At 36.4% G+C, this 71,195-nt stretch overlaps 5 protein-coding genes and 1 non-coding gene across 10 annotated transcripts; 2 read left to right on the top strand and 4 right to left on the bottom strand.

Annotated features, from left to right (window-relative positions):
* Positions 1–3: 3 nt before the first annotated feature.
* On the bottom strand, positions 4–600 carry LOC122312501 (protein RESPONSE TO LOW SULFUR 3-like). Its single transcript, XM_043127122.1, has one exon. It carries the CDS (start codon positions 534–536, stop codon positions 234–236), a length of 303 nt encoding a protein of 100 aa, XP_042983056.1. The 5' UTR covers positions 537–600; the 3' UTR covers positions 4–233.
* Positions 601–8,778: 8,178 nt separating this feature from the next.
* Positions 8,779–15,114, top strand: LOC122313133 (autophagy-related protein 13a). Of its 2 annotated transcripts, none has more exons than XM_043127878.1 (5): positions 8,779–9,147; positions 9,481–9,604; positions 9,748–11,169; positions 11,268–11,449; positions 14,453–14,474. In XM_043127878.1, exons 3-5 carry the CDS (start codon positions 9,826–9,828, stop codon positions 14,457–14,459), a joined length of 1,533 nt encoding a protein of 510 aa, XP_042983812.1. In that variant the 5' UTR covers positions 8,779–9,147; positions 9,481–9,604; positions 9,748–9,825; the 3' UTR covers positions 14,460–14,474. The 2 variants fall into 2 exon arrangements, with proteins under 2 accessions (XP_042983812.1, XP_042983811.1); XM_043127877.1 differs by lacking the exon at positions 14,453–14,474 and adding an exon at positions 14,524–15,114 and having other exon boundaries at positions 8,787–9,147.
* Positions 15,115–16,338: 1,224 nt separating this feature from the next.
* On the bottom strand, positions 16,339–19,777 carry LOC122313134 (protein BOLA4, chloroplastic/mitochondrial-like). The gene is made up of 3 exons (XM_043127879.1): positions 19,348–19,777; positions 17,949–18,016; positions 16,339–16,921 (listed from the first exon to the last, which is right to left on the bottom strand). Exons 1-3 carry the CDS (start codon positions 19,654–19,656, stop codon positions 16,768–16,770), a joined length of 531 nt encoding a protein of 176 aa, XP_042983813.1. The 5' UTR covers positions 19,657–19,777; the 3' UTR covers positions 16,339–16,767.
* Positions 19,778–21,360: 1,583 nt separating this feature from the next.
* Positions 21,361–21,499, top strand: LOC122314592. Its single transcript, XR_006243810.1, has one exon. It is a non-coding gene; the product is annotated as a small nucleolar RNA Z247 (small nucleolar RNA).
* A 4,883-nt stretch (positions 21,500–26,382) lies between these two features.
* On the bottom strand, positions 26,383–32,201 carry LOC122313911 (RNA polymerase sigma factor sigA-like). 3 transcript variants are annotated; one of them, XM_043129214.1, is made up of 10 exons: positions 31,864–32,193; positions 30,188–31,033; positions 29,362–29,560; positions 29,155–29,247; positions 28,444–28,572; positions 28,215–28,268; positions 28,046–28,123; positions 27,858–27,920; positions 27,011–27,123; positions 26,383–26,795 (listed from the first exon to the last, which is right to left on the bottom strand). In XM_043129214.1, the coding sequence occupies exons 2-10, from the start codon at positions 30,877–30,879 to the stop codon at positions 26,687–26,689; spliced, it is 1,530 nt and encodes a 509-aa protein (XP_042985148.1). In that variant the 5' UTR covers positions 30,880–31,033; positions 31,864–32,193; the 3' UTR covers positions 26,383–26,686. The 3 variants fall into 3 exon arrangements, 2 of the variants coding, with proteins under 2 accessions (XP_042985148.1, XP_042985147.1); XM_043129213.1 differs by having other exon boundaries at positions 30,188–31,030; XR_006243538.1 differs by having other exon boundaries at positions 26,765–26,795; positions 27,858–27,910; positions 30,188–31,030; positions 31,864–32,201.
* A 1,484-nt stretch (positions 32,202–33,685) lies between these two features.
* LOC122313184 (dual specificity protein kinase YAK1 homolog) lies at positions 33,686–61,091 on the bottom strand. Of its 2 annotated transcripts, XR_006243313.1 has the most exons (19): positions 60,304–61,091; positions 52,580–52,779; positions 51,196–51,349; positions 50,974–51,083; positions 50,801–50,870; positions 50,580–50,662; positions 50,418–50,496; positions 50,281–50,321; positions 49,674–49,796; positions 47,368–47,518; positions 47,077–47,191; positions 46,886–46,968; positions 46,694–46,768; positions 43,024–43,098; positions 42,075–42,898; positions 35,264–35,416; positions 34,701–35,002; positions 34,390–34,517; positions 33,686–34,091 (listed from the first exon to the last, which is right to left on the bottom strand). XR_006243313.1 is itself a non-coding variant. In XM_043127958.1 (18 exons), the coding sequence occupies exons 1-18, from the start codon at positions 60,484–60,486 to the stop codon at positions 34,441–34,443; spliced, it is 2,898 nt and encodes a 965-aa protein (XP_042983892.1). In that variant the 5' UTR covers positions 60,487–61,091; the 3' UTR covers positions 34,196–34,440. The 2 variants fall into 2 exon arrangements, 1 of the variants encoding a protein (XP_042983892.1); XM_043127958.1 differs by lacking the exon at positions 33,686–34,091 and having other exon boundaries at positions 34,196–34,517.
* Between the last annotated feature and the right edge of the window lie 10,104 nt (positions 61,092–71,195).

Here is a 71,195-nt window from a genome sequence, read left to right as displayed (position 1 = left end):
TCATTATTCAGAGACAAGCTTATCCACATTCTCAAACGAAACAAAGAAACATCCGAAATTAAGGTTTAAAAAAAACCACCGCTACAAGAAATTACAGAAAATACATGTATAATTCATGAATCAGGAGGAGGTCCTTCCCGTATGGTACAGGAATTTTTTTAAATATGGATCTAATTTTCCTAGCACATCGACGAAATACAGAAAGATGGAAAAGGCCAGGATGGGCTCCGGTGCTAACAAGCAGTGGAGGCGGACTGGTGGGTGGCACGGGAGAGCTGATCGACGAGGGAGAGTAGACGAGCGTTGTACTCACGGGCCTGGTGGACGGACTCCGCCTCGAGCTCTCCGAGCTGCGAGCAGAGCCTCTCCTCCGCCTCCTCGGCGACTCTGAGCCTCTCCCAAGCCTTCTGTAACTCCTTCCTCATCTGCTCCTCCCTCTCCTGGCTCTTCCTCAATTCCCTCTCTAGCTCCTCGTTCCTCTTCCTCAGCTTCGCCTCCTCCTCTTCGCTCTTCATGCTACCCATTATACCCACCATTTCTCTTTCGCTCGCCGGAAATTATATACGAAGTAAAGAAACAACGAATACTCCTGATTTTGGGTCGAAGGAGCGCCTACATATATAGGCCGAAACCGGCGTGTCCAGGTTCAATGTATCTCGTCGTTTCCTTCGATTTAATTCTTGCGTGTCATTTCATTTCTCCTAATTTTTTTTTCTTTATTTTTATTTTTTAATTAGTTGTGCAACTTATGCTTTTTGGTCACAAAATTTTACAACTAATAGCGTTCAAATGTAAATATAAAATTTCTATAATATAACATGATTTTATATTTTATTATTTCATTCAAAATTTATTTTCATATTAGATTATTTATTTATTAGTTAAAATAATAATAAAATATTATAAATTTAATAATATTTTTTAATTATTTTTTATTAATTTTTTTATAATTTAAAAGCTTATATGAAAATATATTATTATTATTTTAAATAATATAGAGAAATAATACAGAAGAAAGAATGAGAATGAAGAGGGAGAATAGATGGAGAGAGACTATACAAACATATTATTTTTTACATTTGGTTGTGATATAGTAAGTAGAGCATTTTTAAGTTTTATTAATTAAATTTATCATTAGATTTATATTTGCATAATCCAATGAAGATGCTGTAATGTTTAAGCACATCGTCTCTATATAACATCAGTTTTATATATTTTTATATATTTTATTAATATGATTAATTGCGTCATTTTTTAATATAAAATAATTATTTTAATCAATCACATAAATAAAATATATAAAAAATATATAAAAATAATAGTATTTAAACAAACTCATTTTTACATTGAAAAAATCTATTCATAAATCTCATACATCACACACCACTCTTTTTGTTATTTTTTTAACTTTTTTCTCTTACTAAATATATAGTATATGAAGGATTAGTAAAAGAATTCAATTCTTTTAAGAAGAATAAAACTAAATAAATTTATTAAAAAATAAAAAATTATATGGTGTGTACTGTATGAGAGTTATAAATATCAAACCTCTTTTACATTTAATACAGGCAAGCAAGCATGTCGTTTATAGTTTATACACGATCGAGTTTGCTTGGACTTTTTCTTGATAGGTCAGCACCTCAAATGGTCCAGTACTATGTGTTTGAGACGTTTATGCATGATCGTGCTACCATATTCTCTCCATATTTCTTTTACATTTTTTCTTTCTTCTTTGGGTTTTTGGTTTTTCTCTCTTTTGATTCTTACTCTCAGCAATACCATATTTTGAGAGAGAGGGAGGGAGAGAATATAGCTCATAGGCATAAGCTTTATCCATTTAAAAAATATTTTAATCACAAAAAAATTCACAAAGACAAATTACAAAAGAAAAAGATGATTGTTGATTCAAATTAGGAATTCCACGTATTTGAGATAGTGATACAATGACTCATGTCCCCCAACAACAACATATGTGGGAGTAGCACCACCCCCTTTTTGTTGTCAACTTAAAATCTTCAATCCTACACCTACTTTCAACAAAAATACTTTCTTTGCTAATATTTGAGGTATAATTAGATCTACAAAATTCATTATTTAAGACAAAATACATTGAGATATTCTAATGACAATTTTTTTTTGGTTTAGTTGAGGAGTTATAATTACTTTGGAAAGAATTTGGCACCAAATCAAATTAAAAATTGAAAAATCATAGATTTCAATAGACTCAAAACGCACTTAAACCTAGGGGTGAAAACCGACCCCTTCGACGCGGTTTTTGGGCAGAACCGCCGCCGATCGATGAGAGGGAAAACGGTGGACAGACCGACCGTAACCGGTCGACGGGGAGGAGAACAACCGGCCGTATCGACTACGGCGGTTCTCTGGCGGTTTACGGTCGGTTCTCGGTTTCCCTCCCGCGGCGTCGTTCGTCTGAGAGAGTAGAGAGAGAGAGAGCTGCAGAGGAGAGAGAGAGGGTTATAAACGCAGAAACGGAAAGGAGAAAGGAAGAAGACGATGGGACCGATGGGTTATATCTAAACGGCGCCGTTTGGTTTAATACCAGACGGCGCCGTTCTAATTTTTTTTACTCACCTTATAAACAAAACGACGCCGTTTGGTTTAATAACAAACGGCGTCGTTTAATCTGTGTGTAAAACACAGACCTAAAAGTAAAACGACGCCGTTCTACTTAAACTTAAGTGGAACGGCGTCGTTTTATATTGATAAAATTAAAAAAAAAAAAGAGGAATATTACATCGGCCGGTTCAGCGGTTTGAGCCGGCCTCAAACTGCGACCGAACCGACGATAGGCGGTTTTGCTAAAACGCTGCCGACCGCCGACCGGTTCCTTGGCGGTTTCGGCCGGTTCTGGCCTCCGGCGGCCGATCTGAGTCGATCACGGCCGGTGTTCCGGTTTCTTGTACACCCCTACTTAAACCTATTGAGAGAATATTGCAATTTAACATTTTAAATAATCTGTAAATAATAATGAAAAAATAGTAAATAGTTTATAAATAATAGTAAAGTAGTATGAAACTACTTTACTTACCAAACACAGTGTACTAGACAAGCACGAGACCCACAATTAAGCAAATTGTTGTGAATCAGTTCACTAATCACGCATGAAACCTATGGTCAAGCGAATAAATCTGAGGTTTTTGAATCTTTTTTTAACGTTAATTATGCACTATTTTCTAATATTTTCGACATTATTTTAGCCAGTAATATTTGTTGTTCATTATTTTTGAGATGTTAAGACTTATTATCCTATTCATATTTTGAATTATGTTATTAATGAGTAATTGGTGAGTTTGTCGTTGGTATAAATTATGTAAATTAGGAGATATTTAAAGAATAAAATGAGATGAAAAATCTATGAATAATAATAAAATTATTTGCGAATGGTAATCAAATGGTTTGTAAATTGTAATAAAATGATTTAAGTTATAATATTTTATGGGATTCTGGAAGGAAAAGGATAAAAAGTTGAATAAAAAAATTATAGAGTTAAAATATTGTTATAATATAATTTTTATTTTAAGATTTAAAAAAAAGAATTTTTTTATATTTTATTTAAAATTTTTAAAAAGTTATAATAATTAAATTAAAATATTAAAAATTAAAAATTAAAAAATATTTACATCTTTTTGAAAACAAACAGGATAAGATAAAATTAATAAAATGAAACCATCTCATCTTCCCAAACTCAAATGGTTTAGAAAGTACTTTGTATTCGGCTAAAACCATGTATTAGCTAATTTAAAAATGGAAGAATGTATTATTTAATTATAAATTTTATTATATACAAATAAAATTATACACTAATTTACATATTAATATTAATTTTTTTATATTTAAAATTTAAATTAATATTATTTTTAATAAAATTTATTTTTTAATTAATTATAATAAATTAATACATATATTAATACATAATTACGTTTATAAGTAAATTTTTTCTTTAATTATCAAGTGTCGGTGTTGGATTTGAAATTGGAGTAATTGATCGAACGCTGGCCATGTATTTATCTTCTTGTATCTTGACATGGGACACGTGGACCTCCATTAATGAGTGCAATTTCAAGCCAAGTCCCAATTATTTAGCATTAAATAAATTGATGTGATCTTGTGATGTATTAAAAAGGAAAAAAGAAACAAAAATTTTATATGCAGTCATTTTTATACACTCTTTTATGCACTTCAGTGATATGATTGGTTGTGTGTTAAAAAAAAATTAATTCAGTCAATCGTATCAATAGAGTGCGTAAAAAATATACAAAAATAATTATATATAACATTACTAAAAAAGAAAAGAAAGTTCCCAACGTCTTCACCTATTTGTCGTTGGGGGAAAACCCTACAAATTGAGAGGTCCCTCCAAAGGGAATATCCGAATCTATTCCTTCGAAGCTTGAAAGACATTAAAAAGCGAATAGTTGAAGATGACCCACCCCATAGGGAAAGGGGTCGCTCCCATGAACCCTAATAATGAAGCAAGACCCTCATGAATTGATTGAATTCCCCACTCAAATCCATAAAAAGTTACCCCATTGCCTTCCTTTACTTTTAACTACGAAAATAAATAATATTTATAATTATAGAATATACAATATTTGTATACTTTTTTTATAAACAAAAAAGAGTTATTTTAATACTTACTTTAAAGAAATATTGATAAAAAAGTATATAATAAATGATTATTTAAAGATAATAGTCACATCTTATTTAATGAGATACAAGTAGAATGTTAGTATGATATATAGAATTTTTTTTTTAACGGTAAATTCTATTTTTTTTTAAAAGACTATCTGAATATGTAAAGATTATGTAATTTATAACTACAAATATCATTTTTCTTTTAAAAACATTAGCAATGCTTCTTTAAATATATAGATGTATATTATTTTAACAATGAAAAGTCATAAATTTAATCATTTAAAAGATATTCCAATATCTCTCTTTTGGAATGTACTTCTCTATTAATATGTTGAGCTCAACACTTAATAAAATGAATTCATATAAATGAAGTGATGTCAATCTTGAAATACACAAATTGTCAATTTGGTAGTCATGTTACACTGAGCCAAAGCCAGATAATAGCCAGAGAATGCCAAAAACCTCTTCTTTTTCATGCTCTCGAATAGTCTCTAGATTCTTCTATCTTTTTTATATTAAAAAATAATTTAATCATAAATAAATTTCATATTAATAAATTCATAATTATACATAATTTGATGTAATATATTAAATTATAAAATTATTTTTTAATTTATTATAAATAAATATAATATATCATATAAATATTAATTTATAAATTTATATAGTATATATCCCCTAACTTTATTAAGGGTATATCAGGCAGTGTTCAAGGATTGCTAAGCTCAAAACATAAATTGTTTAAAGATCATTACCATCTTATTTGGTTATATAAATGAGATATATAGGATGAAAGTTAAAAATAAAATAAAATATTATTACAATTTAATTTTTTATATTATTTTTATTTTAAGATTTAAAAAAAATCAAATTATTCATTATAGATATATTTTTTTGGAGTTTCAAAAAATTATAATAATTAAATAAATAATTTGTGTAATTAAACAATGCCTAAATAACGTTGGACGATCGAGCACCGTGGAGAATTTTTATTTTTATCAAAAGGGCAAAAGGAGGAAAGGAAGTGAAACACATCCTCAACTTCGACAGAAAATCTGGGAGGAGATCCCCGAGAATATGGACCATGGTAGTACCCCATTCAAACTAAACGAGCGGCTTGCAAAATTCAAAAATTTTATGTGCAGTCACTTTTGTGTACTCTTTTGTACACTTCAATGATATGATTGGTTGAATATTAAAAAAAAATTAATCCAGCCAATCATATCAGTAGAGTGCATAGGAAGTACGCAAAAATGACTGTATGTTACATTGCTCTGCAAAATTTTGACAAATAAGAATGGCCACTCGGCAACGTGTCGACGTGCTTGCCTCACGCCTAACGTACCTAAAACGCCACATCCCTTTCGAAGCTAGTGTTCACGTCTTCAACACTCCATGTTTATAAATGCCATAGAATCATCTCCCTACGCCGACCACGGTTAATTAAGAAATTTTATTTACAGTCTTTATTTAAAAATTATATATGTAGTTTTTTTTATTAAATAAAAAAATAATAATTTTGAAAGAGATATTGTTGTAATTTAAAAAAATTTTAAAAATAAAATTACCTAAACTTACATTGTAATCTCTATTTAAGGACTATATATAGTATTGTTCTTCCTTTTATTTGAAATAATTCAATTTTAAGTCAATAAAAAGGTTAAACTAAAGTCATTTTATGGGTTGAGTTGTTGTTGATTATTATTATTATTATTATTAATCCAAATTTGATTATGAAAATTGTTAATGTTGAAAAAATCATATAACGGGCAGGAAGAGGAGAAAAAGTCATTTCTGACCCACTGTGACAATTCGGATCTTGATCGATGTGTCTTGAGCCCTCAACAGTGATTTAATGAGGCTATATAGTATCGATACGTACATCCATGGTGATGAATAGGAAGCAAATGCAAGGAAAATAAACGAATAATGAAATACACAAATTTACTTTTACGTCATAATTTCTACGTCTACAAGTGTTTGGAAGAAAAAATTCTACTATAATATGAGTATTTTATAGTTTCTCGTAACTTCTCATTTCTTATTATACAATTAGAGTTGAAGATCTATTTGTTGGAGGAGATATTCTCTCTGGAGTTTTCATTGCAAGGTAGAAGAAGCTAAAGAAGAAGAAATCAAAGTCTCCCTAATCTTGTCTGTCCGTTTTATTTTATCTGACCTCTCTTTCTATGTGTCCCTAAAAAGTGATGAAAATTAGTAGCCTTTCTCTTGCATGTCTAACATTCTTTTTTCTCTCAACTTTATGATTTTTCTTTCTCATTCATTCCTCCTGACACTCTTATTTTCCTTGTCTTCTTACTGTCTTCACTTTCTCTTTCTTCATTTATCTTTTAGTGATGATATCGTTCGAGCCAACATTGCTCTCTCACATTGAGCGAACTATCAGTGTAAAACATACTTGAGCTAATGCCGAGCATACGTCAAGTGAACTTATTTATTATGCATACATTTTTTTCACTCTCTCCCCAACCAAACTCTCTTATGAGTCTGATCAATTAAATTACAACTCAACTCAACTTGGTTTTGTTGCAAGAATATGCCAATAAATATTTTTATATTAACACCATGATATGAGTATGTAGCTGTTGAACTCAACTAAACTACTCTTGGTTATTAATAACATGCACGCTTAAGTTTTGGTAAAGATAGTAAATAAATAAAGGAAGCTGCTACGATAATCGCTCCCAACTTCCATTAGCAGTTTAGTATTTTTTTTATATGTATTTTTTAACACTTTTAAATATTTAAAAAAATTTATAATATTATTAAAAAATATTTTTTTAATTATAAAATAAATAATAATAATAATAATGATAATAATAAATTAACAGTAGCTGGAAGCGGTCGCTCCATCATTTTCTATAAACAAATGCATTATGCAGTAATAAATAGAACTTTTAAGGGACTTGGAAAGCAGTTGTCCAGTCTTAAACCAACAAGCCCATGAAACGGAGTCCATGCTGATTACTGGAATGGTCTAGGGCCCAACAATTCAGGGGCCGGTGGTTCATTCGTCTTGTTACAGGATTTTGTCGTCATCGCCTGTAGCACTAAACTTACATTATAAGTTTGTGTACAATAGAAATTGGAATGTGATAAAATTTTTTTAAATATAAGCTCACACATCATACACTATATTTATTTTTTTAATTTGTTTTTTTATTAAATATTTAGTATATAAATAATAAGTAGTAAAATTTAATTAATTTAAGAAGAATAAACTCATTTGACAAAGCTCAATAAGTATGTGGTGTATGAGCTTATGTGTAGCAAAACTCATCTGACAATATTTAGATGTTAAGATCATCTCAATCCATTTCAAATTAATTATTGATAGAACTTATTATTATTTTTTCAATATATTTCATACATTCCAACTTATATCTCAATATATTTTATACATTTAAATACATCTAAATGAAACTTATAAAATACTATAATTCACAAACTAATTTAGATAATTTGAGATCACATATTATGAATCTATAAGTAGATTCGAGAAATGGCAATAATAAAAGTAATAAAAAAATTCTGGTTATTATCTAATGAAAAATTATACTCCGTAGAACATATCGAATAGAGTATTTACATGTTGTAATTTAATTTGAAAAGTAAATTTTTAAATTTAAATTTTACAAATCAAATCTTACTATTTAAGTAACGTAAATGGTATGTTTTACATAGTGAGTTAAAAATAAAATATCTATTCTTTTACAAAAAATTATACTCAACAGTCATACACCACAATACATATATATTTTTATTTTTTATTTTTTTCTTCTAAAAGTGTGTAGTATAGGATTGCTAAATAGAAAAACTCTCTTTTATTTCTCAAAGATTACATTCTCAGAGATTATAATGGAATCTAAATTTCTACATGCATATTGATTCTCTTTATTCGAATACATCCAATTATCTAAATGCCCTATCCATATTTATTATAAGAAAAATACTATTTATCATTTTTTTAATTATCATTATTTCTTGACATGAACTATTTATTTTTTTAATCATTTCATACCAATTTTTATAATTGTTATGATCACGCTGTGTTGGGATGAATAATCTACTCAAGAAAACAAAAACGATACATTTAACAATAGAAAAATGTAAATCCAAGATGGGATTTACTAAAATCAAAGGCCTAAAAGAAAATCACAAAGATGTTGTGATCTTCTACATCAGTTAAATAACAAATTGCGATATCTATAATAATGTTTTTTTGGTGACCTCTTTCCATCTGATCCTGAAACTAGATGACGCCACCTTCATTTTCGTGCTGAATTCTTTTACCCTCGACCCCAAAAACAAAATAACTCAATCAAAGAGATCCTTATAAAATAAAGAAATACATACGGCTTCATCAACCACGGCTCTGGTGCTTTACGCAATCGTCAATTCAGTGCTGCATTAAGCCATGAAATTGGGTTGGACAAGTTTCATTTTTTTCTTTGTTCCCTTCGGTTTTGAGTAAGTTTCTTATATATCTCTCTCTCTCTTCTTTGATGGGTGTTTATTTAATCAATGTGTTTTAGTTTGTCTATCTTCTTCCTTGCGGTTTTTTTTTTTTTTTGGGTGCCAAAAGTCCTTATTTCTCGATTTTTAGGAAACCCAGTTCCTTGATCTGTTGCTTCTTTAAGTTTGCCTGGATTATTATTTGTTTGATTTGTTGTCTTTACCCAAATTAGTGGGTTTTCGTTGCTGGATGCTTTTTGCCCTTTTCGAAAATTTGGTCTTGTTCACGTATTAATCTGGATACAGGTGATTTTTAAGCATTGATTTCTTGCTTGTCTACGTACATAGGTTGGTAGAGCTGACTAGATGGCTTGCTATTGCATCGTAAGGGACAATTTTTGAATTTCCCCGTCTGGCTCCTTCGCATTTCAGGATATTCCTTTTTTCAGTCATCAGCGCTTTGGAATCTGAGGTACACTAACATTGGATTGGTGTCTTTTGCATTCGTTTCTTATGATCCGTGAATCTGTTAGAACATATAATTGTTTTTTCATGCGAATAATTCGAGAACTCAAGTTGCTGTCTGTGACTAAGTTTGGTAAGTTTGGCAAACAGTGGCTTTATTCTGGCTATGGATTATTTGCGCTGAAAATGCATTGCGGGGCAGATTGGGGAATGGGATTGTAGTTAGATATGTTTTTGCCGAGAGATATGGATTTTCCAAGTAATCCTCAGCCCGAATTGGGAAAATTGGAACAAATCGTTTACCAATTCCTATTAAAGAGTTTACACATCATTCTGGACTCGAGGGTTTCTTCTCTTCATCCACGTGATCGGAGTGGGGACCTGTCATCGGCTTCTCGGGTGAGAAAAAGTGACAAATGGTTCAACTTAGTTCTAGGTGACCGCCCTGCAGCTCTGGATAACTTGAGTTTCTGGCACAGAAATCTGATGGATCCAATGATAATTGATGTAATACTTGTTCGTGAAGGGTCTAATTTAGTGGGAGTATCTGCTGAGACGGTTATTGAGAGGTGGGTCGTCCAGTATGAATATCCACGAGTTGTGGCTGCTCAAACTGGTGAAAATTCTACCTTGTACAAGAAAACATACAAGAGGTCAATAATACTTTTACGGGCTCTTTATACACATATGAGGCTTCTCCCAGCATATAAGATATTTCGACAGCTGAGTACATCAAGCCAGACTTATAATTTCGATATCATTTACAAGGTGTCTTCATTTAGTGATCCATTCTCAAGGGCGGATGAGGAAATGATGGAGGAATACAGTTTCACTCCTGTAGAGGCCTTCCCTGGCCGCCTTTGCATATCTGTGACTTACCGTTCTACACTGACTGAGTTCAAACTTGAGCCTTCAACCTCATTGCCACCGAGGATTATTACAGATTATGTTGGTAGCCCCGACACCGACCCTCTGAGGTCTTTTCCCTCTTCAGAGAAGGGTGTTCACGGTATTTCATTTCCATTGAGACCAGTACGAGCTCCATCTTCGGTGCCACTTCAACGCCCACACAGCTGGACAAGTGGCTTCCACAGAGCAACTTTTTCTGCACAGAATCAACCTATTGTCGGATCTCCACCTGCATATCGCCCATCTGCTTTGCCATATGATTATTCATCTCCACCTGCGGATATGTATAGTAACAGAGCTCAACACTATAGAATGCCAATCCATCAGAGGGCCATCAGCTATGATGATTATCAGCTTTCACCCCCATTCTCTCCATCTCCATCCCCATCTTCTCCATCATACATCTCCAGTGGAAATCCTATGCACACACTTATGCGCCCAGAAACTGCTCCTGTAAGTATACCATTTCCAATGACGAGCAGAAGTTCTAGATTCCTTTCTCCCAATTCTTTTGATCCAAATAGAAGTTCCCTTCCACCTTTATCTCTAAGAAGCAGAAAGACTGAGCCTTCATCACAAGAGTCTCCATGTGGAACTGCATCTTTTAGGAAAATAGAGGCTTTAAGGTCTGGAGAAATGCAGAATCATTATGCTGGCCAGAAGGTAATCCTGGATTTCCTATTCAGATACTTCTTAGTCATACTTCCTGACCCCTTATTTTTTTTTTCCGATGAATTGTTATGTGTTTTGCTGTTTCATAGATGATCAGAGATAGCAGAGATGATTCGGGGCGGTTCTCAGGGTTACTATCTTCCAGTGGCTCACCCCGTATTGGATTTTCTAGAAGCTCAAGCAGATTATCTTTCCAGGATGACTTGGATGATAATGACTTTTCTTGTCCTTTTGATGTTGATGATGTTGACACATTGGATTTTGAAGCCAGGTACCTCAATTTAACTTGTAATCATAGTTATCAACGAAGTCATAATTTATCTTGAGGCTCATTATCAATTTTGGTGCCAGGAGTCTTACTTATTCGGAGGCTTACCCGTAGATTATCCCAGTTATTTTTTTATGTAAATGTTATGTTATCCCAGCTACTTGCTTGTACCAAACTTTATAGTTTTCCAACTGTTGGCAGCTAGGCTTCCAGTTTTTGAACTGCTTGGTCACTAGATATTGAGAAGTTTACTGGAGAGAGTTTTGAAGTTGATTATTTTTGCAAAGGTTTAAATAATATTAATATTAGAAGAAACAAATTATCCAACAATTTGATGTGCATCTTATGATAGAAACTAAATGACTCATCTGGGTTGGGTACAATGATCAGTCACTAGGAGGAATAATGCTTGGGTAGTGGGATCTGTCTTTCTTTTTTCTTTTTTGGTGTGCGTGCCCATGTGCCTAAGTTGAGGGTTCCATTTGGACAAGGGAAGCCTGTAATATCTAAAGAACTTTTTTGAGTATAAGGAGGAAGCAAGAGCCAGAAGGAAAAAGATTGATGAGTCTATAGAGCATAGTGTAGGCAAGCTTAAAGCTTTGCCCGATGGATTAAAAGGTGCTCTTTGTTAAGATTTTTGGCTTCAATAGCATGAATCTTTCTTATCTAGTCATAAATTTACCATCATGCTTATGTGCAAGCAACTGCTGAATGCTATTTAATTTTTTATAAAACCAACCATGATGGATCTTCAGATCACTGTACCAAATTCGAAATTACCTAGAGATACAAATGAGGCAAAAGTTATTGCTAGGAAGTTCATGAATCATAATGCTAGTGTAATTTAAATCTCAACCTCCAATGTTGAAGTTTAAAAAGATCAAATCGGGGATAAAATAGATATATCATGATTTGCTACTATTTTTCTTTTCAATATCATCGTTGGCTGCAATTTACCAACAAATAAAAAACATGTGGGAAGTTTTGCACCATTTGCTTCTTTTTTTTTTTGATAAGTTGCACCATTTGCTTCTTATAGCAATCATGCATGTATTGTTCAATTTACCAATCATGCACGAATTGTTCAATTTACTAATCATGCACGAATTGTTCAATTTATGGCATCAAAACCAAGTGGTATATGATACAGAGCTGTGTATGTTAGCTTAGTTCAGACATGGCCTTTATCTGGAATGTAAAAATATAGAAGCAACTTTTTTTTTTTTTTAAATGTCGGGGAATGTCTCCAAGGCAGGACCCTTTGGACCCACCCTTGCAGAGTAAACCCAGGTCCCGTGCACCGCACTCTCGGAAGTTTCCCTACACGGAACTAGTTAAATTGCTGGCTTTTCACCGGGGGTTGTGGCCCCAAAGGATTGTTATGGTAGAAGTAACTTCTTTTTTTTTTTTTAAAATTTTTTTTTATAAGTATAGTAGAAGTAACTTGGTTTATTCTATTTCTTTTTAACTATCATGTTGGATTTCTTCATGAATCTTTACTTACAAAAAAAAAAAAAAAAGATTTCTTTGCGAGTCTTTGGAACTTAATTTTGTGATATGTCCATGATACAGTAGCATGCATGTATGTTGGGCTAGTTACATGGGATTGACTTCATTAACACAACTATGCTCTAACTTTAGACTACCTTTCATTGGTCAAATAACGTCCAAACCCTCTCTTCTTAATCTATTGTTTCCCTGGGGACTTATACCTGTGTTGCTTGTACACCCCATAACTAGCAAACACCAAAATGATTTTGGATTCCAATAAAAAAAAAGACAAGAGTCATACCTATTTCTAGTCAAACTTGATTTGTGGAGTAGGTTCTTGTAATGTCCCAATGGAAGGCCCAAATCACGTGGCCTATACTTCAAAAGGACTAGGCAATAATACAATTTGAGCCCCATTGGAACATTATAAAGAGCAAAAACTTCTCATTCCCAAGCAATGTGGGATCTCATACACCACCTACCCTTATGCTTATCGTATGGGTTATCACAATCTACCCCCCTTAAATTCCCGATGTACTCGTCGGGCCAGTCCATCGTATGTGGCAAGGCTCAAGTCCCACATTTTTGGTTGGGATAGACTCTGATACCATTTGTAATGCGCCAATGGAAGGCCCAAACCACATGGCCTATACTCCAAAAGGACTAGTCAATGATATAATTGGAGTTTTGTCGATGTGCGCACAAGCTGCCCGGAGACCCATGGATATCAAAAAAAGAAAAAAAAAAAAAAAATAATTGGAGCTTCATTGGAATATTATAAAGAGCAAGAACTTCTCATTCCCAAGTAATGTGGGATCTCATACACCGCCTACCCTTATCCTTATAATATGGGGGTATCATAGTCCTATTTGTCAGATGGGGTTTTTGAATGAATCTGGCCTTTAAAACTTCTCACTCTTGTATGCATGCACCAAGTATACACAGAGTCTATAAAGCCCAATGGTTCCTGGTTTCCATAACTCCAGTTGTACATCCTGCACCTTCTGGGTGCATAGGTGTTCAGCTCCTGCTTTGTATGTGGGATTCACTGTGGTCCCTAGCTGTATGGATGCAGCCGTAACTCAGGATTCGGACTTGTGGGGCTCTATTTCTCTTTCACTTGCCAAGTGCTGGCAACAATGTCATATTAGAGTTTTTGTGGATAAGTATGTCATATTAGAATTACCATCAAGCATCTTTCAGTTGCCTATGTATTCTGGCCTTGGTGTTCATGGGAATGGCAGTGGACTTGCAATGCTCATGGCTAGCCTTTTTCGAACTATCAAGCAAATATTATCCTAACTTATGGATCTTTCCAAATAATTTCCTAGTCCTTATTTGGTATTGTAGATCTGAGGATATGAAATATAGTTTATGAACTTGAGGATGCTTCAAGTCTAGAATTCATTGGAAGTAATAGTTTTGTCCTTTTTATTTTTTACTTTAAATTTATCCATTTCAGGCAATTTGTTCATGCTTGAGGTTGTGATCATGCATCTTATGGCTTTGTCTTAGGCTCTAGCTCTGCATTCATATATATTGCATTGCCTTTTTCCAAGCTTACTTCAGTCATTGCCAATTGGTAGAAAATCACAAGATGCTGCTGTTGGCGTTCTCGTTCACACGCTGAGAACAGCACCTCCTCTTCGCCAAGATCCAAGTTGTTACTCATCCCACTCAATGAAGATTGAACTTGAGGGTGGAGTCACTTCAGCTTCTGGATTATTTATGCCTCGGAAGACAGCTGATGCCCTTGAAGAGCTCAGGAGTTACGGAGAAATGAAAGACCTACTTCTGTCTAAGAGTGGAGCTCTGGTGTTTAGCAAAGATGAAACTTGAGCTTGCTGCTTTGATGGGCTGGTCTTTGTTTATACTCAGAAATATAGCTACTAAGAGGAAAGAGATGACAGGGTTGCTGGCAGTGATTATGAATGGAAGGACAACCACCGGTCCAATGTAACAGAAACTTCAGGAGCAGCAGATTGTGTACATATCATGACTGAAAATAGTCACTGGATTCATGAACATGTTCAATAATTTCAGGATCGTTACCATGTTTGAAATGTTTATAGCTAAAAGCTCCAGATCTAGTTTGCTGCAGCCAGCAAATTATGTCAACTTTTCACGACTTAAAGAAGGATAAAAACCGAGGGAATGTCACTAAAGCTTTTCTTACACATGGGAAAGTATTCAACAACTGCAGAAGCTGCTGAAAATTCTTTGGAACCACTGTTCTTAATAGAATGCTTACAATGTCAATGGCAACAGTAGTTCAGAAATGAATAGTATCGGAGAGTTCTCTCTTTAAATTCTATCCAAAAACTCTGAAAAGCTCTCCAAAAGTCACCCACCAGAGAAGAGGGTTCCCTCTCTCCTCTCTCCTTGCCCTTCTTCCCCCAACGGGCAATGTCTATATCAGCTAAATACAAATTAACTCACGATCCGTCTCCTTCTGGTTTCTTAAAATCGAACCATCTCCCACCTGTGAAATGGAGGAAATGACTCGTCCACTACCCTTGCAGATAAGATTAAACGGAAAAATCTAATTGCAAGCATAATTCTATACTAATATGTATATCAATCTAATATAATTAGTCAAAAAGTAGATTTTATTAAAAATAATGTTAATTTAAATTTTAAATATAAAAGAATCAGTATTGGTACGCAGATTAATATACGACTTTGTTTATATGTAACAAAACTCAAGATAAACAGATCCTGATGTATGATCAGCTCGCTGAGTATCTCTACCCAAGCCTTGAGACGGCCTACAATATGTATAAATACATATATACTAAGAAAGTGTGTAAAAAGCTAGATGTAAACGAACATTCATACGTATGGATGCCAGGAGCTTAACGACAGCCTGTTGTCAAATTGTAATGGATCTTTGTTTCATTTTATTAACTATTCCGGCTGTAGCTTTTTTAATACGGATGGAAAAACAAACAAATTTCACTAGAAATTAGAGTGTCAAAAATTTCATTTTAACGAGTTTACAAATTTAAATATCAAAAATTTCAGCTTGATTGTTCTCACGAGGCTTTTTTTGATGAGATAAGAAGTTGAATAAAATATTATTAAAATATTTTTTAATATTATATTTGTTTTGAGATAAAAAAATTGAATTGTTTATCTTATTTTGTATGAAAATTTAAAAAAATTATAATAATTAGATGAGATAAGATGAGTTTAGAAGAATTGTGAAAACAAACGAGGCTACAGTAGATGGCAGATAACCAAGAGCGCTTTACTTTACCGTCTTTGTTGATTTTGTATGGAAAAGCAATTAAAAATCTTATATTCAACCTTCCATATTCCTCTCTTTTCTACTTTCTAAAATCGTAGAACTCATCTTTTTCATTCCTCTCTACACAAAACCGGAATCATATGGAAAAATATCTTTGAAACACTTTGGTAGTGCCCCTTTATTTAGATTGGAATCCAAGAACTAGTAAAACAAGACATGAAGGGGCACTTCTAAGGTTTCCAAGTCAAAGTCCTATAGAACTCTCCCCAGAAACAATCTTTAGTAATTGTTTAACTTCAAAGATGCACAGGATTTTAAAACAAGTACAAAATAAAAAAGGTTAAAAAAAATACCAAAAACAAAACTGGGGGTGAATCTCCAGTCACCACCCCCATTCTGGGAGACTCACAATTACCATAGCAATGAGTCCTGTCAAATGCAAGCTGTTCAGATAAATGGAGTTCAGATGAAGCCGGTGACTGCAACAGGGAGCTGAGGCAGAGAGTTTTATTATAAGACCACAACCAGGAAATCCATTAAAGAGAATCTGGCCTCAGACTAAGCTTTTCTTAAGGCTTCATTACTTTTCAGCAGCTGCTTCTGTGGGTGTTCGGGTAGTCATTTGGTCAACTGCATGCACTGTGCTCTGAAGCTCCTCCCTAATGGCTTTGTACACCATCCTCTGTCTGTTAACAGCTGATTGTCCCTCAAAGGCTGAAGAGACAACATCAATGCTGCAAGCACATGGAAAATTAAATCAGTCTCGTAACTAAATTGAAAATGTCACCTTTCAAGCCACCCCTATAATCATTAAAGTGGTCTACATTCACATGACTTCAGACATAATAGGAGCAACTACAAGAACCTCTTTTACTTGCTCAAAGAAAATGAAATGTTAGCATCACAACATTATTTCGTGAATGCGTGATGAAAATTAATAATAATGCTTCACCATAAAAAATAGATAAGTAAAGAAAACAAATAAACATTAACATTTGGGGGGGGGGGGGGGGGGGGGGATAGTGCAGTCAATTACATATTGCAAGCATGGTCATTCAAATCTGCCATATAGAGAACATAAATATTTCCATCACAAACAACTTACTAAGTGATGTGTAATAATTTTCTGAAGTGCATTAATGGACATTACAAAGAAAACAAAGAAATGCCGAGTGTTGATCATTTTCAAGAGTTTACATTCACTGGAAACACAAGGTTTCTATCCGAAATAAGAACACATGTTCTGGAGTGGAAAGCCTCCCTGAGGTCTTGGTTACATTAAGAAAGCTCTGAGACCATTTATAATATACATCCTCAAGATTTTTTTTCAAAAGCACAAAGGCCTTGTGGAAATTCTATCATTTTTTTTTTTTTTTTTGTTGTTTGTGGGGGGGCGGCCTTGTTGATGCTGTGATGGCCTGTACAACAATTTATTCAAACTCTTTTATAGGACAGAAGCATTATTATACCATAAAGAGAACTCTGGTGCACTAAGAGCAAGGTATCACAAGAAAACCTTGAAAGTTCGATGTCATTATTAAAAACTGATTTACTGGGATAATACTGTGATATACACACAGACAACAATAAATATTGGGAACTGCCATCAATCATACTACCCAGAATTTCCCATCCATTTATTGAAGTGATATATCAGTCGATTGGTACAAGAACTAGAAAAACAGAGAACGAAAAGTATTTGATGATGCATTTGACTATTCCTATCATACAAAACATAAGCCAGCAAGCACATGAGCTTACCTGACATGCCGACCATCGCCATAAGCATCTTTTACCGTGACTGACTCTGCGCTGAGATCTTCCTTGATCTGTTGAAGCATATTGCAACATATAATTTGAAAAAGGGCAGGTCATTTAATGTGGTAGTTGGAAAAAAAAAAAAAAAGACTTTGTTCACCAATTTTTTGTCCACCTCAACTAGGGTTGTAAAACGGTTGGTCCGGACCGGAGAAACCGACTGGACAGACTGGTCCAGTCAGGTCCGGTCCGGACCGAAACATGGGGTTCAGTTTTGGTCCACGATTCCTCGGACTAAACTGGACCGGACCGACCGAATTAAAAAAAAAAAAAATCTTTTTGATTTTATATAATAATTGTATAATTAATTATGTAATTTTCATCAAACCTATTCCCATTTATAATATAAAATTTTAAATATGTAATTACAAAATAATATTCTATTAATTAAGTAGTGTATATTATCAATTAACTTATAACCAATTCACCATTAACTAATTACTAACATCTACATCTATATCTAATTAAAGTTATTAGATAAATTTTTTGTAAAATACCTAAGTTATAAGTAAATATAAAGCAATTGGTAAATTATAAATTAACTAACCTAATACCAATTTCCCATTATGTATATATGTATATAGTATATATATTATGATTTATATATAAATATAATTTATAATTTATAATATGTATTATGTATGTATATATAATTTATAATATGTATCATAGACCATATAAAATATTTTTTTAATGAGTTAGTTACATAATCTATATTAATAATTTACTTAATTTTAATTTAATAATTTAAATAAAATTTTTAATTGATTTATTTGAAAAAAAATAATTAGATCGGACCAAATGGACCGACAGAATGGGAACGGACCGACTAGATGTGCGGTTCGGTCTGGTGCGGGAAAAATGATGGACCGAATCGGACAGGACTGGACCATTTTCACCCCTAGATTGATGGTGCAAATTTGAAACTTCTTGGTAGTTCAGAATTCGTGGCCAGGATATTGATACCACAGATCCAAAAAATGCAAAATAAGGCGACAATTAGGAAGCCCAAGATGTTAATTCCTTGAAATAACCATATCGGAATAACCCAATGTTTTGTCCACCAACTGTTATGTTTCTTCTTGAATCACATAGACAACTTCTTCTCTTTTAGCATAATCGCCTCCTCGTTCACCCCCTTTACCAGCATATCATTACTAATTTCTCCCCACAAACCATTCTAAAAACGTATCTTCACTCATTTCAAAGACTCGAAAGTTCTGTTTTGATTAAATATTGTAGCCCCATACTATCGAGGCTCAAGACCCAAATAATAAATCTATCAAAGCAAAAGTATTTTCAGAAAGAAAATAAATAGAAACACAGTGCTTATATTGCGAACCTTTTTCTCCATTGACTGCCTGAGTGCGGAGTCTATGGATCCATCATCGTTCACATGCGTGGCTCTTGTGCTGAATCTCCGACCATCCACCGGCACGAACCTGAACCCAGATGACCTTGCATGAGCATAACCTTCTCTAATACAATCTCTAGGAGCGTGGAGTTTGGAACACCCGGCGTGCATACTTCTATTCAATAAAACTGTGGAGACAAAGGATTTCGGTGGCTGAGCTCGTCGGAGGAAGAGCCTGCTTGCCCCGTGCGACGAGGATGCAACACCGTACGGACGCACCATCAGTGTCTCGGCCATTGTTCTACGTTTGATTCCCCCCAACTCTGGAGTTCCGCTGTTTTCTTCTGTGGCTGCCAAAATGCTAATAGATGTTACGGCGGAGAGAACGACGAGAGGGCGGGCTTTAACTTGGGCCGACAATGCCCAGTACTTTTCGTTATGGACTGAAAAACAGTAAGTCTCTATTTTTTTTAAAAAAATAAATTTTAAATTATTTAAAATAGGCTGAAAAAGGATTGGAATATTTTTATTTGAATAATGATAAATTTACTACTCTCCTACTACCTTTTTATTTGAATAGGGAGAGGGTGAGATCATGGTTCTCAATCTCCAAAATTAAACTTGGTAACTTTAAAAGATGTCGAGATTAGTTGAGTTGTAGATAGTAGTGTTTTATGAGTTTCATTAAGATGAGTTAATTTTTTTAGGTTGAAATTAGTTTAAATTTTTAGGTTAAAATGTATGAAGTAGTTTGAGATAAATTTAATATTTTTATGTGAAATTGAAAAAGTAATGAATCCCATCAATAATTGATTTAAGATGAACCAACAATCAAACAAAACCTAAAGAGTTGGATCCCTCTCTCCCTCTGTCTCTCTCTCTCACACACACACAAACATGTGGATGTGTGGACACACTCATGAACGAATTATCGATGTAATTTCTAAAAAAGCAATGCTAATATACTATATTTTTATTCCACTTTTATCTCAATTTATAAATGTGACAATTTTTGTCATATTTGATTGTCTCTTATGTTCTTTAGAAGAAAGGCTAAAGTCGATGAGCAATGACATCTCATCATAGTAGTATAAGAGTGAGATGAGAATGTGATACATAATATTATCTTTTTGTTGTCATATATAACATACCATATTACTATCTTAATAATTTTATTAAATTTTATAAATGGGACATTTTCTATCACCCTTAGATCATCTATTAAAAAAAGATTAAATTTAAAAGTAAATAGACAATGTCATCTCATAATGTAAGCTTGTAGGTGACAGCACACATACAGTCCCCTGCTTCGATCAACAGTCCCTTGAATCAAGCTCCAGCTCACAAGCAGATAACTAGCTACCATTTATATTTATATTGACAGATTCTCTCCTTTAATTATGGGATCATGGTTGGCTTACATTTGTATATATTTGCCATAACATATCCTCTCTATTATTCATTGAAGATATACAAACATTATTTTCAATCTCTTTTATGGTATCCTGAGCCAATTCTGACTAACGTCCTTTTATTTTCTTCTATGGCATCTTCTTCATCCACCACATGTTCTTCCCCTTCTTCATCTACCTCAGCTTTCCCTCTCACAAACCTTAATCATCTTAGTACCATCAAACTGAATCGGGAGAACTATTTGTTATAAAAAGCTTAGTTGATCCCATACCTCAAAGGAGAACACTCGTATGGCTTTGTGGATGGCTCTGAGTTTATTCCCAATCTTGACTATCATCAATGGCAACAACAGGATCAACTCCTTTAAGCCATTGTTTCCTCTCTGTCCGAAAAGTTCTTGCTCATGTCATTGGCCTTCACACTTTCCGTGAAGTTTGGCAAGCACTCTAGAGTATGTTCGCGATTCAATCAAATGCGAGAATCATCTACCTACGTGTCAACTTGTCCTCATAAAAAAAGGGCAGCCTTTCCATTATTGAATATTTTCAGAAGATGAAAAATGCCGATACTTTGGCAGCTATAGGCCACCCCCTTACTGATTGTGAACTGATCAGTTATATTCTTGCAGGCCTTGGATCTGATTATGATTCTCTTATCACCTCGCTCACCACTCGATTAGAACCGATGAATCTCCAAGAGACATATGGCCACCTCCTCAATTATGAGTAGAGGTGTAACTGGTCTGGTTCAGTCCGATTTTGGATAAAATTTAAGACCAAACCGATATGTACCGGTTTTGTATTTTTTAAAACCGATTACGCACCGGTTGTCCTCCTAAACCGGTATTCCGATTTTATCGGTTTTCGGTCCGATTTTATCGGTTTTAATGTACTATATTATATATTATTATATAATATATAATATAGTATATTATAGTATATAATACTATAGTGATAATATATTGTAGTATATTATAATATATATTATAATTGTATTATAGACTATAATGATATATTATAGTATATCATAATATATAGTGATAAAATATTAGTATAACTATTAATACAATAAATAAAATAATATAAGATTTCAAAATTTAATATTATATTAATTAGTAATTTATCATATAATACAAAATTATTTTATATATAGTTATATATTATATATAAATATTATATACAATATAAAAAATTAAAATATATATAAATCGGTCCGGTCTGGTTTTAGAAAAAGAAAAATTGGAAACGGATCAATTTTGACCAATTTTAAGAAAACTAAAACTGGTATCGAACTGAATCAACCTCGGGACCGGACTGATACCACTAGTTTGGTCTGGTCCGATTTGCAAGTTTATCGATTTTTTTTGCACCTTTAATTATGAGCTTTGGTTGGAGCAGTAGCAAAATGGTTTCAATATACTCAATGCTACTGCAAACACGGTCTCGCGGCATTCTTCGAGTCAAGGTAACTCTCGTGGCTTAACCACTGGTAATAAAAACTAGTCCTCTCAGTCAAATAATTGTTCACGAGGAAGGGGGCTTGGATGCAATTTCTCCTATAATGGATCAAGACTAGTCTGCCAAGTTTGTAATAAACCAGGCCATACAACACTCAAGTGCTATCAACATTTTAATTTGCGTATCAAGCTGAGCAAACCAATGGTCCTCAAGCACACCAGTTGCATCCTTTCAAAATGATTCCAACTGGTACCCTGATATAGTTGCCACTCATCATCTCACCTCTGATCTTAACAATCTAACCCTCAAGCTGATGAATATACTGGCAATGATCAAATAAGGGTTGGTAATGGTGCAGGTCTACCTATCCATCATATTGGTGCTTCTCATTTTTCATCTATTTCCAAAAAATTATACTTGCAACAACTCTTACATGTTCATTCTATTAAAAAAAAAAATATGTTGTTCGTTAGCAAGTTTACTCGTGATAATCATGAATTTTTAGAATTTCATCTATCTTATTTTTGTGTGAAGGACCTCAATACCTGAAGAGGACTCCCTCGCGAATCGACTAAAGATGGGTTGTACACCTTTTCACCATCTCCATTCAATGCTCCCCACAAATCTGCCTTCCTAGGAGAACGAGCCTCTCTTGACGTTTGGCATAGTCGTTTTGGACATCCCTTACTTTGGTTAGTCAAGAATATTTTATTTTCCAATGAACTCCTTGTTATTAGAAATAAGACTTTTGCTATTTGCAATTCTTGTGAACAAGCTAAAAGTCATAATTTACCTTTTTCATTTGTCACCATCTCGTTCTCAAAATCCTTTGGACTTAATTTTCTTAGATATTTGGGGTCCTTCTCCTATATCCTCTATAAAAGGCTATCGATACTATGTCATTTTCTTGGAGGACTAAAGTAAATTCACATGGCTTTATCCGTTGACCAAAAATATGAAGTTGAGCCTACTTTTCAGATTTTTCAAAAACTCGTTGAGCGTCAATTTGAAAGAAAAATCAAATCCGTTCACACCGATTGAGGTGGGGAGTCTAGATGACTAAATACATTTTTTAAGTCTCTTGGTATTGTCCATTGAATAATTTGGCCACACACTCATGAGCAAAATAGATCCTTTGAAAGAAAACATCGTCATCTTGTTGAAATTGGGCTCTCTCTTATGGCTCATGCTCACGTGCCCAAACAATACTGGTCTTATCCTTTTCAAACTACTTGTTTTCTTGTTAATAGACTTCCTTCTCCCATTATTCAAAATAAATCCCCCCTTGAATGCCTCTTCCAAACAAAGCCAGATTACACTTTCTTGAAAACCTTTAGATGTGCTTGTTGGCCCAACTTACGTCCATACAATGCACAAAAGCTTGACTATCGGTCCCAATGTTGTGTTTTTCTTGGATATAGTCCTTCATACAAAGGATACACTTGTCTTCATCTCCCATCTAGCCGAATATACATATCTTGGCATGTCACTTTTGATGAGGCTTGTTTTTCATTTCAAAATTTTGTCTCAAGCACCAGCCTTCCTTTTAACATGGGTCAATCACGTAAGGCACGTTTACCTTTGTGTTTGCAGGTCCCTTCAACTGGTCCGACTAATAACACTTCTAGCCCACTTCAGCAATCTGCATCAACTCCACATGATAACCCTCTAGTTGTCCATGTTCATGCACCTCCCTCATGTGATGTCACAGTACCATCGTCTTCTCCAAATAGTACTTTTTCCCTAGCTGCCATTACTGCACTAGCAACCAGCTCTCGCACAAATCCAATAGATCCACCGACTGCTCCTCGAGTCCATCCAATGCGCACCAGACTCCAAAACAATATTCGGTGCCCCAAGAAACACCCTGATGGCACGATAGCTAATCAACCTCATGCTCTGCTATCAACCAGCACCTCTGTTGATCATGAACCAACGTGTTTCATCACTGCATCCAAACACTCAGAATAGAGAAAATCCATGAAAAATGAATTTGATGCTCTCTTCGGCAATGGTACCTGGCAACTTGTTTTCGTCAAACCCAAGATGAACATAATCGGATGCAAGTGGGTTCACCATCTCAAATGCAATACCGATGGTAGCATTCAACGCTATAAAGCTCAATTAGTAGCTAAAGGTTTTCATCAACAACTTGGCCTTGATTATGGCAAAACATTCAGTCCGGTTGTTAAACCACAGACCATCCGACTCATTCTCAGCCTGGCAATTACTAGAAAATGGCAAGTCAGACAACTTGATGTGCAAAACGCATTCTTGCACGATGACCTTACTGAAACAGTTTTGATGACCGAGCTACCGGGCTTTATTCACCCTCAATATCCACACCATGTTTGTTAGTTAAGAAAAGCCATCTACGACCTTAAGTAAGCTCCTCGCTCGTGGTTCGCCAAACTGAGCTCTCAACTTCTTGAGTTTGGCTTCTATTCCTTAAAAGCTGATACCTCCCTTTTTCTAAATTGTCATAACAATTTGGAGCTTTTAGTCTTGGTCTACGACCTTCGGTCTAGCCTACCAATCAAAGATCTTGGCCAACTACATTATTTCCTTGGTGTTGAAGCTTATTTCAATTCAAATTGAATTTTTCTTTCACAACAGAAATACGTTTGGGATCTTCTTCATCACACCAATATGACCAATGCCAAGCCCATAGCCACTCCCATGTCTTCCTCTCATGCGCTCACCATGTTTGATTGTGATGCCTTTCATGATCCCACTCTCTATCGTAGTACAATTGGAGCCCTACAATATGTCCTGCTTACCAGACCTGACCTCTCTTTTGCAGTAAACCGTGTATCTCAATACATGTACAGCCCTATTGTAAATCATTGGACGTCTGTGAAAAGAATTCTACGGTATCTTAAAGCCACCTTTATGCATGGTCTTGGATTGGGCTGGTTGCCCAGACCATTGACGCTCCACCAGTGGGTATCTCATTTTCTTTGGTGACAACTTAATTTCTTGGAGCTCTTGCAAGCAACTAACAGTTTCCAGATCAAACACTAAAGCTGAATACAAAGCTTTAGCAAACTCCACAGCCGAATTCATCTGGTTGCAAGATCTTCTTCGAGAACTTGGTGTTTATTTATGCCATCCTCCCATGTTGTGGTGTGATAATATTGGAGCCATGTACCTTTTTGTCATCCCCATTTTTCATGCTTGTACAAAGCACGGTGCAATTGATTTTCACTTTGTCTGAGAAAGAGTTGGCCTAGGACAACTCCAAGTCCGATTTATCTCCGATAAAGACCAGCCAGCTGATGTACTCACTAAGCCTCTAGTTGCCACAAAATTCTCTAGACTTCGTTCCAAGCTCATTGTTCATTCCTCCCCGTTGAGCTTGCGGGGGACATGACAGCACACATATAGTTCCCCTGCTTCATGCAAATAGATCCTCCACATTGAAAGTTTTGGTGTACAATCCCATTAATCAAGCTCCAGCTCACAAGCAGATATCATCACCTTTAATTCATGCGGACAACTAGCGACCGTTTATATTTATATTGACAGATTCCCTCCTTTAATTATGAGATCATGGTTGGCTTACATTTGTATATATTTCCCATCACATATCCTCTGTAATATTCATTGAAGAAGAATATACAAACATTATTTTCAATCTCTTTTAGTAGGTTATTTACAAGGGTTGAGGTAGTCTACTATGGCGAAACTTGTCCTTGAGCACAACTCTCAGTATCTAGTTTGGTATGTTACCTTTTGGAGCATAATTTGGCTGTTGATAGCGCTCATCCAGCACGGATATCTCGCTTGTACTTATCTTGACAGATTATCCGTATCTCGTTGGAATATGGTTAGCTAGATTTCTATACAGGTGACGCCTTTCTAGGATTTATCCCTATGAACTGATTTTGATATTGGAGGGACATAGATGATTGACTTTATCCTTAACCCATACTGTGCATTTGATGCAGCTGAATCCTTTAATCACCCCTATCTCACGTGAATCCTGCATGACGGAAGCCTTTCATCGCCATGGCTCTTTCCTCACCCAAATGGCTCTTTCCTCACCCATAAAGCACATTCATACCCAACATAGTAAGTAGGATTTTCCTAAATTAAAAGATTAATTATAAAAAACAAGTACAGAATAAGATCAGACGTGTAGCTCAAGGTCTTCAAGCAAACATCCAGTATATGAGATGTGCTTCACATATGAAATTTTCTCTCTTTAAACACATGAAATTTTCCGCTACCAACTTATGGGTTATAATCGCTATTTTCTATCTCTTGTTACAGAAAGTTAGGGTGAAAAACCCTGGCATAATAATCTTCTATAACCTTCTCTTTTGTTTCCTTTTTTTTTTGTCCTGATTGGAAGAAAAAATTGAAGAAGATAACAGTACTTTTTCTTTTTCTATATCTATACATGAGTATCTTAACTTGTGGCATGCATCTTTTGCTGAAACACGTACAGAAAACTAATGTTTCACCAGCATAGCCTCCATCTTACTCTTCCTGGCAGCATGCTTTAGTTTTTCAAGTGCAACGAGTCCGACTTGCCTAACTCTTTCTCTGGACAAACCTATGCTGAAAGAGTGGTAAGCACAATACACATTCAGTTCAAGTGCAATCATGGGCAGAAATTACTGGCTAAACATGTTCACTTTATTTTGAAAAAGCAACCAGATTTAACTGAAGAGTTTGAAAGACTTGGTGGCCGAAGAATAATATGCAGGTTTTTGTAATGCTTTATTACTCGGAAATAAGTAGTACTATTTTGCCTATCTACTTTTTGCACTTACCGTTTACTTATATCCTCCCATGTAAGACATTCATTATCCAGACCATGGTAAAGTCGTATGATATCTCTCTCCCGTTCCCCAAGTGTCATATTGATGAGCTTGTTTACTTCATCCTGAAAATGTATTGCAAGTAATATCATTAACTTTTTTTCTTCACTAGCATAGAACACAAATACAGTGTCGAGAGTTGTCAGAAAATCCACCTGGCCTTCAGTAACAAGCAAACAGTGCGGGCACACACACCAAAAGAGGTCATGCAGTACTCACAATTAATTTCCTCTATTTGCTAAAGGTCAATATTAGAATACTTACCGGATATTGGGAAATAATAATCATGAGTTTTGTTGGATACATCCAAAATCAGATAGTAATCCAAAAGCAAATCTAAACAATTCAGATGATTTAAGAGAATTTTGAACATTAGACAGAAACTTGAGGCAGCATTTAATTTTTTGGAATTTAAGAAATGATTTCTCTTAAGTGGTTTTAGTGGCCTGGCCTTCATTCACAATTCAAGAAGTAATAATTAAAGACTGAAAATTCTGTGAGCTATCAAGGAGATTAAAAGCAATGTGGAGTAATCTTGAGAACTACAATAATTAGGAATGGAATGTTCCTAATGCCACAGGATGGTATGGAGCATACTTTTGATAAGATCACAAATGTTTGAGGTAGCCCCAAAGACTCAAACTAAAAGGACTATATATATAGAGCTTACAATAATTATTATGAACTAATTCATTTTGACTTGGAACACTTTCCAGTGAATCATTATAATGTGTTTGAATTACCACCTGCTTACAGACATTTCACTAGCTAATGCATTTTCAACTTTAAGTTTAATTACCTTCAGCGCCAACTCATCCACTCCATGCCATGGGTTGTTCTCAAGGCGATTATCTGCAATGTACTGAAATAGTAAAAAGAACATAAAAAGTCAACCAATGGCATAAGGAAGAAGTTTACATTATTTAGGAAAATCCTTCTTCCACAATTATTGGGATTTCAGAAATAAGTTTCATCAACAATACTTACACTATGATGTGTTTCTCCCGGAAGACCATTCAGAGAGGGAAATGCTTCCCTATCAAGAGAGAAGACCTTACTGATTGCCTACATAAAATGATACCATACAATAAGGACCGTTGTGCAATTTAACCAAGTACAATGGCCTAGACACAGTCAATTTCAAACATATTGGTACCTCCGTAGCATTCTTGACTTTCTTTTTTGACATCTTCAGGCATTCTGCAATTCTCTGAAAAAAGAGGAAACAATCAGCTAATTTACAGGCAAGAAGAAATTAATGTCAGTGTAAAGCATCTTAGTACGTGCCTCCCTATGACAGGTGGGATCAGGCTGTTATGCATGCTCACTGATATTTTTGTATGTAAAGGATAAACATAGTAAATGTAATTGCGTAATCAACTTACATCAATTGATGGAGTTATTCCTTTCTCTTCCAGTCTAACTTTTGCATTCCGGATTAAACCTAATCTTTCATGCATATGAGCAGGTAATCTCAAAGTCCTGGAATTTTCAACCAATGTTCTTGAAACACCCTGTTAAACAAGCCAGTGTTACACTTGAAATCAAATTTACTGCTTTGAAAAATGCCATGTAATAGATATCCTATCGACTTGCTAGAAAAAGATGTATAAAAATCCCAAGAAAAATTAGAAAAGAAGAAATTTAATTCTTCTTACAAAAATTTATGTGAGCATATTTTGCTCTGTACTGGCTCTTACACCAGTATCAAACATTATGATCAGAAATAAATAACTGGGACACAGAATTTAGAGCATCTCTCAGTGTGGACATATAAAATGGATGCAAGGATAATATCAAAACTTGCATGTCTTTACAGCAATGAAATGATGCTGTTCCACAATCTTGAGACAGGTAATTATTATCATATGCTATTAGTTTAGGAATATGAATGCACCTTGTTTTTTAATGCAGATAATTAAAAATCACCATCTTGACCATCTTATTGTTTCATGCATGATGAAATGGAACCGAACACAAAACTTGGTACGTAGAGATGTAGTGATAAGCATGTTAAATATGCTTTCCACTCATATGATTTCTAGGAGCATCTTATTGCATTATTTACAATCTGAACCAGGAAATTTTAGCCTTACTTGGCGTATCCACCAATAAACATATGTTGAAATTCTGCACCCTTTTGAAGAGTCAAATTTCTCAATTCCGCGCAGTAGTCCAATTAACCCACCCTACACGAGAGAAACAACAATATTTTCTTATAGCAGAAATTCACATTGCAGACTATATTTAAGTTTATCACACATTGACATATATTTTAAGTTATGCAAGGACCAGAAAATTACCTGAACAAGGTCAGCCATTTCAGCACCCATGTTTTCATATCTTTGAGCAATAGACATGACCAGACGAACATTACTCATTGCCAGCTTCTCTCTTGCTAAAGAACACTCAATCAGTTTTGACTGTAATTCGGCTCGAGGAATCCTCAATGAAGTTGCAAGTTGGTCGTCAGATGGCTCACAACCTAGTCTCTCCTTCAATCTGTATGTCCCAATACAAAAATAAAAAGACATGCAATAAGAGATTTTCTCCTGAAGGAACTGTCATACAAGTGTAAACTAATTTTTAAATGATATCCAGCAATTAAACCAGATAAATCCAGGAAGGGATACTCTCTCTCTCTCACCCTCCCTCTCATTCTCTCTCTTCCACAGACCCGTACTCTTACAGCCTTCTACTTGTAAGTAGGAATTCCATACCGCAACAGTTTTGAGGGCCTTCCGTGAAACAAGTTCACAAGTGCCATGAATTTTATCACATAGTATTAAATGAATAGAATAGGAACAATGTATTGCTATGTATAAAATTAGAAATAGAAAGGGAATCAATCAACGACATGACATTGCTATGCAAATGATACGAAATAAATTGGAATTATGCAAGTAAGTTGCAGTCATCAGCATCTATATCCAACTATTGGGAAAGCTAAACCAACAGGATTAGCTTTCTTCAATTTATGAGTCAACAAGTAAAGAATAAAATTGATCCTTTTGTCATTCATTTTACTTATTTATTATGTCTGCATTTGTAAATGAGTACACTTCTAAATATGTATAAACAGTTCACCAAATCAGAATCAATCATCATATTGTGAGAGCATGCAACTACCTCAATTTGTGCTCCTCTATGGAAAGACCAGCACCAATTTTCTTTGACAGGCGTACCACGTCTGCATGAGTAAGCAACTCTTCACTTGCTACACCGTTGACATAACCCCTTGAATGATTCTGAAGCAGCTCTGGACTGACCAATGATCTCAACTGCTTACCAGTATAGGGTTGAACCATATAAGCAGTTTTGTTCAGAACTTTCTTCCTAGCTTTCATTCTCCTTTGCCGAGCAGATACTCCAGAACAAGTGAGAGGTATCTTCCTGTGATTTTTTCCTCTTGCTGAATCAGTTAGTACCTTCTGCTCAAAAGAAAGATTCCATTGCTTTTCCAGCATAGACTTTTGCAGCAAAAGATGTGCCTCCACCGAACAATCAGGATCAAAACTTTCCTCTTCAAGGTTGTTGGGTCTCTGAAACCAAGGCTCTGCAGTTGAAGGAGAAGAGATAATATCTACATCTTCTTTGACAGCCTTGATAGACTGTGCTTGTCGACTAGCCGATGGAAAACTGTGGCTAAAATTAGATGACTTTTTGGAACTTATCACTTTCTTGGTTGAAGTGAGTTGATACGGTGCTAGTGCATTATCATTGACAAATGGGAGCTTTTCTGTGAGATCTGAGTAATGGTAGGAGGAACTCAAGAGCCTCTTCCCTGCACTAAGCCCAATCACTGCAGTTGTGGCCATCATATGGCTTCTTCTGATGCATGTACAATTAACATCACACGCCCGTTAACAATTTTGTCAAATCATATACATGTAATATATTTCTTCTAATGTGCTTCCTTCAACAGCTCCAATGAATTGCTTAAGCTGTTCCCCTTATAACTTTGTCAGTCTTCTGCTAAAGCCAATAAAAGTAGAATTATACACCAAGTACTTTTTGCCAAAGAACTTGTTCACAAGATTGGTTTGAAACCTTAAATAAGGAGCGTATCCAAATCAAGCAGACACCTATGACTTTGAACTTCGAGTTTGTATAACCAGGATAGATTTTTTTGCTTTTTATTTTACTTGGTAAGTTAAGGCGAAATCTTACGCACCAAACAAGCTGAACAGGATTATATTTCCTATTTCCTAAAAAAAAAAAAAAAAAAAAATACGTGTAGAGTTATATCCATCTCTCTCTGTCAAGGAACTTTCTTTCTTCATTATCCCAATAAGATCTACACCAATTGATGGTATGAGCATCTATGTCAAATTGACAAGCTTAAATTTCCTAAGAAATTAAACTGAAAACTATAATACAGCTCAAATATGCAATACGTCTGATGAATTGCAGAATTACAGGTCTCCAAACCTATGCAAATGATGAACTAAATTATTCACAGAAACCAAGATTTACTACTTAGATTCAGTGAATGAAACAATTTTGGTACTATAATTATAAACTCATGGACATTCGATACTATAATTATATAGTTTCTCTGACTGGGGATTCATTCTTTTTAACTCCCCACTCGGTCATGAAAACAAGGAAGAAAATCCAACGAGTCATTAGCCAAGGAAGAAGGTGAAATAAGATTGCGACAGCCTCAACATTTAGGACTGTAAATTTTAAAGGCAGAGCAGCAAAGTAGTTCCAACTGAATTAAGTTTAAGTTCATAATTAAAATGAGTTAGAAAACGAAATATTAAAGAAGAAAAGAAAAGGCTTTGCGTGCGTTCAAGTACCTGGATCCACGTTAGAGAAAGACACAAACCAAGATGAAAACTTTTCAGTTGGTTGAGAAGGAAGAGGAGGGAGAAGGAAGAGACAGTGAACCCGAAGTGAGTAGATAGTGGTGTGGTAGGCGAAGAGCTAGTTGAGCTCCCCCCAACCGCCTCTATTTTTATTTTATTTTGTAATAATGAAATTTTTTAAAGATTTTGGTTTTTGTTTAACAACTCATCTCATGTTAACTGCTTATTTAAATGGAAAATCACTTAAAATATAAAATCAAAGAAAAGAAAATAATGGGTTGGGCAGTAGAAGCAAGTTAGAGATATGGGTGGTTGAGATTCTATTGGGTGGAAGAGATATTGAGTTCAGGTTCATGTGGTGCACAGTGTGCCATTTTGTGCTCTTTCTGCCCTTTCTCGCTTTCTCTTCCAATCCCTCTCCATTTTGGTAGATCTTTTGGATGGGTCACGTCGGCAAAATGCTTGGTGTCCCGACTCCCAATGATATCTTCACGACGGCGGGTTTCGATATTTTTTTAATCTAATGATTAAAAATTATTTTTTAATGATGTTATAAATTTTTTTAAAAATATTTAAGAATTTAAAAATAATATATGAAAATTTTTTTTGTACTTTTAAATATTTTTTTAAATGTAATAAAAAATTTAAAAAATAAATAAAATAAAAATTATAAATTCATTAAAAAGTATTTACTTAACTATTAAGTAAAAATATAAAAATTAAAAATAGAGAATAAGTAGCCACCATCGCACCATCTGCGTACACAATATTTTCCATTTGTATTTATATGCATTGGCATTTGGGTAAAGGCACACCACCAAATAAATTCTTAAAATTATGCTGAAAACAAATAGCTACTTTTCTGCCTAAATCATATTGCTCCGTTCATTAATTTTTATTTTTTTACTTAATAATTAAGAAAGTAATTTTAAATGTATTAGTGTATTTTTTAAAAAATATTTAAATATACTAAAAAAAACACAAGTATACTAACGGTCAAATAAAGCGATTCTCCTCAGGTGACAGAATAGTCCGCTACTTATGCTGAAACAACTCTCTTTCAGAGTGTCAAATTACCGGTAGCCTACTTCCAAAGAGCCATGCCCAGATTTTTTTCTTTTGGCTTGGGAGGGAGGGATTGACTCAGATGATGATGTTCAGTTGATTTGATTTGATTTCTTTTCCTGCTTAATGGCATTGTTTATTCAAAATCATAAATTAACTAAACATGAAGCTAGCATGATATCCAAATATTCAAGGATCAAATGCAAAAAATAAAATTCTTCTTAATTTATTCATTAGACTTCACAAAATTTGCAATTAATTACAATTCATTCGCCTCCTACTAGTTTTTCAGATGGATGGGCACAATAAGAGCAAATCAATCAGAAGTTCGCGTCCATCATATTCAACAACACATCAAAAGTAAACCAAAACAACTAAAGCAAGAACCGTCTCTAAAGTTTCAGAAAGATGAAACCTTATTTACCATATAATAATGAGCCTCTAAGAACTACAAAATTATTGTGCTCAGAGCCCAAGGGACTAAATCACTAAGGTGCCTCTGATTTCATACTCTGTTACATACTGGTGTAAATAAAGTTATGTTCAAAAGAGATTTATGGTAAAATCAATGCAACACCAAGATAACATTAGAAAGTACAGGTCTTGCAATAATCAATGTGCATATATATATATATATATATATTATGCAGAATTCTGCACTTTTTCTCTTGAGTAACATGAAGCCAGCACTTGCGATGCTCTTTACAATGACTCCCCCAGGTAACCAAAATAGATGGGGTAGAAAGAATAAGGGGGCTCTGAAAAGCTTCAAAACCTAATATTATGTACAGAATCATTTGTTAAAGATATTACAAACAAATACAACACCAGTAACCGGTCAGTTCTCTATATAATCATCATCATATAGAGCATACAAAACAACAACTTTTTTTTTTTTTTTTGGAGAGAGAAAGGGGGGGGGGGGGGGGCATCTGTTGTTGTTTCCAGTCAAGTTCTGAAAGATTTAGCCGGTGGCTCCAAATATTTGGAATCATTTGGCTTGTCAACAAAATATGTTGTAATTAAATACGAAAAATAACTTCTTTTAGCAAAATGTCTCTTTACAATTCCACCCTCTCTAAACAAAGAGAAAACACGAGACCCACTGGCTATTCCTAGATCAACTTACACCTGTTGCAATTCTTCTTCAGCAGCTGCAATGTAAATACTTCAATAATAAGGTTAGATTCCTTCAAACAGGGGAGAACAAAAAAAATCACAGTATTAGTACAATATTTAAACTTAAAAAATCAGGCACTCAAGAAACAGGCTCAAAAATGCCTTGTAAGTTCATGACTAAAAGAATATTGATTGCTTAGATTAGTAAGAAGACACAATAACCCATAATCATAAATTATATCTATGCAAGCACAACGAATGAGCATGGTCTGGATGAGGATTTTTCTAACATGAGCCCACTGGGCAGCTAACTATTGAGAATGACTTTCTTGCCTATCTCACAAGCCAGATCTCTCATCGTAAAAAGAATAAGCTGATTCAACATTAGGCAATCCTTCCATAGTCTTTTCTCCCACGGGAAGTCGGTGGCATGTTTGTGATAGGATGATTGCCTCTACGACCTACAACAGAATGCAAATGTTATCAGAGTTCATCCAATTGCTTCTATTCACCTTCACACATAATATAGTTCGACTTGTGTAGCCTTTTCTATTTTGACCCAGATATTTGTAATTAGAATTTATTAAGTAGGAAGGAAAACAGTGAATGTTGCTGTGGCTTGACATGGTCAAGACAGGAAGTACCCCATGGCATGCCATTGCTGAATGAGCTATTTCCAGGAGAACGCACACCCCCAGAATTAAAGCTGGAGAAGGGGGGCTGAACCATCACATGATTGGAATCACCAACCCGAATACTGGGTGGTCGTCCATAACCGAACCGCTGAACAGGTTGCTGTCCCAAACGACTAGGAGAATTTTGTGAGATATTAGGCACAAAGTGGGAAGGATTTGACATGGGGCGGACATATCCGTGAAGTGGATCATGAGCTGAAGGAGGGCTACCCACCTCCATATGTGAAAATGCTTGACCAGGTCCATTTTGCCTGAAGCACATCATGTGAAACCGTAAACAAAATGAAGAAATGCAAAGAAAGCATTGGAAAGAAAAATCACTTATCTACTCATCAAAAGAAAATAAAAAATTACTCATCCCCCCCTACAAAAAGCATGGGAAATAAACAGAATTCAATACTCACAATTGAGAACACCAAATGCAGTCAGGAATCTTTTAGATTTAACAATCAAATGGAATAATAATATAAACATATAAGATGAGTGAATAGTTAAAACAGAGCACGACCTACCTCTGTACAGAGAAATTTGAAATTGTACTCAAGACATGGTTGAATCTTCCATCCCCAAGCAATGGTTCCGCAGGTCCAAGATGCACATTTTTGCTGAAGTTGGTTGTCACGGCACTTATATCCAAACCGTCCTCTTGTAGAAGAAGTTCATCACTAAAATAAAAATCGACAAAAACCAATATTTAAACCTTAAGTTTGTCAAGGGACCTCAGAAAATCCAAATAAACCAACTTCAAATTCAACTTGATGATGATGTGAAAATCAATTAACTAATACTCTGCATGCATATAATTTATTTGTTTAGTAAAGATTAAACAATGATGGTCTAAATGATGATAATGAGAAAGAAAGGTGTGGCTTATGGGAGAAGTGGTGTAGCTGGATAGTTCATTGCATATCCAGGGTGTGCTTCTCGGTCATGGTAAATGATTCTACCATGGAACTCTTTGAAACCCTGGCTGAGACATGATGAAGGCCTTTAACAGAATAACATCGGTATTAGTGAATGAAGGTCTATTATTAGGCTTTCCGTGTGGAACCCAACATCAGCACTTGTTATTCATAAGTGAACACTGATTTTTAGGGAGACAAATTTTTCCTTCAAGGCAGAATCACAGTCGAAGACAAATTTCCCCAAGTCGTGGTTACTTAGAACAGGAAACGGGGATGATGTGGACAGCCTAGCCCAAATCTTTGGATGCAATGTGTCTTCATTACCTATGGCATATCTTGGCCTCCCTCTAGGTGAACATTTAAAAACCAAGTCAATTTGGAAAGGCATCCTTGAAAAGGTAGCAAGTAGGTTGGTAAGTTCTTGACTTGGTACTTGTTGCCAGCAAATGTTTTAATAGTAGACTAAAGTCGGGAGAGTCGGGAGAGCCGGGACTTCTGTGCAAATTAGACATGGAAAAGGCTTATGACCATGTCAATTGGACCTTTTTGCTTTACATGCTCTCAAGCGATGTGTCTTTGGTTCGAAATGGATTCTTTAAAAGCTCATGGGGCTTAAAACAAGGTGATCCTCTTTCTCTGCTACTATTTGTTTTTGTAATGGAATCCTTTAGCAAGATGATTTCAAGAGTTGTGGAGGGTGATTTCCTTTGTGGATTTTCAGCAGGGGAGACAAGTATATCTCACCTATTATTTGTCAATGACACTAATATTTTGTGGATCCGGACATGATCATATTCAAGCTTTGAGGGCTCTTCTTCTTTGCTTTGAAGATGCTTCGGGATTGAAGGTGAACTTGAAAAAATCAGAAGTAGTTTTGGTGGGAGATGTCACTAATATGGAGAGCGTGGCTTCCATCTTGGGATGCAAGATATCTCATTTGCTGATGAAATATCTTGGCCTCCCCTTGGTGCCCCACTCAAATCGAAATCAATTTGGGATGACATACTAGAGAAAATGGGGCGGAGATTGGCTAATTGGAAGAGGATATACCTATCCAAAGGTGGTAGGGTCACATTAATTAAAAATACCCTATCCAACTTGCCGATTTATTTCTTATCATTATTCCCATTTCCCTACCAAAGGTGGCTCAACACATGGAGAAATTTCAGCAAGATTTATTAGGGGTTGGGCACCCCCGCCGGGGGGGGGGGGGGGGGGGGGGGGGGGGGGGGTTGGGTGGGTGGGAATGAATGATGAGTTAAGTTTCACTGGGTAAAATGGGCCACTAGTATGTTCCCGTCTCAAAAGGAGGTATGGGTATCAGGAATTTGCATGTTTTTAAGTTTTAACAAGAACTTGTTGGGAAAATGGTTGTGGAGATGCCATAAAAAACAGGGGACCTTGTGAGATATATCATAGAATCGAAGTATGGTGAAACATGGGGAGGTTGATGTTCAAATGAGATAAGTGGACCATATGGGGTGGGGCTTTGGAAGCACATAAGAATAGAATGGGATACATACTTTAGAGATACCTGCTTTGAGGTGGGTGACAGATTCAAAATCAAGCAAGATTCATGACCTATGGCATGGCAATAGGGTACTCAAGGAAGCTTATCTAGAAGTCTATGATATAGCAAGAATGATAGAAGCCTCAATTGCGGATAGAAGCCTCAATTGCGGACCTTTTGGTTACATCAAATGGTGCTCCTCAATGGAATGTCACTTCCTTTAAAAATGCACGTGATTGGGAAGTCGACACAATATCGGAATTTTATAATCACATATACTTGACTCACATGAGGGGGAAGTTGATGAAAAGATTTTCTGGCATCGCTCCAAGAAAGGGAAGTTTGCCATCCGCTCCTTCTATCAAGTCATGAACACACATACAACAAACCCATTCCCATTGAAGAGCAATTGGAAGACAAAGACACCCTTAGAGGCACTCTTTTTTGTATGGACAGCTTCCTTCGGAAAGATACTCACACTTGATAATTTAAGGAAACGTCGATTTATTGTCATGGAGTGGTGTTGCATGTGCAAAAAGAATGGGAGAGTCTATTGATCATTTATTACTTCACTCGAGATTGCCACGACCCTATGGAATGATTACTTCACTCGGGTGGGACTAACTTGGGTGATGCCGAGAAGGGTGATCGATCTCCTAGCTTCTTGGAGAGGCCTTCAGGGTAACTCTCATATTGTAGCAATATGGAAAATGGTCCCAATATGTTTATGGTGGTGCATTTGGAGGGAAAGGAATGACAAAAGCTTCCAAGATTGAGAACGATCAATGGAAGAGCTTAGGGAATTGTTTTTCAATACTTTACTTCATTGGTCAGTTGTAATTGATTTTAATGGAATGAGTTTTCATGAATTTCTTGTATCACTAAACTAGCATGCTCAAGCGATGATCTTGTATATGTCCTGTGTACTTGTAACTTGGGTTTGTGCCTATTCTTATGGTCAATTTTTTTTTTAAAAAATTTTGTTTACAGACACAAAAAAAGAAAAAAAAAAAGAAACTTATCTAAAGGAGGGTCTCTTTAAATTTCTCTGATTAAGAGTTAATCGACCTACTTTTATATCTATTTCCCTGTCATGCAAGTGTAGCCAATAGTCTCAATAAACTTTAGAGAGATTTTTATGGGCTGGTATAAAAGAGGAGCTGAAGTTCCATCTTATACATTGGCCCAAGGTGTGCTCTTCAACCTCCAATGGCGAGTTAGGAATCAAGAAATTGATTACATTTAAAAAATGCCTTCCTGGGGTGGCTATGGCAGTATGCAAGTGAAAGAGAGAGCCTATGGAGACAAGTATGGTTGTGCTTGCAATGGTTGGAGCTTTAATGAGGTAATGAGGTGAATGGTCTTATGGGGTTGGATTATGGAAGAATGTTAGAACGGATTGGGGGAGTTCTCACAACATAATAGATATGAGGCAGGCGATAGATCTAGGATAAAATTCTGGCATGATGTGTGGTGTGGGGGTCGACTTCTTAAAGTGGTTTTTCTGGATCATTTAAAATTTTCAAATGGATCACCTCAATGGGCAGTAGACCTCATCAGAGCAGCACAGGATTGGGAGATCGATCTTTCTGACTTTTCTATGATTGTTGTATTCTGCTAGGGTGAGACAATATGGGGAAGACAAGATGTGATAGGCCATGTCCAAGGGAGGGGTGTTTGAAGTCATGAAAGTCCATCTAGGAAGAGTAAGGACTCATCAAGAGCACTCTCTTTGCTTTGATAGCAGCACTAGGAAAGATCCTTAATTATAAAAACCTACAGAGTAGACGTGTCCGGGACTCCTGGTATTGAAGTCATTTTGCATGTGGAGGGATGGGGAAACAGCAGATTACCTTTTACTCCATTGTGAGATCACTAACACAATGTGGCATGCTGGATCAGCAGATTTGAGAACGATTACAACAGGCTCTTGTGGAGAACGACTTCAATTTTCTAATATCTGGTGTATATGACAATAAGGAAATGCTCAGAGTTTCGAAGGCAGTGCAAACTCAAATCTTCCTTTTTTCAAATATACCCCATTGGATGGCTACCCTATTATGTTTCTATAGTGTTAGCTTTCAGAATTCTGTTTAGTTCTTTACTCTCTCTAGTTAGGTGTATCTGAAAAACTGTGTACTTAATGGTACTCTTTTTATCATTTACATGTTATCTCACAAATCAAAAAAATTCGGATAATGACACAATTTCACAATTGTCTATCTGCTAGTTGTTTTCTATTTTCAAATTCCTGGAGACAGCTTCAGTTTTGCCCAATTGATTTCCGGCTATCATTCGATATCTGCCTACAATTCAAAACATTTCTAGCCAAAAGGTTGTGGACGTCATTGCTCTAGCTACTCAAATTAGAGAGTGCATCTGTAGCAAAAAATTAACAAAAAAAAAAAAACAGTAGCAAAAAATCAGTCCGAGTAATGCATAATAATAGTATAATACCATAAATCTCTATCAACTATATCCAAATAAGCTTGTGCGATAGCGAGAGAGAACAAGAGAACCCTAGAGGAGCCACCTCCGCGGGCACCTGTCCGGCGAGTGACATCACAAGTCCAGCACAGAAAGGACCGACGATGTCACTAAAGGGTATCCGGTGCCGGATATCCCTCCGGCGACCTGGGTATTTCTCTACCTCACCTTTGCCTGCCTTTTCTCGGTGGAGCCACCGGCATTTCTTCTCACATAAAGTTGTGACGGGTCCCGGTGACCCCCTCGCTGGCTTCTGACGTCGGAGTTTCTCCGGCGACTGATTTTTTTTTGGGTTGGGCCTCTTTTTTTCCAAGATTTGGTAGGAGCGGCGACCCTGTTGGCTTCCACAGAGCTTATTGATGGACACCGGCGACCTCTTTGCTGGCCTCCGTACCTCCAGCGACTGGTTTCTTTTGAGTTGGGCATTTTTCCAACCTTTCTTGACAGAATGAAGCCCCGTATAGCTGGTGCGTTTTTGGGTGGAATCAAATGCTTTTGAGTTTTTGCCAGAAACTTGGAGGTCTTCTTTAAAAATAGTGGAGAGGGGCAGAAGGTTTTGGAGATCGGTAGTAATGGGTCGGAATGGTATAGATTGGTTGATTGCTACGGTGGGAGAAACATTAATGGTGGGGAGAAATACAGGTTATACAAAACACTTGCGTGAAAGTAACAGAGAATTCATAGCCCAACGATGCTCCAATAAGCATGGTTGGTATCTAACTATCACCGAATATGGTGGAGGAGGCCGGCGGAGCAGTGTTGTAATTCCTGAAGGGCATGAAGGACAAGGTTGGGAGAAGTTTGCAGCAGAATTACGCAGAGCCATGGATTTTCCCTGTGATGAGGGGTCAAGAAAGGAAAAGAAGATTGAGAACACCAAAGACCCAAGCACATCCACGGTGAAGTGATCGTATGCAGTAGCTCCGAAGATGGGTCATGCTTCTGTGGCTCAGAGTAAGGGGAACAGTGAAAGTGGTCTGCAAATCACGCAAGTTCAGAACCATCTTGAAGCGATGCAAAATTCTCTAAAAGATATGGAAACCAACCTTGCCGAGTTGAAGACAGCGATAGCTTGCTTGTCAACAAAAATAGACATGCTTTCAGCTGGAGGCAATAGGGCTGTTAAGACTAAGATAGGCACGATTCCTTTGAATTTAGATAAAGGAAAACGGAAGATCGGATTCTGTCCTGTCCATATAAGCAGATCCAGAAGAGTGTGGCGAGTCAAAAGGAAATTTAGGTTATTTGAAGTGGGGTCTTCATCGGATGTTGGTGTAGAGAATGCAGTAATGGAATGTCATTCACCTCAGGTAACACAGGATAAACCGTTAGGCGGCATTACACCCTTGCCCGAAAATGGTAAAGGAGATGTAGGTTTTGCTGAAGTTGCTCGTTTAGGGTCGCCTGAGGTGAAGGGACTTGCTGACACCCTAGAAGCTCTAATGGGGATGGAAAGAAACAATGGAGTTGATGAGGAGGTACGGGACTTGTCGTTGGTACCTTGCGTGGAAGAAAGTCCAGAATTGGAAATGCAATTGGTTAATGTTTCTGAGGATAATGTTGCTCCCCTGGTCTCTTTTCCTCCAATAGCGGATTGGATTCTGCCTAAAGTTAACGAGATTCTGCCTTTCGTGGGGATTTCACATGGAGGATGCGAATATCACCGCAATCGAGGCAAGTCACGCGCTTGAAACCAAAAGTTTCAAGAAAAACAGGGAGTTACAACGTCTTTCTTGGAAAATTAACTACGACACTAAGGGAAGTAGCCCAGTTAGAGGGAAGTCTAAAGGGAGGGCAATGTGAAGATGGGAACAAGGGGCATTTTGGGTATTAGTTATATGGGAAACAAGGGGTTGAGGTTCAGTGTAATTTCTGGGTATTATGGGTAGTTTTGGGATTAGTATTGTGGGTTGTTTTTGGGTCATTAGGGGCGCTTTATTATGGGCTAGGTGTTTTCTTGTATACGTTCAATGTACTTAATTACTCCTTTTGAAATATAAAATATTTTTACTTATAAAAAAAAAGCTATATCCAAATAACAAAATATTGAATAATCACGACCATTAAAAAAAAAAAAAATAAAAAAAAACAAATAAACGTCAACACAATCTGTAACAAGCAGCAGCAGGCAATGATGTTTACCCGTTGGGTGGGCTGTTTGAGTCTTGACTTATTAGGATGCTTTAAGTTTTCTATGTTCACTATATTTAGATTTGAAACTACCATGGTAAAGTTGTATACCGCTATCAGTTCTGGCCTCAATTAAAAAGTTATAAATACAACAAGGGAATTTACACTATGCACCATTTTAATTGGAAAATATTTTAATACAAATAAAGCATGCGGGCAAGAGACAGCAGGCAGCAAATGTATCTCTTGGATTTATATATGTATAGATACACCAGTATCTGGTCTGCTTACCTATAGTTGGGATCCCAATCTCCAGGATCAGGCAGTGAGAGGCCAACCTCTGGCTTTTCAGAAGCTGATCCAGCAGTTTGTGCCAGTTGCATATTAGAACCAAGTGTAGAGGAACCCGGCATGCTCTGAAAGGGAGAGTAACCAGCAGAGATTCTGGCACCTCCACGATGCTGCTTCCAGCTTGCAGCATTAGAACTTGATTGCAGATGCGATGGAGAACCATGAAGTGCCTGAGAATTTCCTTCAGTTTGTGAAGAACTAGAGCCATCAGTAAATTGCCCTTGCCAATGAGAACATGACAGGCTCTCTTGAGATTGAGAATTTCCGGAATATCCCCAACTTTTTCTTCTATTAAACTGGCTAACTGCAGTCATCTTTCCTAAAGGCGATCCATGACTGCCTCTTGCTGGAGAGGTTGGACCATAATGTCCGGGAGAGCCAGCAGAAACTTGACTATAGGAACTTGGTGGAGTAAATTGTGAGGGGCTAGTGCCAAGAGGCAGTGATATAAAATTGCCAGCCGAGGGACTTATACCAAGTCCACTTCCATGTGGGTATTGCATAACCCTTCTTCTCGCATCAGGACTACTTCCCAGCATTGAGACATTGCCCTGTGGATGCATGTTCATCCCAGATGGACCGACAGGCGAATAATATGGAAACACATTACTACTATCTCCATAGCTTCCATAGCTGCTTCCAAGCCCTGTACTATCATTATAGCTACCATAACTTCCAACACTGCCATAACTGTTGGCATGTTGAAATGGCACTATCGGGAAGTGTGGACTGTTATGAAGAGCAACTCTATTCCTTCCTGGAATCTACGTGACGTACATATACTTCAGTGACAGCATAATGTGATAAATGGTGATAAAACATAAGAATTAGCAATGACAGTCTCCAACAATTAAAAATGGAAGCATAATTGAAGGGACAGCAAGCTCACATTAGGAGAGAGACCAGCAGCAAACCAATGTCCTCCACCTGGGTGGTGGTCCACCATGATATTTTGAGCAACAGGCTAAACACACACCATGGCCAAGAGAAATAATAGTTAGATGTATATCATCTGCTATGACACTTGTAATTGAGGAAAGAAGTAACAGCGAACCTTGCATATTTTGATAAGATAATTTTATAATGAGCACTAAGGTACAATAGGCATACAGGGTGTATACAATTGATAGACCTTAGAAAGGGCAATAAGCTTAAAAAAGTCCAGAAATTTCAAGCCAGAAGAAGATATGTATGGGGGCATCCAATGATGAAGTTTTCAAATAGAAATTATTTAGCTCCTCTCCAGTCTTCTCACAATCCTCGAAGTTCCTATTATTCCTCTCTCCCCCCATATAACCCTAGTAACATCTCGGTGTAGTAACAAGTGATCCACAATTTCCACATCCCTTCTACACATATAGCACCAATTTATCACTCGTTGCCTCCTCAAATTTTCCAATATTAGAACTTTCCCCAATGCTGCCACCCAAACAAAGAAAGCTGCCATTGGGGGAGCTTTATTCCATATTTTCTTCTATGGGAACCACACGGTAAAGTGATTTCACTTGAAATATCCCAATCTTGATGGGGACCAACACATCTGATCTTCTTGCCTGCGGTCTTACTGGGCATAAAATGAGGAACGGAGATCCAGCTCCCAATCACATCCTACTCTAATAAACTCCACTTCCAATTGAGTGGGAGCCGTCCACATTTTTTACATTGTCCACCTCTGACGCATCCATAACAAGTGCAATAGAGAACCAGAAAGACCCCTTAAGATGTTGATCACTGCACGACGGAGGATAGCAACCAAATCACATTGATTTCCATAAAGACACCCAGTCAAGGCCACCATTGCTTCTCTCAATTGATGAATACCACTGAAGTTCCTTCCCCTACCTGAAACTCAAACACCTTGGACTCATTGATAATTGGCTTCAAATGACCCATACATGATTACTGGCACCCAACCCATAATTCTAGAGCAAAGAAACACCTATCACCAGCAAATGTCACCACAGAGAGAGAGAGAGAGAGAGAGAGAGAGACCATCGTAGTGAACTTTTTTACAACAACAGTAAGTCTTTATAATGTTGAAAAATGAGTACCAATAGCATTGGAGTTCTAAAAATTTTAATTGACTCAACTTAGCAAGGCTTTTTCTTTATACAAGTCAATTATATGAAAAGGATAGCCACTCAAATACATAGGGTATGCACAACAGTCTTCCTAATATACCCACAATCTAAACTTAGTACATCTGATCTTTGTCAATTAATTGAGGTTGGTTCCATATATCCAATTTTTCCACTCTATCTTATCCTTAGTCGTATTATGTGTTACTTTTCCCTACCTTTCTTTTTTATAAATAGAAAACAAGAATTTTATTGACAAGAAAATGGGCATAGCCAAAGTACACATCTACAAGAGTGACACCTAGGCATGATTCACTAGGGATGCAAGGAAGTCATGGACATTCAAACCATTGAAATCAATTACAATTGACCAATGGAGTAAACTGTTAGAAAAGAAGGTTCTAAGCTCTTCCAATGACCGCTCGTGATCTTTAAAGCTTCTTGCATTCATCTGTCTCCAAAGACACCACCATAGACAAATGGGGATCATCTTCCACATTGATGCAATTTGTGAATTACCACGTAAGCCTCCCCAATTTGATAAGAACATAACTACCCTTCTTGACATCACCCAAGCCAATCCTAATCTACCAAAGAATTCATACCGTAGGTTGCGGCAACCTCATGCAACCTCATGAAGGATTAAATGATCAACCGACTATTCATATTATGCATCACCTCTCCCTATCCATCACATTTTTCTCCACTATGCCAACTGGGGGTGGGTGGTGGGCACCCAGACCCACCTTGGTGGGCAAGTTGTATAAAAATTTTGACAAAGTGGACTGATACCCACCCGCCTGCTTTACCTATATGTATATTAAATAAACCCTACACCTAATCACTCATTTCTCTCCCTCCCTGCCCACCTCCCTTCCCTTCTTTCTTCTCCTCCCCAGCCATGCCATCGCCATCAGCCACCGAGGTACGTTGTCATCGTCACCATGTGCAATGTCTTGAAGGCATGGACCCACGACCACAACCGTGGGTGCCAATCTGAAGGCCACTGCAAATTAGGTTTGGTTTTATTTGTCTGATTTGGTCTGATTACGTAGGATCCGGACGGTGGGTTCGAAAATCCGATTTGGTCTGATTATGTAGGATCTGGTCGGTGGCCTCGAAAATCCGCCTGCTAGTTCAACGGGTACAGGCGAGCAAGGATGACAGGAAGGTGGAAAATGGCGACCCCTTAATGTCAACCCATATCACTTAAGCCTCTTGCTAACCCTTATTTCTCCAATTTTATTCATCTCTTTTCGTTTGACCAAGCATCAGTCTTCATCAGGTAAACCATCTTTGATGACTCGAAATTGGAGCCAACTCAAACATATATTTTCAATGAAAATGCAAAATATTTAATGTTACTGATTATCTAAAAATCGATTATTTGTTGAAATTTTATTGAAAAGTAGTTATCCGATTAAACATAATACTTTTTTTTACAAGTAAAAAGAGTTTCTTAATCCACAGAATTAGGCAAAGCCCGAGTACACAGGAGGTATACAAGAGATGAACCTAATTACAAGCTAAGAGTTGTGAAAAACAGCATAAACATACTATATTAATACTAGAACATAAACATGTTTACAATATATTAATAATCACTAATTTGGAGTATTATCCTTAAGAGAGGAGGGAAGCAGCTAAAAAACATACTAACACATAGCAAAGCCTAATAGAAATAATGATTCAGGATGTCGAAAATGAAGGATGTGTTTTGTTAATGAAACTTTTGAGAATATTTGAGATTCCTTTAGTTTTGAAAGGTGTTTTTTGTTGGGTTTTGTGCAAGTAGATAGGAAAATTTGAATATTTTTTTTAAAATATGTTTTGTATTGGAGCTTGTGAAAGTTGCTAGGAAGAACTGAAAAATGCTCAATGGACTCACTACGAGAGCTCGAGAGTATGCAAGTGAGAAAAATGTCAAAATATGCATACCTTATCGAGCAAAAGTTGTTTGAATGTAATTCTTTTTGGGCATTTTTCGTTTTGATTTTGGTAAAAGTTGCCTTGGTTTTGTGTTTTTGACTTTCATAGCAATCTAGGCAAATGATTGGATGAAAAGTTGTAATAGAATTGTTCTTTTGAAATTCAAAAATATTTGGACTGAAGTTGAATTTTTTTTCTTTTTTTTTTTTTTTAAAAAGAACAGAAAATTTTTGAGATTTTGACTTACAAACAAGGCTGAAGATTTTTTTTATAGGTAAATGAAATTTTATTAATATAATAGGAAATAGACGTAGCCTATGTACAAGACGTATATAAGAGAAGACATCTAGTCAAAAACTAGGAATAAATGCAAGAAACAAGGCTGAAGATTTTACATTCTGTTTCATACTCTTCTTTATAGTTTGTTGGTAAATCATGTGTCATGAACTAGTAACAGAAAAGAAGGTACATAAAGGGAAACTGAAACGCAAGGGAAACTTGGATTAAAGTTTCATAAATCAATGCAGAAAGTCAATAAACAGATCAACTTACCAGACGGGGAGTCTCTTGGGGAGGCTTGTAAGGGCATGTGAAAGGTTCCCCTGTGACAAAAGGGTGTTTTGAAGCCTGCATGCACATAGATTTCAATTTCTAATTTCACAGCTTGGACTCTATACTCTATGTCAGCAGACATCAAGAATGGTATACGACTGAAGGGCAACAGTTGAAGCAAATTTCTATAACCTGAAAAGGCGACCACCGTTTTGCAGGATCAAACTCAACAAGTCCTCTCAAGAAATCGATCAAAGCTAGTCGTATTTGCCCTTCTGTTACAAGTTCATGATCAGACAACCATCAGTGACATCTTCAAGAGCTTGTAGAAACATTTCATAAAATGGACTCTGCCAATTCAAACAGAGAACAGAAAACCAAACCTTTTATAATATCTTCCTGAGGCAAGTTCTTTCTATAAGGGTAGTTTCTGACAATTGCTTCCAGATTCATATGTTTGAAATACTCTTTCCCAATCACTGGCTTTTTCTTCTCTCTCTGAACAGAAACCAGCAACAAAACAATCAAAACACAACAAAATAACAACATAAGCAGGGTATCGTTCCAAGAGGGAAATAAGAAAAGAAAGATTACACCATTGATGTATAAGTTTGGTATATTTCCAGTTCTATTTAAATATCCTCTCACCTAAAGTACTAAATAAGAATACTTACAGCTTCATATTCTTCTTCTGTTAACACTTTGTAAGCACTTCTGCCATTTGTCGAAACTTCACCATTCTCTATATTGTGGACACTTCCAATGCGCTTAAAAAACTTACTTGTGTTTTTTGCCTCCATTAATACATAATCTGGGGGTTGACCTCTACAAAATGTTGACTATATATCAAAGGCTGTTTGAAATTTTAATCAATGACAACAACATACAAATCAAGTAACGGGTAATGATTAATAAGACTTTTCAGTTCACACACATGAGCCTAACAATAAATTTTCCTGAAACAAAACAGAAGAAAATTCCAAACCTTATGAGAAAGACCAGTTTATGTAATGAAGGTACCCTAAGTACCCAAGTAAAAGGAATAAAAATTGCACACATTGAACCTAAGAAGAGAGTGCCGAGAGCAAGAAGCAATCAGATCAACACCTTTCATATCTATCTTATTACACAATTATATACCTCGAGGAATGGAGAAAAAACTTAAAACAGTGTTTATCCAACAAATTCTAAACAGTTTACACCACTGAAGTAACCACTAGTCTGCCGAAAGATAAACATAAACAGAACAGATAAAACTCCCACATATGGATTAAATATTGGAAAAATGTACAGATAATGCAAATGATATAAAACTTGATACCAACTAAGGGGCATCATTATCCTAACGAAATCAAATTCTTTTTAATCAAAGATAGGATTTTCTCCCCAGCTATTTTGATTTGACTGCAGTGCCATCAAGGCCAAACTAGAATCAAGATTTGTTAAACAGACATAAAAAGATGCTTCACAGTTCACAAACCAACTAAATAGCATAAATGACATCAAAGAAGCTTGGCTGGCTGACTAACACCCACATAAGGAAAATTTGGGACTTAGGAAGAGATCTCAGATCAATCTACTTTCATGGGGAACAACATTTTATAATAATTCAAAAAGGAAGATATTTTGGTGAAGGGATGAAAGAACATTACAAAGCAATAGACTTTTTTTCCTGATAAGTAATAGTACAAAGTGATGATATAACCAACAAATAAGCGGAAAATGATAGATGAGAGTACGCACAAACGCACAAACACATATTCGCACAAAATCTAGATAGATTAGACCACTCATGGTTGGCCGATTTCTGAACCTGCCTGAAGAAGGATCACGTTTCACAAGGCTGGCATCTTGAAGGTCTACCAAAGCCTATTCAAACTTGTAAATCTAAGATGCCAGACTAGAATTATTACTTTCAAAGGACTTCTCTTCTGGATTTGCACTCTTTAAGCAAAGTAATAAGGCACAAAGGTATTCTCTAGTGGAAAGGTTGTACCTGTCACATCTAGATAATGCACTGGAGCTTACAAACACACTGCTAACAGTTTAAGATTAATTATGAAGAGAGAAAATGGATCACATTCAGTTTGACATGTCTGAGTGAACGAGGATCATTTTTTTATTTTTTTTATTTTTATGAATGGAGCGAGGATTTAAATTATCGGATGACATATGCATTGGATTGAAGAAGCTAAGATGAACAATCCCTAGAAATTCTTGACATCAAAATTCCTCTAAATCGAGTTTGAATGAGAACCACGCAACTCCACTCCATTCCAGATTTATGCATGCATGCAGACCAAAAGCATCCTCAAATGTCCTCTTATATGCTTTCTTTTTCTGTATGAGGAAAATAACTCACTATAAAATAATTAACCTTCATCATAGGAGGAGACGTCATCTGGTCCAAAGACCATTGGCATCGCCCTACACTGAATTAGACAAAAGCTATCATAAGCAATTTCCAGAACACCTTCCCTCTAGAAAACAGGGAAGGAAGCGCTCTTCAAGATTCTAAGAAACTTGATGAACCCAATAGATATCAGTATGGTCATACACTAAAGACTTTATACAGTGGTGGCCAAAATTTCCAAATTGGGTGTCACTGTGCTTAGAAATAGTTTTTCTCCATCTCCACTTTGACAGCTGAAAGTCAAAGTGGAACCTATGCACTTATGGCATCTATTCAACTATAATCTCCCACCTGAATCATCCACTCAAATGTGGTCAACCCTATAACTGGGCTGTTCTTATGTCTTTTTCTTTTTCTTTTCCTGGTTCCATATTTGCATAAAAATCTACAAAGGTACAAACACAAACAAGAAGATAAATTAAGCTTAGCCTAATTGCCTTTGCAATCAAGTCTACATGTAATTATGACACGTGCATCTAAAAATCATTTGTTTATTTGTCCCAGAACCAGTGAAGCAGAATAAGGCAAAGGTGAATTAAAACTGCCGAGAGAAAATGAAGGGCATACCCAAGTATTTCAATCATTCGATTAAGGAGATCGAATTCTGAAGCTCCAGGAAATAATGGCAAGCCTAGAAACAATTCAGCAACAATGCAGCCAAACGACCACATATCGATAGTTGTAGTATATCTGAACACAGGGTTAAGGACCAAACAGAAAACTTGCAATAATAGATGAAAGATGACAGATAAAAAAGAATCAAGATTTTGATTTCTAATGCACCAAATACAAAACTAACCTATCTCATAAATTATTGTGAGCAAAAGAATCATTCAATCATTAACTTTAAAGGAAAAAAACGCTCCCAATGGATGGGTCAACAGATCTTCTCAATTCAGACTACATAATATACAATAGCATTCCAGTTGACCAAGGGCCAGGGAGTCAAATATATATATTATATATTTATAGGTAATCAAGAAGTTATATTCATAAGATAATAGGCATACCCAAGTAGCCAAATATATGTGGCTCCAATTGGATAAGCTTTGGTCGACGTTTGAAAATAATTTAGCATGTATATCTAGAATAAATAAAATGATGGTTAATAAGATTTTAAAACTTATTAAAAAAAAAAAAAGAAGTAAAACAATAAATCGATTGACAAGGATACTGATACCCAAGAAGAACTTCAGGAGATCTGTAGTAACGACTCTGCAGAATGGATGGAAAAAAGATTGCAAATTATGAAATCATCCACTATATACTAGGAATGGGGAATATTGCCTAATGGTTCGCATAACAGCAGACCTGAATGTAGGAGTAAACGGTGTGATCTTCCATGCATGCTGATCCAAAGTCAATAATTTTAATTTCTGCTGGCTTCACACTGTAATTTAAGACGACAAAGCAATGTCAACAGAAATACATTTCATAGTTTGAAGTCCTAAACCATAATAAAAATTAACCCACCTTGTGCACAAAAGGATGTTTTCTGGCTTCAGATCACAATGAATTATCCCAGCTTCCTTTAACAGAGCCAGTCCACATAAAATCTATTTTGAGGGAGAGAGAGAGAGGGACATCCAAAATTAATCCAAAGATGATACATTACAAGACAAGGTCAAATCCATACAAAACCATAGATTATACATTACAAGACTAGATTCAATCCCAAGTTAGAGCTGCTATACCTGTTTAGAGAACATTTGGACAATGCTCAAGGATAATCCCCTAAAGTGATTTATTTTTATAAGCTCATACCTGAAAAATAATGGCATATCATAGTCAGGATCCATGCACACTAAAAACCAAATTATATGCGTAGTTGAAGAGATTTCAAAATATTGTAGTCCTTGTAACTTACAGATTGGTTTCAAGCAGTTCAAAGCAGATGCACAAATGACGTTGGTGTACAAAGGAATCAAAAATACGAACAATATGATGCTTGTCCTCAGGATCATACTTCTTATTCAACTGCAGAAGGATGCAGACTTTCAGTACTAATTATCTTTTCATAGTAATGCCGAAAATTCACCAGCAAGATCACTACTATGGAAAACATCTTGTTAAAGGAGAAAATAATTACCGTTGTCAATATGGATACTTCAACCCATGCCTGCTGATAGTAAGCAGGTTTATTTTTTATGATCTTCACAGCAACAAAGCTGTCAGTCTCTGCAACCCAGCATTTAGCAACCTGCCCAAATGTCCCGTGGCCAAGAACATCTTTGACAATATATCTACAAATTATCAAAGGAATTTAATAGAACAGTTAATTCAGGACAGATAAACCAAACAATTAAAAGGCTCCAATTGGGGTTTTGGAGTTTGGATACAACATACTTTCAACCTCTTTTCCAAGGAGATAAAACTCTTGCATAGTAGGCAAGAGGGATAGAATGGCACAAATTATAATATCCCAAGTTCAAGCCCTCCAATTCAAATCTGACTGATCGACTTGTCACATGATCAAAAAAGTATTCATAAAGATGGAGTTTAAACTTATTATTATTATTATTATTATTATTATCAATTTTTAAAATGATAAGGATGCACTTGATTTGGGCCTTATAAGGCCATCAATATCAAAGGAAGAATTGACATCTAGGCAGAACTGCATGACGAATTCAAAGAATGTGCAACCTGAACAAATGCGTGATGACTTTTTATTTGATGACAAGAATTTTATTAACAAAAAAACAGGTATAGCCCAAGTATAAAGGGTGCATAAAAGAGACAAATGTAATACGGCAACTGGAAAAGAGCTAAAAAGTCTTAAAAACTAGAGATAGTGCAACCAAAATGAGCTCAAAACCAATACTAAGGGGTTAAGAAAACAATCCTCAACATTCAACTAAGAACCTTCCTGAAAGCAGCTATCCAAATGAGCAGGTCAGATTATCTGAATAGTTTCAATTTGAACCCAGAATAATGTCTTTCTTTAAATACAATAAAGAAAATATAATGAAAGTTCTTCCTGAATTTATTTATTCATCCATTTGCTCTGCTAACTCCCTGTCCAAAGATTATTTTTAAAAAATCTGACGTAGTTCTCTTATCAGTGTTGCAAAGGACAACAAAAAAAAAAGGTAAACTAAAACGACCAAACAGAAAATTAATAAGGGTGAACTATCAGCTACCACTAGTTTAAATCAGTAATTTCAGGTGTTAAAGGTTCACAAAGCAGACGCTCCATGGACACTTGTAATACTTATAGGAGACTAATTACTATATAGACCAGCAATGGTATGTCAACAGGGGTAACTCGTCCTGCTTACAATTGATGTTGAGATGTTGCTTGCCTAGATTGAACCTACAATAAGTTGTAATTAACAAAGTTGAACACATATACCAAGGCAAGAAGACAATCTCAATTTCTTTCCCTTCTAACCAAAAATCTCAAAAGCCCTCTGTAGCAATGTCGATGGCAAAAAGAAAAAAAATGTTTCACAACAAGTAGGATAACAAACCTTCGCTGTGTTTCTGAATTGACCAAGACAAAGTTCACAGTCAGGATAAGATCAGAGTTCACATTATCACAGCCATCATTTTGGACTCCAGTGGATGGGCTGGTCAAATATCTCTTAGGATTTAGTTCCTCTGAATACTTAAACTGAGGATTGCATATTTGGTACGTCTCAACTATTTCCTTGGTTAGTCTTGCCACCAGCTGCAAAATAAAAGGTAAGTGTCATTACATATATCTGCTTTAAAAAACTCAGATCTAGACATTCTTTCAACCGCAAAATGTCAAATGATGATAAGCTATTAGAATTACATATGTTTTGCTGTTTACGTTGACACAGCTTCTATATATAAAAGTGGCAACTGGTTTTTTCTCCCAAATCAAACATCCAACCAGGTGAGGCACGTAGCCAACAAGACTTTGAGATAAGTTCCAGATCCTTTTAATATCATAACAGCAGAAAGTAGGGACCAATAAGAGAATAATAGTTTATTTTCATTACATAGTGTTGCAGAGTTTATAAAAAAAGGGGATCCAAAGGAAATGACAAATTAAGCAAAAGGAATGGAACAAAAAGTAAAGGGATGTTTCCTACCCCTTAATTGGATGTTTCAAGCATAAAACAAGGGAATGAAAAGGCAAAAAAAGATATATCCAGGATATTAAGGGTTTTATGTAAACTAGATTTGGAAGCCATAAACCAATGTGTAAGGGAATTCTTGCTATAATTACTCAGGGAATGTCAGCGAGAGATGGTGCAAGTGGATAGCACACTATATATATATATATTTTGATAAGTATGGATAGCACACTATATTCTTCAGTGCATTTCTCAATTTTGATAAACAGCATCCCGGTAGGTCTCTTCGGCAACAGGGGAATCCCCTATCCCCATTATATGTAAACTATCAGCTGTTGCAAATGGGACTTTTATTAAGTTTCTCAGTGGGGATTAGAAATAACGAGGAGTTAAGCCACTCTACACTTGTATTGATGAAGGGTTCAAACAAGATTCTGCACAATTGCTTTTTCCTGACAAGTCAGTGAAGTCCTTTTTATCGGCTACAAGTCAATCAAATCCTGTTAATAAGTAAACGTTCTAAAAAGTATGGGGAATCCAATATCTACCCACTTTCAGGTAGAATGATGCCAAGGGAGCAAGGGAGTTGACGCACATTAAAACCACAACCAAACAAGGGAATGTACCCCAAGTTTTGTTCACCCCTTTTCTTTCCACGTATCCAAACAGTCTGTAAGTCTAGTTCAGACTTACATATTACTGACTTGGCTTTGTTTGGATGACTGCACTTGGAAAGATTCTTACCCTGGACAACCTTAGAACAGGGAATCCATGGATCATCTCCTACTCTATTGCAAGGTAGTTAGCACATTATGGCAAGCAGTGTTTATTTTATGGGTTAAGTTGGATGGAGCCCAGTTGGATGGTAGAAATGTTAACATGCTAGAATGGGCGAATTGATAGCCACCACAATGAGGCCTTGTGGAGAATGATATTGATGTGCTTGATGTGGTGCATACGGAAGAAAAAATGAAGATCTTAAAGCTTTCAATTTTTAATGCACTTCAAGATTATATGAGAGCCAAATCATGTCTCTTCATCTTTAATTTCCAAGGCTTTCTTGCTCTTTTCTTTCTCTACCTAGGTACATTTGTTGTATACTCCCAGTGTACTTCGACTATAGCCCTTTTAGCCTTTTTTTAATCATTAATATTTCTTATCTCACTTATAAAAAAAACATAATAGTACTCATCAGATTAAAGGATCAGACTTTTGAGTAAATTAATTTGTTATGTTCCATATCGAAGCTTAGCAGCCAAGATAAGTGAAAATCCCAAGTCGTTGCAAAGATTGACAAGGCTAGTTGGGGTCCATGATTCCCTTTCCCCAATCCATGCATTCCCAGTTTGAAAATCCCTTTGGATTTCTACAATGCAAAGGGTTACACATGTTAATCACGAGTTCACTCTCCTTCCCAATTATGTAACAGCCATAGTAGTCAAACCCTAAAACTATAAGTTTAGAGATTCATATGGAAAGATTCAAAACCAATATAGTAACTCGTCTTTTTACATTAATAAATCATGTCATTTTATGCCATCAGAATGAAAGAGATCAACTGCACGTCTATATTGATTGAGAACTTTGGTGTGAAATTATTCAAAAGCTAAAGAATACAGTCATTCGCATAGAAATCCACCTTGTATTAAGCTTCTTAAATATGAGGATACAGTATACAAATCCTGGCAACAATAGAAGATTTTTGGGGTAATTGATTCACTCAACTACCCTTTGACCTATCTCATTTGTGTTGTATGCATAATTGTATGCAGAGTGAGTCAATTCATGCAAACCCCAAGAAGCAAACTTTTGAATGAAGTGAGTTGAATGTTGAGATATTTGAATAATACTCTCAAGAACAATTCAATATACTACATCATCATCCAGCTCTTATCCCACTATCATGAGATGGCATTGCCCACCAACCTTTGAATTATTTTTTAAAAAAATTTAAGAGATGTTCCAATGATGATGGAAAGGGCCACAGTTACTAAGTGTGATAAAAATAGGAGAGAAGTGTAGTATATACAATTACTCTACTCTTAAAAGGGTTTTCTATTAAAGCCTCTAATCATCTTGATATCATATGCATCTAGATGTAGATTACACAGGTGATTGTCTTGATAGGGGGTCTAAGCTTGGTATGGAGGTAACATTGCTGCTTGGAAGCATAATTTCAAATAAAATAAAATAACATCGTGACATTAAGAGAAGGTAGAGAGCAGGGCCATTGCACGCACCACTTGTGGGAATTTAATCCTATATTTAATGTGGATGAAGTATATTGAGGTTGACTATCACTTCGAGCGAGATACGGTTATGAAGTAGGTTATCGCATTGAAGTTAAATAAACTGTTAGCTAGAAGATGTTTTCATCTAAACCTCTTAGATACCTATAAAAATATAGGCACGATGGACATCTAACTCAAGGTTGAAGGGAGAGTTTAGAGCGTTATTGGCATTTTCATTTCATAGTTGAGAGGTTCAATGAAGTACCCCTTGCATCCTTTAATAATTAAGAAGTAAAGGAGACGGCCATGACATGTGGACAATCTCTCATCCAATCATCTCAACCATTCGAAATGTTTTCATCTCAACCCTTGTAAGTCAAAAGATTTTAGCACCTTCTTTTATCACCATATTCTAGCCCTTGAGAGCATTGAAGGTGCTAAAAACTTTTGACTTACAAAAGCCACAACTGGATAAATTTGATATAATTTTCTCCAAGGAAGAACATTTCGTTCTTTTATTGGCACCAGGGGTCCAGCCGCCTAATCCCAGGGTTCAGAAACCCTTGGCAAGGAGTTTTCCAATAGTGTAGCTCATATAATTCAAGGGAAAATCCCCCCTGTTCAAGGAAGAACATTTGATGGAAGATGAGGTAACATGTGATAAAAAGATGAAGTAAGAAGGAAGTTATGATTTTGGACAATGTGTGACGTCCACAAAGTGCAAGGCATCCTTGGACATAGGAGTAAATTATGATTTTGCAATCAATATGGCAAATCTACAAATAATCCATTAAATCTAATTTAGAATGGAATGAAAATATAAGGAACCAGACACCAAAATCGGAAGTTGGATAGTAAGTTGCTTCCTTCAAAGGTTTTATTCTTTTCCCAAATCAGATACCAAATAGTAAGTTAGATATTATTAGGACCATCAGCCACGAAAGGACACCAAATTTGAGATTTTCCAAATGGTCATATAGTTTCCCAAGAGTACATGAAGCCTAATACTTCCTTTTCATTCAATACAAATAGACCTTTGACCAATTTCAAGGAAATGACATGCCATAAGGATTCCTACTAAGCTAAGAGCACACCAGTTCCAAAAGCTTCATTGCGCAGAGGTTTTCGAACATTTGTGGACATTACATGGCTTTGGTGGAGTACAATGGTGGTGGCCGACGAAGTTTCATTTTCATACATGAAGAGTCAGGAGATAAGGGTTGGAGGAAAATGGCGGATGCATAGCGGGAAGCAATTTTGGAGGAAGGGCAAGAGTTTCATGGAAGAGGAGAGAGGGGGCACAAAGGCCATTGGTGGTGATGAGCCACCCACAGAGCCATTCGAATAGGGAAGTCCTGCTGCAGCAGAATATGCCATCTCATAGCTCTAGTGCAGCAGAGAATGCCGACAGGGGTGGGCAAGCTCCACCTACCTTTGGGACAGTAAGTGGAGAGGTGGAGAAACCAGGCGTGTTTTGGGTCTGGCAAAGGAGGATGTGCACAGTACCTTGCTGGATGTGCAAATGCAGTTTTCGGTAATGCAAGAGAAGTTGGAGGCTCTAACACGGTGCGTTGAGGAGGATTATGATACAGGCTTGAGTGATGTGAATGGATTGGGGGCAAGACAACGGGCCTAGGCACTAAGAAAATGGGCTGTTCAATAGTGACTGGGCTTGGTCCAAGCCAAACGGGCCGCTTGGTTAGGCTTTAGGAAATGGGGCAAAACCTTAGGGCTAGAACCCAGCCCATGTGGAGGGTCAAGGGGAGTGAAGAGGTTGGGCCTTCTACTGGCAGGAGTCAGTCAACATCGCCAGAGAAGATGCTGAGGTACCCATTGGACCCGCGAGTCATTCACTGGACTTGTGAGAAGACAACAGTGGTATCGAGGAGTTCAATGATGGCGACGGAGGACCTGAGAGGAGGAGACGAAGGAGCCAAGGTGTCAAGAACCAAAGTCCATGTGCCAATCAACCCATCTGGATTGTGAGTGGCTGAGGAATCATCAACGGTAGCCCAAAAGGTGATCTTGGAGTTGCCGATAAAGACACTTCAGCTCCCTCTTTTTACTAGAGGCAGATCTAGTAGATCGTAACCAACCCTTCTAAATAGCAATAAATAGTGCCCTAAATTTCTCCTCGAACCCGTCACAAGAAATCCCCACACACTCCTGAATATCCTTGACTTTCTAAGTCACCCAATCCAATGGTGAGCCTCCTGTTGTAAGCAAGGGAGACAAGGTGCATAATGGTTCCGTGTCCTCAACCTCCTTATATACCAACTGAAGAGTGTAATTCAAGTCCTTTGACTCAAACGAGAAGTCAATAAAGCACTTTTGGGGGTGCGTAATGGGAGGGTCTTCAATAAAGCACTTTTGGGGAAATGGTTGTAAAGATATCATAGGGAAGGGGAGGGCTTATGGAGAAAAGTCATAGATTCTAAGTATGGGAGCATGCAGGGAGAGTTAGGGGGACACATGGTGTGGGATTGTGGAAAGACATTAGAGCTAGATAGGGAAGATTCTCCAAGTTTTTCAGTTTCACAATTGGAAGGGGTAATAGCGTTTATTTTTGGCATGATGTCTAGTGTGGTGAAAGGGCTCCAAAGCAGGTGTTTCCCATGCTCTACCAAATTCCTTGTGACAAAGAGACTGTTGTGTCTGACTTAGTGGTACTATCTAATGGTGTTGTCCATTAGAATGTAAGTTTCTCGAGAGCAGCTCAAGATTGGGAATGTAAGTTTCTCGAGAGCAGCTCAAGATTGGGAGTTGGATATACTGGCTGATTTTTTTGACTCATTATATGTAATGTCGATGGGCAATGAGATGGAGGATAGGATGATTTGGTATTTGAGTGGAAATAAAAGATTATTGGTGTGCTCCTTTTATACAGCTCTCTTAGGGTTTTCTAATGATCATATTTTCCTTGGAAGGCTGTTTGGAAGTGCAAGGTACCTTCTAAGATTGCTTTCTTTCTATGGACTGCATCTCTCAACAGATTCTCACTTCGGATAATCTGAGAAAACGTGGTCTCATCATCTTAGATTGGTGCTTTATGTGCAAGAAAGACGGGAATCAATGGACCATCTTTTGTTACATTGCAAGGTGGCCAGGTGTTTATGGAATGACATCCTTAATCGAACAGGGGTGGCTTGGGTCACGCCGTGAAGAGTTAAGGATATTTTGAGGTGCTAGACAAGAATTAGGGGGAATGCCCACATAGATGCTATGTGGAGAATGATCCCTCACTGCATTATGTGGTGCTTGTGGTTGAAGAGAAACAAGAGGTGCTTTGAAGACATGGAGCGTTCTTTGGATGAGCTTAAGCGATTTTTTACAATACTTTACTTTCTTGGGCTTCAACCATAATTTGTAATACGGACAATCTTCATGACTTGCTTGTATCTCTCAATAGTACTTAGATGTAATTAGGCATGTTCATTGTATACTAACGGTGTACTTAGGTGATGCTTTTATATCAATAAAATTTTACTTTTAATTATCAAAAAATACCGAGAAATATAAAAAAGAACCATTAATCTCATTATTTTCAAATAAATAACCTCAGTAACAAGTAAAAACACCAAGGAGATGCAAACCAATGTGCCAGTAGCACAACAGAGAGGGCAAGCCACTAAAAGAGAACAAAGGGTCAATCTTATCTGGCAATTTGCATAGGAAGATATAGCAAGAACAAATAAAGTATTATTACATTCACCATCCATACTTATATAGACCGCAACAATTTTCTTCTAACTCACCATAAACATCATGCCAACTTTCACTGGTCTTGAATCTATACATACATTTCAAAGGGACTTCTTTGGGGAAGGGAAGCTGAGGAAGGAAATTTAACTTTTTTCCTAGCGAACATATTTCTATGAAAGTTAGGGTTATGGTTACCCTACTACAAGTCATACATCGAGCTCTATTATTGGAAATGTTTACCCAAAATGACCATACTTACCAAAAAAGAAAGAACGTGTGCACACACGCGCTTGTGCACTTGTGTGAGAGAGAGAGAGAGAGAGAGAGAGAGAGAGAGAGAGAGAGAGAGAGAGAGAGAGAGAGAGAGAGATCTTGTAGTAGAGACATGATCTTAAGGAACTTCGATCTTAGAATATATTCAGGAACTAGATAATAAAAAATGGAGTTGAAGGTTCTTTGTAAGGAACTGCATAAGGCAAACTTTTTTGAGCAATATTATATTTGTTTTGATAAGTAAGAATGAAATTTTATGAAATCAAGTAAATAGGCACAGCCCAAGTATGCAGGAAGTCAGTGTAGATACTTCTGTTTATTGGCTTTTCTGTGGAAACCCTTGATTGAATGGCAGTAGAATTAGACAAAAATACCCCGTTACACAATATGGTTCCTCTAAACCCAAGTTGCCCAACCATCTTAAACATTCTGGCCCTTCCTATCTTCTGAAATACCTCTATTTAATGAAAACGCTTAACAGAAGCTTTCTCTAAGCATTCTTGAAAATTGAGGGAGTAATGTCAGAGGCCTTCAGGCCAAATGGCATTTCCAATCCCCCCTTTCTCACCCCCTCCCCAAACCAGAAGGGAATGATGGTGAGGTCATAGGTTCAAATATCACGTGGTTCGTAGGCTAGTTACCAACTAGAAAAGGAAAAAAAAAAAACGTCTCGTTACATAACAACTTCGATGTTAAAAACAAAAAATGAAAAACCCCTCTCCACACTCTGAGAATCAGGACATTCTAAGCCCTCCACATTAGACCTACTCCTCCAAAATTGACCCACGGTTCACTTGTGAAAGCTAGATCTATCATAGTCTGTGCCAATGGAGGTCTCAATCTATAAACAACAGGCAGGATACACAACACCATATTTTAACATGCACAATGAGAATGAAGCTGAAGAGACTTGCACGAGAAACTAGAAGCCAATACACTTACAGGTTTTCGTACAACAACGCGCAAAGTTTGTGCCTTGTTCACAGTTTCATAAGGACTAAAAACGCGCTGACTCGGCCTCCAAACAAAGCCCAGAGCCGCCGCCGCCGCCGATGACGATGGTAATTCCTCAGTAGCACAGCCTCCCGATTCTTTTGTGTCATTGACACGGCCCACCTCATCCATGGCACAGACCAGAAGTCCCAAAATCAAGCACCGACCCAGAAATTGACCTCAACCAATGCCTCCAACATTGATTCCACTATAACCTTCTTCGCACACAACAAAGACAAAGCTACAAAAAAACGATTCAATCAACCAATTACCGATCGGACCAACCCGCCAACCCGATTGTTGAATTGGGCGTCGAGCTTCTCCCCCAATTCAACGAACTCAAACCCCAACCGATTCCAATCCCATCCTTCTTCATTAACAGGAATCGCTCTCACAACAATCCAGCTCCCAAAAGAACCATCAAACGTAATCTATCAGATTAATGATAAATTTTCAAACTTTACAATCACAGAAAGCTCCCGACAACAACAAATCAACAGGAAGAAAAGAAGAAGAATTGGATATCGACAACAAGAGATGTTATATATAAATGATATAAACTTGTGACCCAAAAAGCTTGATAGGTGAAGGAATTCTGGGGGAGATGAAAGAGACGGGGATGCGTGTGTGAGAATTGGTTGTTAGATCCTAGAGGCGACAGACACCGACTTTCTTCCTCCGAAAAATAGTTTTTAGATTTGTTATTTTATGGTAACAAAGGTTACAAAGCCGCTGTTGATCACATATTACACGACACCAAGCACTCTATCTATTCTACATTATTTTCGTTTGTTTCAACTGTTTTCCTTTTTGATTAGATTGTCTTCGACTGTTTGATTAAATTTAGAGACATAAACACAAAATTTAAACGATAAATAATATTTACGAATTAAAGTACATAAATCTCACATGCTCTATCTGAAAATATGAGGAAATCATATAATGAAATTACACACTTTAAAGCTATTTACAACATTACCCTTTTTAGAATATTTAACGATTCCAAGAGAAATTTACGGACGGAAAGGACAAGTACCCACCTTAAAGTGAAAAATAAATAAAAAATAAAAAATCAATTGCAAGTCATTCTTAGGGTCTTTGATTTATAAATTATTGTTTTAAATACCATATCGTATCGGTTGGTATATTCTATACTGGTCACTGGTCTAATATAAGTATTATATATATTTCGTACCGTTCTAAATACCGACTGGTACCTGTCGATATTTCGACTTATACCAACTTATATTTCGGTCTGTATCGGTCGGTATTTCGGTTTTAACTTTTTTTTTCATTTATTCAAACCGTAAGTTCATTTTTTATCCACAATTAAGACTAAATTATTTATAATTTATATATAATTTATTTATATATAGACTATTAATTTAGAATATAATTTATATATATATTTACATATATAATTTATTTATATATCGACTATTTTGAAACAGTATTGATACTAAAATATTGCGGTACCATCATGTGTGATCTTATTATGGTCTTAATTGGTAACTCCATATACAGTTTAACAGTTTGGCAATCTATAAATTATAGCTTTAGGCAGTTCCCTTTTTAGCTGAGCCAAGGAATATGGAAATGCACTAATTAATTCATTTCCATATTCCTTGTCATTTTCATTTTATGTCTTTGAATGTAATCTTATATTTGAATTTCAAATATTTTATCTTATCTCATTTTAATTCATAATATTTAATTTTTATTTTAATCATTATCTAATTATTACAAAATTTCTAAATTTTTAAACAAAATCTAAAAAACAATTCAACTTTTTAAAATTTTATAACAAAAATTATATTCTAACAATATTTTAATTTTATAATATTTTTATTCAACATTTTCTCTCTCATTTTATAAAACTCAATAAAACATATTAACTCAAATTATTTCACTACTGTTAACAATTAATTTCACTAATATTTATAAATTTTTTATCTTATCTCAACTCAACATTCAAATGAGACATTAATCTCATATTATTTTTTTGATTTATTTCAAAGAAAATGCTGGGGACCGATGAATTGGACCCCCAAATTGACCGATACTTAGTTCTTGTTTTTTTCTTCTTTTAAACCTTAATGGTTAAGAAAGTATTTATTAATAAATTTATATTTTTTAAAAAATAATATTTAAAGATGTTTAAAAACAAATACTTACCCCTATCGGTCCAGCTATCAGTATCGGTAGTAGGACCCTTATTTCAAAGGTAAGTTACTTACAAGTCATTGGAGTTAGAAATATTTACAAACTAGTACTTTTGGTCTAAAAGTTTTAAAACATGCCATTGTATAAAGGGGTGATTAGAAATAATTTGCATCTCATCTCATTTTATTTTTAAATATTATTTAAATATAAATAATTTCAAATTAATCATTACAATTTTTTCAAATTAACTATTATAACTTCTCTAAGTTTTTAAATAAAAAATAAAATACAATTTAATTTTTTTCAAACTTTTTTTTAAAACTATATTAAAAAATTATATTCTAACAATATTTTAATTTTATAGTATTTTTTTTCTTAAAATCTTTCTCTTTCATTTTACAAAATTTAAAAAATATTTAACTCAAACTATCTTACTATTATTCACAAATTATTTTACTACTATTCACAAAATTTTTATCATTCCCAAGCATCCATAGGGTGGCATTTCAAACTGATTTCTCCTTCAAAACTCCGTTAGTCTAGTAAATGAAAAATGCTAGCATAACGTACAACTACCACGCTATCAAAAAAAAAAAAAATGATAATTAATAATATTAATATATCAATAAAATAGAAAAGAAGTTTGGAAATGAAATAAAGGTACAAACACTTTAGAAATTAACTAAACTAAGTATAAAAACACATAGAGAATTAAACATTAAAATTTGAAGAAAACTAATATTCAAAAAGTTAACTTCAAAATACTAAATACTAAACACTTAAAATTATAAATTAAAAATATAAAATATATTAAAAAATATATTAAAACTTCAAAATAATGTGTATATCTATTTTATTATAAAAGTGGCTATCGGCTATAAATAGTAACTTTTATTCATTCGTGTATTTCATCTATTTTTTGTTTTATATTGTTTATTCCCTTGTGTGCATTTGCGTACTTCATCCGTTTTTTCATTTTAGATGGTTTAGAGTATTCTCAATGGTTTATGTATAATAAAAAAATATAAATTATTTGAATAATAGTTCATAAAATTAGTTCCTTCCGATTATGTAAAAGAACATATAAAATACAAATCGCTACAGTAACCCGCTACTATATCAGGTACTGCTCATCATTCAAACAATTTTTTAATTATTTCTATTTCAATTCCTCCCTCATTTCCTTTTACTTTTACATTTCAATACAATTTCTTTTTATTAATCATAATTTAAAACATCTCTATTTTATTTTTTTCTGAAAAATATCTTGGAAATATTATTTATCCAATTTTTTCATATTTTGATTTTATTTTTAATTTTTATTTGCTTTATATATTTTTTATTTTGTGTGTATAGAACTTTTTTTTTTTTTTTTTTTACATGAAACCATAATTGGCACTAATCATAAACATGGCCTTCAGCCACTATAATAGTTTTGATACAATCGGCTACATAATCAATATCAATTAGTTCATGCTCCATAATGAGAGCATGTTGTGCCACTTGATGAGCAACACCATTGAATTCCCTCTTTACATGTTGAATTCTCCAAATATTATAAGCCAGCAATTACTACATATCAAAGACAAAACAGTGAATCTTCCCAACATTATACTCCCTTAGGCAACTCATTGCATTCACCACTTGACTTGAATCCCCTTCAAATAGCACATAATCCAATCCAAGTTTTTTTTACAAAAAATAGCAGCAGTAAGTAGGCCCTTAGCTTCTGCAATTGTTGGATCAACACAGTAGAGCATAGGCTACATCAAACTAGCAAGGACAAAACCCATATCATCTCTAACAATTACTCCAATACCAATCTTATCACGTTCATTTCTAATTACTACATCCCTATTAACTTTGATCCAATTGGATGGAGGAGCTTCCCAATGAAGTGTAGTAGGTTGATTATGAATTCTGGTCACTGGCTATTGCTACAGTGTAGTTTGAAAATCTTCAAAAGCTTTAACAGCTTGCCCATGAATCATAGCTAGTGCTTGAAAAGAGCCATCATGTATGAGGATATTCCTTTTAAACAATATAAATCTGGCTAAAATAGCAAAAAACACCAAATCTTGGCTTGACAGCCTATCTGAAAGCTACTCAAATATACTAAAAAAATCAATTGCAGTAATAGAAGCATTTTGGATTGCTCTTGAGCCTAGCAACCACACATCCCTTGTTGATGGACATGTCAATAAGATGTGACCTGGTGTCTCATCTTCAAACAAACAGATAGGGCATACAGATTCATAGATGGCATGTCTTTTGTGTAAGTTCACTCTGGTAGGCAAGGCATCAGTGCATGCACGCCACAAGAACATCTTGACAGCATTTGATGTTTGCAGTGACCACAACCTCTTCCAAAGGTTCTCATATGCCCCTTGATTAGAAGATTCTCCAACTGACCATGTTAAAAGTTGCCTATGCAAATGGTAAGCACTCTTAACAGAAAATAGGCCAGTTGTAGTTTCCCTTCATATCAGTTTGTCTACTGCAGGCATTATACCTATAGGTATCTTTAGTATATCCCTAACGTCTTCCTCATTAAAAGCACCATGAATTAATTCCAAATTCCACTACCCTTGTAACAACCCACTCCTTTCTCTTTCTGATGGTCACGAGTCTCGTTCTACATGTTGAACTTCGATGGCATGTTTTTAAAGATACTAAGTATTTTCTAAAGCAAGCTTAGTGTTATAAAGCCCTCGAATATTTTAAATGTCTTGAAAATATTTATACGGAATATTTCTAGTGTTATTGGACCAAGCTTGATTTTAAGTAAGATAATTATGATATTTTTGAAGAGCTCCAAAAATATTATAATTGTAGAAAATCATTTTAATTAAATGATTTTAGTCATGTAAAAATATTATGAGATTTAAATTATATTGAAAACTCTAATTAATTAAATTGTTATTAAAAGTCATTAGCAAAACTTCATCATTTAAGTAATGATGAAAGATTATATTTTATAAGGTAAATTTTAGTTAAATAATATTTTATCTTAATTCTTCTTAGTATTTTCAGTTAAATCAACATTTATGAATTTTCAAATTAGTATTTAAAGCACACTGTTAGATCGTTTTAAAGACATCAAGATGAAGGGCCTATATTAAATACCCAAACCCCTAATTTTTTCCCCTCACTTTCCCTTTTTCCCTCTCTTTTCTCCCTCCTTCAGCTCACGCATGACAATTGACAAGCCTTAACAACTTGAGATGTCATGAAAAAGGGGCACGGTGATCGTTAGACCACACCCCTCCCTAAAGTGTCTATCACTAGCCTCAGTGACTTATAAAATAGAAAACTAAGAGCGAGCAATTCAAATAAAACAAATGGCCAAGGGCCAAGGGTGCACAACAGGAAAATCAATGGATACTCATCATCAAGGCTTGATACACCAAAGTCTATTATTAGTTCAAAGTGACAAAAAGTACAAAATACAATGAGTAAGCATAATACGAGAATAGTTGAGAAACAAAAGAAAGAAAGCCATCTGAAGGGAGCTGGGAGGTATTATTCCTAGCACTGGTGGTAGTGGAGGTATGCCTATGAAGGCGTTAAGCATCTCATCCCACCCAAAAGTGTCAACACAACGGTGGGGAGCAACTTCAGCAAAGAACAGGTCCCGATCTAGATTCTCGAGGTCTGTACCAAGGTTGGAAAGGAGGCGGGATCCAAGCCTGAGGATGCAAGCACCATAACCATAAGCGAAGGCACGATCCCTAGTAGCAAGGGCCGTGACTAGTTGGGCATGCAGGTGGGCAATCTCTACATGTGCAGCAGCTAGTTCGTTCCTCTTCTCAATTAACTGCCAGTCCTTGGCAATGAAAGCCACGTTTTGACTTCCTAAGCTCCTCGTCTAAATTCCTCCTGCTATCCTCGTATTGTTGGTGACTTTCTTAAAGTTCTGGCAAGGCCCCCTACACCTCAGAAAGGTCAAGGGTGGTGACGTGGGTCTTCTCCACGGTGGCCTCCAACTCTTGGGCTAGCCCCTTGTTGTGTTTTTGCGAGCAGGTTGGCTCCCAACTCCTTAGTACGGGCAAGAAGCTCAGAATTAAGGCGGGCGAGGTCCAATTCAAAACATCTTCGAGCATTAGAAAGTTAGGACTTTGTAGAGTCCCTTTCTGATTGAAGAAGCCTAAGGGCGAAGTCATCCTTAGTCTTCGCCTCCTGAGCAGGGCATACGGCGTGGCGGAGCTTGAAGAATATACCCTCGAGAATATTCGTATCACTGTGCAAGGAGTGGGAATAGCCTTCCAACTACTCCAGCAATATCTCCAACTCCTTTTTCTCTGCCAGAATCTCTAGTTTCGATCAGTTTACCTGCCATTTTTCAAAAGTGAGCGTGGCAACATACCATAACTTTTGTCGCTCTTTGACCTCCTCCTCAAGGTTGGCTCAATCCACCAAGTTCCATGCCGTCAAACCATTATCTGAGACAATGCTTTGTAAAATTTCATGTTGGCAGATGATGTTCTTTCATAAGTACTCTGTCACAGTTTTGCTTGTGATGCTCACCAAGGGTTCTACTTCCCCCCACTTTGTAAAGTAGTTAACTGCCACAACTATAAACTTCACCCTGCCCTTTCTAGGGAGGAGGGGGGCTACTAGGTCAACCCCCCATTGAGCAAACAGCCAGGAGGCAGTCATGGAGGTCAGCTCCTCTAGGGGGCGTGTGACACTGGCGTATATGTCTGGCACTTAATACACATTTTTGCAAAGTTAGTGTACCTAAGTGCATTGAGCCAATAATATCCTACTTTCTCCACCTTTCTAGCTAACACCTTTTCCCGGAATGGTTTCAGTGTATCCCTTCATGTATTTCAGTCGAAACAAACTGTGCTTCTTGTAATGTGATGCATCGAAGTAGGGGGTGATGAAGCTCCTCTCTTAGAGGTCCTTGTTTACCTTTACAAATCTTGCCGCATTCCTTCTTGTCCTCATGGCCTCATTTTTCCCTTCTAGGAGTTTACCTGTGTCTAGGTACCTATTGACATCGCTGGCCCACTCTGGATTGTTGCCACCCATGACAAAGTCCTCCGATCTTGTTGTTGCAACTTCAAATATTCTCTTCTCAACTTCCCAGGAGAGAAGGGCATCCTCCTTCCCAAGGCCATGTGCAATAGTTTATCTGCCACTACGTTGTCTTCCTCGGGCACACGAGAAATGTTAAAATATGATAATCGGTCTCGTGCTTTCTAGACTCAAGTTAGGTACTTTTTCAATTTTCCCCCTTTGTGACATACGTTCCCAAAACTTGGTTGACTACCACTTGTGAGTCTGACTTCACTTCTACCTAGGTTTACCCTAGTGTTTTGGCCACTGAGAGACCTGCCACAAGTGCCTCGTACTCTACTTCATTGCTGGTAGTTTTGAATGTGAGCATTGCTATGTATCAATATTCTTACACTCCATTGTTAATTATGTGGATTCCTACCCCCTTCTTACTTGATATAAGAGTTGTCCACAAAGAGAGCCCATGGTTTTCTTGCTAGGGTGGTGACCACTTCCAGTGTGAACCTTGAGAATTCAACGACGAACTTTGCCATCGCTCGCCCCTTCACGACCTTCCTTGGTAAATACGCTATGTTGAACTCGCTTAGCTCAACTAACCATTCTAATATAACCTCCCTAAGCTATCTGGCCTTTGTAACACTTTTGCTAGTGGGCATTCCATGAGCACTTTGATAATATGGACTTGAAAGTATAGGTGCAGTCTCCTAGCCACTGTCACCAAGGCAAAAGCTAGCATCTCAACTCATGGGTATCTTACTTTTGCTCTTCTCAAAGCTATGCTTACATAGTACACAGGAAATTGAGCAATCACTTTTTCTTTGACCAAGACGGCTAAAACGACATGGGGGGATACCCCCAAGTATGCATAGAGTATACCTCCCTCTAAGGGTTGCTTTAGAAGTGGCGGGTTGGCCAAATGCTACTTTAGTTTCTGGAAAACTTCGTCACACTCCTCATTCCAAAGGTGTACTTTGCGTAACATCCTAAAAAAGGGAAGGCACTTGTTCGTGGACTTGGAGAAGAACCTGTTCAGGGCTACTACCCTTCTCGCCAGACATTGAGTGTTGTTTAGGCTCTTTGGCAGTTTGACATTCAAAATTGCATCGATTATTTCTGGGGAGGCTTCAATTCTTTTTTCAAACACAATGAAACCCAAGAATTTACCTAACCTAATTCCAAACGCGCATTTTGTTGGATTCAGTTTCATTTTGTACTGTCACAATATTGTGAATGCCTCCCTTAAGTCGGTCAGATGTTGGGCGGTTTCCTTACTTTTAACTAACAAATCATCCACATAAACTTCCATGAACCATCCTATCTGACATTTGAACTTTTGATTGACCAGCCTTTGGTAGGTTGCTCCTGCATTCTTCAGGTCAAACGACATAACTTGATAACAATACAGCCAACGATCTATGATAAACGACGTCTTTTGTTCGTCTATTGATGTATTCAGATTTGCTTATAACCTGAGTAGGTATCCATGAAACTTAATATCTTGTGCCCCACTGTGGCATCCACGATGATTAATTCATGGTAGGGCAGGCTTTGTTTAGGTTGATGAAGTCCATACACATTATTTACTTCCCATTTGCTTTCTTTAAGAGGACAATGTTACGTAGCCACTCAAGGTCTCCTTTTTTACTTCCCATTTGTCATTACTTTTCGGTACTTCCAACAGGGTCTCCTTTTTTATGGGGCATCCTTGATGAAACTGGCAACAAGCAAGCATTTTACTTCCTCGACGATGGTTTTATACTTTTCGGTACTAAATGATCTCCTTTTTTGGTGCACCTTCTTGTGCATGGGGTCTACACAAAGATGGTGTTCGATAATACTGTTGTTGATCCCAGGCATATCTTCATGACTCCAGGCGAATACGTCCTGGTGCTCTACTAGCAACCATTTTAGGGCTTCTCAGTCTTCTGGGGAAATTTGGGTTCCATTCCATATTGTGGCATTGGGGTAGCCTGGGTACAATGTCACAATCTCCAAAGGTTCAGCTTCTGCTTGCTATAGGTTCTACTCGTCTCTAACCTCCATGCCTCTTTCAAGAGAAACTGTTGGGTGTGGTGGTAAGTATTCTGGCCACCCTCTTGAGCATCTTGTTTGTTGTTGCTTGTGATAGTACACACCTCTTCCCTATTGCTTCTCAGCTCCTGCACTTAACATTCTCATATTACGGCTTGCTCACCATGTGCTTCTCTTACTTTGCCTTCAGTTGGGAATTTCATTTTGACATGGTACGTAGATGTGATTGCCCTGAGACTATTTAGTGTTGATCGCTCTAATATAGTGTTGTATGAGGAGGGAGCTTTTATGACTAGGAAGTCGATCATGGTGCTGGCAGTATGTGTTCCCTTTCCTGCTATGATTGGCAGAGTGATTGTGCCCACTGGTTAGATCAAATCTTCAAAGAAACCCTTCAATGGCATCGGAGAGAGTCTCAACTTAGTTGCATCTATGTCCATCTTCACAAAGGCCTCCCAAAACAATATGTCTGCTAAGCTACCATTGTCGATAAGGATACACCTGGTACTGTAATTGGAAACTAAGAGGGTCATTACTAATGCATCATCATGCAGACACAATACCCCTTCATGATCTTCTTCTCTGAAAGAAATAGCTACGGAGGTATTAAGCTTTTGGTCCATGAGTGACTTGTCCACCACATAAACTTCTTCACATCTAGTTCTTCGGGCGTGCGACCTTTGGCCAGATAAGGGCACACCGCCCAAGCAAATTCACCTGCAAACTCCTAGGGGCACCATGTCTCTGTCATTGCCATGAGTATCCTCTCTTGGTGGTCGCCGCCTATCTAGGTTGTCACTTCTATGTGGGATGTGTCCTTATTCATACCGTTGCTTGGGATTCAAGCGTTCAACGACCATTCACTCTAACTCTCCAATGCCTGCCAATTCAGTGACCCTTTTCTTAATGGTCGTGCAGTCTTCTATCCAATGTAAATTTGTTTGGTGATACTTGTAGCAGTGGTTGCCAATCCTAGGTTGGCAATTTTCTCTTTTTGGCTAATTTCTTTTCTTGTACATCAAATTATTGTGAATAAGTCTAGTGTTATGCTCTTGTCGCCTTTTGCGGCTCCAATCTTGATGATTTAATGTAGGCTTCTTGTCCTCTGAATTGGCTTTGTATTGTCTTGGGTTCCCCTTTCTTTAGATCCATAAGGGCCTACAGCATATCTTCAGCATTGACAATGTCGTCTGCCCTATCCATAAACTCTCTCAGAGTAATGGGGTTCTTCTTAGCTAATTCGGCCATGAAAGGACTACGTGGCCAAATTCTGCCCAACAAGGTAACCAAAATAATCTTCTCATCTTGATCATTTATCATCAACCTCTCTTTATTAAGGCAGGTGAGGCATGTCTCTAGGCTCTCATCTTCCCTTTGTTTAATTGTTAAGGGGTACATCACTAGTCGTCGACGTCTCCTACTAGGCATAAATTGCGTCAAAAACTATCTAGATAGCTCTTCAAAGCTTTTTATCGATCTAAGTCGGAGTGTGCCAAACCATCCTCTCGCCATTCCCCTTAAGGTCAGGGAAAAATCTGAGCAAGTGATTTCTCCTGGGAATTCATGGAGTGTGATATGCGCATTGAAGTTCTCCAAATGATCCATTAGGTCCTTTGACCTAT

The sequence above is a fragment of the Carya illinoinensis genome, chromosome 6 (assembly GCF_018687715.1).
Source record: "Carya illinoinensis cultivar Pawnee chromosome 6, C.illinoinensisPawnee_v1, whole genome shotgun sequence".
NCBI classification, from domain to species: Eukaryota; Viridiplantae; Streptophyta; class Magnoliopsida; order Fagales; family Juglandaceae; genus Carya; species Carya illinoinensis.
This window is presented reverse-complemented; position numbering and strand designations above follow the sequence as displayed.

What these genes read in the sequence shown, in the direction of transcription:
- LOC122312501 (XM_043127122.1), bottom strand. Translation starts at nt 536, where the DNA reads ATGGTGGGTATAATGGGTAGCATGAAGAGCGAAGAGGAGGAGGCGAAG.
- LOC122313133 (XM_043127877.1), top strand. Translation starts at nt 9,826, where the DNA reads ATGTTTTTGCCGAGAGATATGGATTTTCCAAGTAATCCTCAGCCCGAA. An exon ending in ATCATTATGCTGGCCAGAAG is followed by an intron (nt 11,170 to 11,267) that starts GTAATCCTGGAT and finishes GCTGTTTCATAG; the next exon opens with ATGATCAGAGATAGCAGAGA. An exon ending in ACATTGGATTTTGAAGCCAG is followed by an intron (nt 11,450 to 14,523) that starts GTACCTCAATTT and finishes GCCAATTGGTAG; the next exon opens with AAAATCACAAGATGCTGCTG.
- LOC122313134 (XM_043127879.1), bottom strand. Translation starts at nt 19,656, where the DNA reads ATGGCCGAGACACTGATGGTGCGTCCGTACGGTGTTGCATCCTCGTCG. An exon ending in GGCAGTCAATGGAGAAAAAG is followed by an intron (nt 18,017 to 19,347) that starts GTTCGCAATATA and finishes ATGCTTCAACAG; the next exon opens with ATCAAGGAAGATCTCAGCGC. An exon ending in GGCGATGGTCGGCATGTCAG is followed by an intron (nt 16,922 to 17,948) that starts GTAAGCTCATGT and finishes ATGTGCTTGCAG; the next exon opens with CATTGATGTTGTCTCTTCAG.
- LOC122313911 (XM_043129214.1), bottom strand. Translation starts at nt 30,879, where the DNA reads ATGATGGCCACAACTGCAGTGATTGGGCTTAGTGCAGGGAAGAGGCTC. An exon ending in ATAGAGGAGCACAAATTGAG is followed by an intron (nt 29,561 to 30,187) that starts GTAGTTGCATGC and finishes TGGGACATACAG; the next exon opens with ATTGAAGGAGAGACTAGGTT. An exon ending in AAATGGCTGACCTTGTTCAG is followed by an intron (nt 29,248 to 29,361) that starts GTAATTTTCTGG and finishes TCTCTCGTGTAG; the next exon opens with GGTGGGTTAATTGGACTACT.
- LOC122313184 (XM_043127958.1), bottom strand. Translation starts at nt 60,486, where the DNA reads ATGGATGAGGTGGGCCGTGTCAATGACACAAAAGAATCGGGAGGCTGT. An exon ending in GAAGTTCTTCTTGGGTATCA is followed by an intron (nt 49,797 to 50,280) that starts GTATCCTTGTCA and finishes CCCTGTGTTCAG; the next exon opens with ATATACTACAACTATCGATA. An exon ending in CAGAAGAAGAATATGAAGCT is followed by an intron (nt 47,192 to 47,367) that starts GTAAGTATTCTT and finishes GTTTCTGTTCAG; the next exon opens with AGAGAGAAGAAAAAGCCAGT.